Source organism: Periplaneta americana, chromosome 5 (genome assembly GCF_040183065.1).
Source record: "Periplaneta americana isolate PAMFEO1 chromosome 5, P.americana_PAMFEO1_priV1, whole genome shotgun sequence".
Taxonomy (NCBI): domain Eukaryota; kingdom Metazoa; phylum Arthropoda; class Insecta; order Blattodea; family Blattidae; genus Periplaneta; species Periplaneta americana.
In genome coordinates this window covers 5,366,309-5,430,936 of record NC_091121.1, presented here as the reverse complement: position 1 = coordinate 5,430,936, position 64,628 = coordinate 5,366,309, and the positions used below count along the sequence as shown (strand labels likewise).

Genomic DNA, 64,628 nt, shown 5'->3' with positions numbered 1-64,628 from the left:
GGGCACCCATAAACTTTTAACTAATGACCGATATCCCTTCAGGTTAGAAAAACTTCGGTAGTATTCGAACTGGCGGAAAGACTCAATTTGTAGTTATTGCAAAGCTGCAGAAACTCGAAGTGTATCAAGTGTCGGAAATTCCAGAACTAGAGCATCGCGCCTTTGAAGTCTGCACGAGAGAGGTCGTGAAACCAGGCCACTTCATTAAGCAAGGTCGATAATAAAACTTGAAGTGGCATTTCATTAGCTGCAAATTTATGTCACCTGTTGGCTCACAAAGCAGTGAAATTACCGGCGAAGTGCAAAACTTCTGATTGAAACTGAACAGGGATTCGAGAGTTGTAAAGTGAAGGGATTGTTGCAAACGATGATGCAAGTGGAAGCTTCTTCTGTGTTTTAGTTGTTTAATTAACATTTTAAAACGGGTGTCATTTATTGACATTACAATATATGCAAGAAAGAGCAGAATTTATTGCACAAAAGAATGAATAATTATAAAAAATGTCTGCATACTAGAAATGTTATTTATTTGAAAATATTTGATGCTAATGGATTGTTGTTTCTTAAAAATGACATTCGGTAAATGCCCTTTCTTTCGCTTCACGGTTCTGTAATCGACTCTGAAAGATACCCATCACACGTGTCAGAATGTCCCACGAAATGGTCACAATTTCAATATGTATCGCAGCCTCCAATTCTCCAATTGTTTTCCGGCGAGTAGAGAAGATCCTCTCTTTGAGGCAACTCCAAACGAAGAAATCTGAAGTTGATAGGTCGGGGGATCTGGAGGGCCACTGGACGTCGTCAAAGTGCGAAATGAGGCGGAGTAGAAATAGCTGACGTAATCTTCTCATGCTAATTCTGGCGATGTGGACGGTGGTTCTGCAGGGGAAGAATACACCATTGTTTTCATATAACCCCACAGAAAGAAATGTAATGGGGAGATGTTCGAGTATCCTGGAGGCCAATTTATAGGTCTTCCCCTACCGATCCACCGATTATGAACCATATGATATGGCCGGCGGTCGAGAACTAAAGACCTGTGTTTAATTCCGCGAATAGGAGTAAAACCGTAACTATCTTGTACACTAAGCGCTAGGATTCCGTAAGAGGAAGAATATTGTGATTTATTTTAAGATTTTCGCGCATATGTATTTCCTCCAGTATCCCGAGTAGTGAAAAAGTGCTTTGAGTATACTGTGTGTATGTCAGTGTGTGTGTGCGGCGATCTCTCCTGAATTATTGAAGTGATTTTGTTCATACTCAACATCTAATGGTGTCCCTCAAGGCTCAATACTGGGTCATTCTTTTTATTACTTTAACCCTCCTGCTACCAAGGTTTATTACAACTTACTATTACCAAGGTAGGTAATATATTTACCACCATCAAAATCAAATACCAATCTTTGTTAAGCATTTTGAATATTTAACAATTTCTGTATTATTAACTGTAGATCCTCAGAAATGTAAAAATGTAAAATAATCGTCCTATTTTTTTTAAATACTGGGTGTTTCAAAAGTTCCGTTTCATATTGCTGAAAATATACTCGTATGCACTGTAATGTGGGGCTATTTGACCACCGCGGGACTACTTGGACAAAACGTGGCATATTCAGACATTACATTTTAATATCAACATTTTCAGTTACTTTTTTATTGTATTTTATTTTCCATTGTTACAGGTAGTTAATGGTTAAAAATGGTGCGAACTTATGAAAAGACCCCAGGTTCGAAACCATACATCAATTACAAAAAAGAGGATATGGAAAAATAGATAGAGGCAGTTAGGGGAGGGATGTCGAAGAAGGGGACAGCAGAAAAATTTAAAGTATGAGCGACGTTAATAGAGAAGTTACTTGGAAAGAATGTGAAACCTGTTGGACATTCAACTGTTCTGAATAAGACTCAAGAGGAAGTTATTGCAGAAATCCTGGGAGTGATGGCTATTTTTATTTTTAGTTATTTGTACTTTCAATTAGATGATTGTTTAGGTCAGTTGTAAATTTTTTGAATAAAGAATTTGTGAGAATAAATAAAAGTTCAATAAATCTTTGTTTTCATTTAAAATATTATATTATAGCAATAGAAATAGAATGTTTTATTTTCTCTGGCAGAGTTAAGACTATAAGGCCTTCTCTTACACTCAACCCAGCCTTAATCAATACAATAGTGACATACTTATTATAAACACATATTGACAAAGATAATACACTAAGACTTCCGCCACATATTATGAGGTAACATGAGCACCTAATAAGCATACCAAACGTTTTATGCCTAAGACCAGTTTAGTGTCTAAGTAACCCCAAAACCGGGGCTCTTTGAACACCTAATATAAGTTTTTTTTTTTTTTTTTAAGTTTGTAAAAGATATTTTCCAATTTCTATGCCAGCTCTGTCATCTTGTAGGCCAAGTAGGTGCAGTGTATATTTTGCAACCGTTCTAATATAAAAGTCCCATCGAGAAATGTGCTAAATAGATATCCAAGTAGCCCCACTTTACGGTACATATCAGCCAGAACCTCGATCAAAGGTAAACTTATCCGTAAATCTGTTTCAAGTATATATTGCGGAGTTTATTTAAGTTTCACTCGCATTAGAGAAAGCAGAGATAGATACTACAGATTTCGATCTGCTGTCGGGTAAGACCCGTGAATATCACGGAAGCCATTATTTAGCTAACAGAACGCGCCTTCAGACCCAGGTCCAGCATACGTTGTCATTAGAAATCATTGGAGCTAGGCCGCTTAACTTTCTCTCTCGACAGACTTAATTAATGACGTAATTATATCCAACCTCATTATCGGAGTCTTCCTGCGTCGTCACTTGTCTTTTATAAAAAACGCCTCGCAGGAAAGTCAAATTGTCCTTTCTTTGTGTGAAACATCGTCCAAGATTTCTTCACGACAATGTTAAATGTTCTTTGCAATGTTTAAAATTACACTCGATTGACCTAGGAGAACCTGATTATACCGATAGCATATAGCATGATGCTTTAAAATTAATAACCGATTAATAAGGTTATAGGCCTAATAATTTTATTAACTCTTTTTCCACCAACTCTTATTTGTAAGTACAGGCTTACTTACTAAAAATTCAAATATCTTGGAGCAACAGTAACAAATATAAATGACACTCGGGAGGAAATTAAACGCAGAATAAATATGGGAAATGCGTGTTATTATTCGGTTAAGAAGCTTTTGTCATCCAGTCTGCTGTCAAAAAATCTGAAAGTTAGAATTTATAAAACAGTTATATTACCGGTTCTTCTGTATGGTTGTGAAACTTGGACTCTCACTCTGAGAGAGGAATATAGGTTAAGGGTGTTTGAGAATAAGGTGCTGAGGAAAATATTTTGGGGCTAAGCGGGATGAAGTTACAGGAGAATGGAGAAAGTTACACAACACAGAACTGCACGCATTGTATTCTTCACCTGACATAATTAGGAACATTAAATCCAGATGTTTGAGATGGGCAGGGCATGTAGCACGTATGGGCGAATCCAGAAATGCATATAGAGTGTTAGTTGCGAGACCGGAGGGAAAAAGACCTTTAGGGAGGCCGAGACGTAGATGGGAGGATAATATTAAAATGGATTTGAGGGAGGTGGGGTATGATGATAGTGACTGGATTAATCTTGCACGGGATAGGAACCGCTGGCGGGCTTATGTGAGGGCGGCAATGAACCTTCGGGTTTCTTAAAAGCCATTTGTAAGTAAGTAAGTAAGTAAGTAACAGGCTTACTTACTATCGAAGCAGAGATGATGGTAAAAAAATGAACGTAGTATAAACAAATGAACCTAAAAGAAAAAGAGGACTATAGTGTACAGAATTTTTTTTTATCAAAACTAGGTCTAATGGACTGAAACCCTTTCTACATTTATTGTTTGTATGTATCTGAAGTCTGATTAGTGTAATAAGTTATTAGTCAGAGATGTGTGCAATGGGGTTGAAAGGAACTGGCCACCCTACCCCATTATTATTATTATTATTATTATTATTATTATTATTATTATTATTGGCCACTGGCTGTTGTACAGCACATTAAATAAATAAATAATAATAATAATAATAATAATTATTATTATTATTATTATTAAGTGTTGTATTGCATGTTTCCTCGTATTGACTACATTCTCCTGTAACTTCATCCCTCTTACCCAAATATTTTCCTAAGCACCTTATTCTCGAACACCCTTAACCTCTGTTCCTCTCTCAAAGTGAGATTGCAAGTTTTTACAAACATACAGAACAACCGGCAATGTAACTGTTTTATAAGTTCGAACTTTAAGTTCTTTTGAAAGCTGATTATGTGACAAAAGGTTCTCAACCGAATAATAGCAGGCATTTTCCAAATTTATTCTGCAATTTAATTTCCTCTCGATTGTCATTTATATTTGTTACTGTCTGTCTGACATATTTGAATCTGTCCAGTTTTTCAAAGGCTAAATTTTCAATTTTTATAATTCCCCTTGTCTTGAGTGTACTTATACTACTACAATACTCACTGGCTTTTAAGGAACCCGGAGGTTCATTGCCGCCCTCACATAAGCCCGCCATTGGTCCCTATCCTGAGCAAGATTAATCCAGTCTCTATCATCATATCCCACCTTCCTCAAATCCATTTTAATATTATCTTCCCATCTACGTCTCGGCCTCCCTAAAGGTCTTTTTCCCTCCGGTCTCCCAACTAACACACTATATGCATTTCTGGATTCGCCCATACGTGCTACATGCCCTGCCCATCTCAAACGTCTGGATTTAATGTTCCTAATTATGTCAGGTGAAGAATACAATGCTTGCAGTGCTGTGTTGTGTAACTTTCTCCATTCTCCTGTAACTTCATCCCTCTTAGCCTCAAATATTTTCCTAAGCACCTTATTCTCAAACACCCTTAACCTATGTTCCTCTCTCAGAGTGAGAGTCCAAGTTTCACAACCATACAGAACAACCGGTAATATAACTGTTTTATAAATTCTAACTTTCAGATTTTTTGACAGCAGACTGGATGATAAAAGCTTCTCATCCGAATAATAACAGGCATTTCCCATATTTATTCTCTGTTTAATTTCCTCCCGATTATCATTTATATTTGTTACTGTTGCTCCAAGATATTTGAACTTCTCCACCTCTTCAAAAGATAAATTTCCAATGTTTATATGTCCATTTCGCACAATATTCTGGTCACGAGACATAATCATATACTTAGTCTTTTCGGGATTTACTTCCAAACCTATCTCTTTACTTGCTTCAAGTAAAATTCCCGTATTTTCCCTAATCGTTATGGATTTTCTCCTAACATATTCACGTCATCTGTATAGACAAGCAGCTGATGTAACCCGTTCAATTCCAAACCCTCTCTGTTATCCTGAAATTTCCTAATGGCATACTCTATAGCAAAGTTAAAAAGCTTGTCTTGAGTGTACAGGAATAAAATGGACAAAAAGGGCTATGTCAACGCCCCAGTTATTTTTTATACATCTGTTGTGATTACAATATTTGACGAGTAAGTTCATGGGGACTGAATAGTGAAGAAGGAGGGGGTAGTTCAACCCTGTAGAGTTCCCGTTTGTTCCTGACGTTAAATCAACGTGGGTGATGGTCTCTATTCAACGTACGTAATCTGTTTCAGTAGACAGGAACTGATGCAACAAGATACACCACTTGTCATGTTTGTTCTGGTTAGGAAATGTTCTATTTTAAGTCATCTGGCAACACAAACTTCAGAAAAAAAATTATCACTTGACTCGAGAGACGATTACCGTTTTAAACGAGTCCAACAGATGGAGTTGTCACAACAAATCATCCCAACGGAGCAGAGCCGTATCGGGTTGCCAGGCTGTGTCTTCAGAAAGGTAATAGGACCCTCACAAGTCCTCTGCCCGGGGAGAAGAGCGTTTATTTAAACACATCGGCCCATTAGGGAGGGCGCGGGGTTGCTGACAGTGATGTATCGTATTTACACGAAACTGTGGGGTATGGGGGGGGGCGACCTCTTATCGAAATTTCAACTCTGGCATCCAGTGACTTTTCTGCTTCCTAATCTGCCCCTCTCCCACACATCATTGCGCCCGTTTTGCCTTGCTTCAAAGCGTTTTAGCTTCTGATGTAGATCATCGCTAAGGAAACTTTAGTACGGCCATTCCGTGAGTGAAGACAGAAACCAGCTTTACGTTAAGAAGGGAGGGAAATTAATATTGTTTTACTTTTCCAGCAAACTTAGATATTTTGTTGTACTCGTGTCAGATATTCATTTGTTCACTATTGTTATGGCAATATTAGAACGAAAACAAAGAAGAGTCGAAATAGTCCCCGTTAAGGCCTATTCATAATCCGCCTCCTTTGGTTCTTCTGAATGAACGAGTTACTGGTGCTCTACTCAAGAAGCTGTAAAATATCTGGGAATATTATTAGATACCATAGAAGTGGGTAAAGTCAATCAGTGGGTGTAAAATCGATCATTTGCTATTTTTATTGAAAATTATATATTTTCTCAGTTACTTGTTAAAATTTTGTTATGCTGACTTCATTGCCTTACATTGCAAATGTAAGCGAGAGGGACAACAAAAAGCCTGCGAATGCCAACAATGGGAACACTGTGTAATTACTGTTGAAGTGAAAATTGTTATTTTCAACTTTTTCTCTTAAATGGAAACAAAGTCTTACAAACTCTAAATTATAGTCAGCAGTGAAAGGAGACAGGAAACTTGTACCTTTGTAGGGTTAAGTAGATCATGCCATTGACTACTCGAAACTGATAGGACCAGCAGGAAGAATAAATTGTTCACCGAAATACCTCCAACTAACACTTATAAACAGAAAAGTGTCATAGTATAGCTTATATTGATGGGATAGTGGGGAAAGAGGAAGACGAAATTATGGTGAATTTCTTGCGTAGGAGAAGCACTGCCAAAGGGACGTATTTTGTACACCCCTCTGTACCTGACTATGGGAACAACGTAGTTTCTAAAGTGACATGAGGAGGGGAAGATTTCAAATAACATCTCATATAAACCTAAGCAATGTTGCATTGCATTTTAGATTATAATTGAAGGGCGGTATTTCAATGTGAATTTTGAATTCTTAAATCTTTGTTTGTTGGTATGTGAAATATTAAAATGTGTTTTTATATTTTATAAGTTGGCAATCATAGTCACGATTGAACAGTGCAGACCTATAGGCCTAATTGTATCGAATAGTATGATTACAGTAACAAAATATACACTATATAATGCTATATGCATATATTGAAGATTATTATTGTTTTTACACCCCTTATAACAAATAAAATATATGTATTACATTTAATTTTTTTTTAAATCATAAACAGTGATGGACTTCGATCACAAGCCAAATAAAAAAAAACAGTTTTTTTATAGGTTGTAATTAAATTCTTGTAACGTGTCTTAATAAGTGAAGGATATGACGACAAAATGCTATTTTCTGAGGAACTTCGCTCCATTGCATAACCTCAATATCATAAAAAATTGCAAAATTTGGATCGACTTTAGCCTCTTCTACGGTAATGACAACCCTCACATTTTATATTTCCAATGATTTTGGTGCTACGTTCGCATGTTGGTATTTCAGGGAATGAGATCGCGGACTCCCTAGCAAAAAAGGGACTGAAATATTGTTACGGACGACCTCTCGACTTTCGTATCACAACTTGAAACGATTAGTTAACCGCTCATTTAAGAGTCGAGCTGTAAATAAAATAATATTTTGCCAAAAATCGTAACTTTATTAGTTATGGTTTTATTTAAAACAGACTTACAATGAATTACTAAAACATTAAATTTATTGTAAGACATACAATATATAATATCTACAGTAGTTTGAGATTATGAGTGAAGACAAAGATTTGAGATGCATCTGCCTACAAGATAGCGTCTTATAAGATACCTGAATGAAAAGAACTCAAAATTCACAGAATAGTTACAGAGTTTGAGAGATTTAAAGATAAGATTATTATAAATTATTTACCACTAAAATACTAATCTTCACAACACATAACATTTATTATGTAGATGTAAATTGTAAAATACTGCTAGAATTTATGAAAAATATCGGAACATGAAGTAACAGTGATGAACTTAGTGTAATTGGTAAGTGAAATATGTACACAAAACATGTATAATATTAATATGGGATATAATAACAACAAATTCAAGGTGTCTTCAAATATCAGACTGTATAGTTTGTAACAGTACGTGATTGGAATGTGAATGCTGTTTTTGTGACACAAAAAGGTAATCCTCCAGAAATGCTGCACTAAAGGAGACAGATTGTTCTTTGATTCACGGCTTTTGTGACAGGTATACAGAGTGATTCAAAACTCCAGCGACATAGACAATCTCTAGAACTATAACTAGCGGAATAGGCACTAATTTGGCAGCATTGATAGTGGGTAATGTCCACTATTATTAAATGTCCAGTATCAAAAATGTCCACAAATGGCCGTTATCTTAAATGTCCACTCTCATTAAATTACCATTATCTTAAATGTCCACAGTCATTAAATTACCGTTATCTTAAATGTCCACAGTCATTAAATTACCGTTATCTTAAATGTCCACTGTCATTAAATTACCGTTATCTTAAATGTCCACTGTCATTAAATTACCGTTATCTTAAATGTCCACTGTCATTAAATTACCATTATCTTAAATGTCCACTGTCATTAAATTACCGCTATCTTAAATGTCCACTGTCATTAAATTACCGTTGTCTTAAATGTCCACTGTCATTAAATTACCATTATCTTAAATGTCCACTGTCATTAAATGACCATTTTCTTAAATGTGCACTGTCATTAAATGACCATTATCTTAAATGTCCACTGTCATTAAATGACCATTATCTTAAATGTCCACTGTCATTAAATTACCATTTTCTTAAATGTCCACTGTCATTAAATTACCATTATCTTAAATGTCCACTGTCATTAAATTACCATTATCTTAAATGTCCGTTGTTATTAAATGACCATTATCTTAAATGTCCACTGTCATTAAATTACCATTATCTTAAATGTCCACTGTCATTAAATTACCGTTATCTTAAATGTCCACTGTCATTAAATTACCGTTATCTTAAATGTCCACTGTAATTAAATTACCGTTATCTTAAATGTCCACTGTCATTAAATGACCATTATCTTAAATGTCCACTGTCATTAAATGACCATTATCTTAAATGTCCACAGTCATTAAATTATCATTATCTTAAATGTCTACTGTTATTAAGTTACCATTATCTTAAATGTCCACTGTCATTAAATTACCATTTTCTTAAATGTCCAATGTCATTAAATGACAATTATCTTAAATGTCCACAGTCATTAAATTACCATTGTCTTAAATGTCCACTGTTATTAAGTTACCATTATCTTAAATGTCCACTGTCATTAAATTACCATTTTCTTAAATGTCCATTGTCATTAAATGACAATTATCTTAAATGTCCACAGTCATTAAATTACCATTATCTTAAATGTCTACTGTTATTAAGTTACCATTATCTTAAATGTCCACTGTCATTAAATTACCATTTTCTTAAATGTCCAATGTCATTAAATGACAATTATCTTAAATGTCCACAGTCATTAAATTACCATTATCTTAAATGTCCACTGTTATTAAGTTACCATTATCTTAAATGTCCACTGTTATTAAGTTACCATTATCTTAAATGTCCACTGTCATTAAATTACCATTTTCTTAAATGTCCAATGTCATTAAATGACAATTATCTTAAATGTCCACAGTCATTAAATTACCATTATCTTAAATGTCTACTGTATTAAGTTACCATTATCTTAAATGTCCAATGTCATTAAATGACAATTATCTTAAATGTCCACAGTCATTAAATTACCATTATCTTAAATGTCTACTGTTATTAAGTTACCATTATCTTAAATGTCCACAGTCATTAAATTACCATTATCTTAAATGTCTACTGTTATTAAGTTACCATTATCTTAAATGTCCAATGTCATTAAATGACAATTATCTTAAATGTCCACTGTCATTAAATGCCTAGTATCAAAAATGTCCACAATCATTAAATGGCTATTATAAAAATGCACGGAATTATTACGTAGCCTATAATATCGTATCATGAATATCCAGAACAATATTTATCAAAATGTGAATAAATCATTTAACAATGAAGTGTAAGTTTAATTTACAATACTGTATTCTGTACCGGTAATTAATTTTATTGTCTAAATTTCTACTGCACTGGGGTCAGCATGTAGCTTCGTATGATATGAAAGTGCCCGCAAATATTGTTTCACATTATTATTGTCTTCATATTGATTGTATCGGTATACAGTTCCTTCAATTCGCCGTTGATTTGTTTCTTGTTCGGTGGATGTCTTACGTTTATGTGACCGTATCCAATTTGGATTAAGTTAATGGACTCTGTCTAATTCTGTTATTGTATTATATTTTCTACATATATATATATATATATATATATATATATATATATATATATGTCCAAACAGGCCTATTGACATGATAAACCATTTTTTTTTAATTTAGAATGAAGACCTTCCATTACATTACTGGTTCTATGACTACCAGGGCCGCCGACAGAATTTATGGCCCCTATGCAATACTGTACTCGGACCCCCGTTCAAAAAAGTAACAATTACAAGTTACCAGTTATTCTAACCATAATAATTATTTGAAAAATAAATAAGAGATAACCCCATACACGGATACAAAGTTAAAGAAAAAATACACTTTTATTACATTGAAAACTTTTAGCTAAATTTCACATTAGCACAATATATTATATTCATAAACACCTGTAATTTCTAAATTGCAGTCCAATATCAACAAACAACTGTCCTTGACTTCACTGATGCAAAATCATCAATTATATCACCAAAATTTAAAGACCTAGCAAGATCGCTCTCCAGACTAAGGAGCCAAGGTTACTCAGTCGTTCTTGACACATTGTTAATCTGAATACATTTTTATTTCCTTCATTTTGCTGAAGGATCTTTCAGCATCAGCAACTGTCACAGGAATTGTATAGAATATTTTAATGGCTATACAAATATTTGGAAATAAAGTATCCAGTTTTAATTCCCTCAGACTATTTAGGAGATTCATAGGTTTCACTGGGGTTGGCCCTAAATTAGAGGCATGGATTGATTTTAAATATTTCGGCTCATCACTGATCTCTTTGTTAATATCTTCATAATACTTTTCACGCAGTCTAGCACCCGTATTAATGTCTTCCAATTTTTTCTGTCTCTCCTTGTGCTTCTCAGCTCCCGACTCATGCCTGTACTTGTCTGTTGTGCAGTTCAACTATAACCGGTAACACTAATGAACAGAATTTACTAGACAAACGACAACGAAAAAACGAAAGTTTCGACACGAAACGTACAATGTGGGTACTGAAAAGGAAACGTGATCCTTTGACTTCGGTTTGGGAGCGTCCATTAGCATATTGCGGTGGTAGTTAAAAAGCACAAGCCAATAAATAATTTAACATGTTCGGTACAAGTGACGGGAACATAGTTCAGGCAAATGCCGGGGCCCTCAAGTGTCGTGTCGGTGCAGGTTAATGCGGGAAACTGATATTCTATTATATAAAAGTAAAATATCTACATATAAAGTGGTAGTTTGCATTAATTCTACTATTGTTGAGTTAATATGTCAAATTTATGTAACAAATGTTCTTATAAAATTGTATAGTACCAGTATGTATCTACGAATAATTATTCATGATAATAAAAAGTAATCACACTCACTTAATCTGACGGGCCCTTATTGCTCACGGGCCCATATTCACTCGCCCTCTTTGTCCCCCTTCTCGGCGGCCCTGATGACTACCTTGTAACGTTTTATTGCTAGGTTATTTCAAGTACTGAGTTATTTAGCGTCGATGGAATTGTGATAGCGAGGTGATATTTGGCGAAATGAGGCTCTTTGAAAAATAATATTAAATAATGGTCACTGTGACCTACATAACATATATTCGATATTCTGATTTGTGAACATTTCTGCATATTGGGCATTTTGACTAGTGACCTTATTTTAGTGGACATCTTTGTAATGAACTTTCTGTATACGGGACTTTGTGCTGTGGACGAAATGACCTGGAATGCTAGCGTCTGAGTGAAATTAATGTGATAATACCAGCGAAATGATTCCAATGTCCAGCGCCGAAAGTTACCCAGCATTAGCTCCTAATTAAATGACATTATAATATTACACGAAAATAAGAGGTTGTTACTGAAAACTTACAGACTTAGCGACGATGTTGTAAAGCAATTTGATGAAATTTCGAATACAGGGAACGAAATGATGAAAAGCTGTGAACCAATTGGACACTGAATTCCTTATCGAAACAACTAAATAATCCCGAATCCGTGACGTATCACAACTTACAGTCACAGAAACTGAATTGCGTGTACTTACATTGAAGACTGAATGATCTGTACTTCGATTGTGGAAAGAGTTTCCAGCGCTTGTGTAGCTTAGTCTCTTCCTTGAAATATATCCTATTTTTAAGCATATTCACCGTCTGATTATAAGGTACACGTACCAAATAACGCCACCTTAACACTTCAGTCATTCTTGCTCTGGAAATAAGTTATGTACAAACACGAAAATTATGAAATAGAAACTGTAATATTATCTTTACAAAATAGCACAATGAAAATGGATATTTTATATACCGAACAAGAATTAGAACTCAAACAGGAAAACTTTCTAAACTGGCGTTATTAGGAGCAGGTTATCCAATTAACGCCACCTATTTTCTAGTAACCTATACACTTATAATTGTTAATAAATTATTTTTCCTATGCAACACAAATTGAACTAAGCGACTAAATTTGAGTTTTTGTTAATAAAAGATACAAAATCACTCAATACTAATGAAAGATTCTTGATCTGAAACTGAAACACCAGATGGATTAGGAAAATATGTTTTCTAGTGACTCCTTACTTTAAAAAGAAGAGCCAATGTGACACAGTAGAAAGTTATTAAACACAAAAGCATTTACCTTAGTTTAATATGAATGTTTTCCAATAAGTAAAACAAAAAAATTAAGTTACGTAAAATAAAAAAATTAAGAGTTCGATAAGCAATTGAACCAATATCATCACTGCACATTCTGAACATTTGTAAGTTGAAAGCTTAGTGATTTTCCTGGTGTTTTCACACTGATGCTGTACTGTCAGCCTTAGTACTAACATAACCTAAAATTTTGTCTCTAGACCTTTAAAGCCACATGGCGTTAAAGCGCTACTGAGTACCTGATAACATGACATGCCTGTTTCTCTAACATTTTCAAATTTTATAGATAGGAAATACTTTCTATACATAGAAGAATGATTAAGGATCACGAAAATATATAGGTTAATATAGTTATTATTTGCTCAACAGACAAAATAAAATATTGCCTCTTATCTTGATACAAGAACAGCCATACACTATCAACACACAACAGTAAATGATGGAATATGTCACTCGTAAATGTCAGCGGACAGCTAGTAACTCATTTCTTCACTAGATGGCAAGCGAATGCAGGCTACAGTAGTGCACTATCGAAAACTTGTGTCGTTAACAAATTTTAATAGGGTGGCGTTAAAGGTATACATGGCGCTATTTGGCTCAGGGACCTTATTAATTATCAGCGAGTTACTTCAGAAAGAAGTGAAAGATGTTCCATATCAAATCTCTAAGTAGCTTCAATACCGCATGTCCTGCATTATTAATAGATGAAATAAATTTATGAATAACTGCAACTACACTGAGTATGGGTGTCAAATACAAACGTGGAAGCGGCTTCTTTGCTGGACATTTTCTCGCTGCCACTGACAGATTATGTGGTGGAGGTATTGCAGATAGCATCGTTACAGGTCGCAAAGTACCTGCAGTAACTGGTCCTCCTTTTTGAGTGACTGGTATTGCAGGTTGCATAGTTTCAGGACGTAATGTGACTGCACTAACTGGTTCTTTTTTATTTTGCCCGAATAACCAGGAGAAACTGAAGAATGAAAATATTGCATCTTTTACGTTATTAAATATATTTGAAATGAACTTGAAGGGCCAAAGATAAAATGGTGTTTGTTGTTCTGTGATTCTTGGTCCTTCAGTTGTCGCATTGCTTAAAATGTAATCTTGATAGTGATCTTCATTGAGTAATTTCATGTTTTCCAATACATATTCATTGGGAATTCTGCGTGCAGCGTTGATGTTCTTCATTAGAATTGCCGACTGTTTAGGTGTGCGAGTTCTTACAGGGTTGTCGAAATCCACGTGGTATAAACCGTATTTCCTCCTGAAAATATCCATAATACATTAGAACACATGGTCTTTTGATAAAATTCAAGAAATCGCAAAGTGTAGTAAGCCATTAGGAAAGTCCAGGATAACAGAGAGGGTTTGGAATTGAACCGGTTACATCAGCTGCTTGTCTATGCGAATGATGTGAATATGTTAGGAGAAAATCCACAAACGATTAGGGAAAACACGGGAATTTTACTGGAAGCAAGTAAAGAGATACGTTTGGAAGTAAATCCCGAAAAGACAGAGTATATGATTTTATGTCTCGTGACCAGAATATTGTACGAAATGGAAATATAAACATTGGAAATTTATCTTTTGAAGAGGTGGAGAAGTTAAAATATCTTGGAGCAACAGTAACAAATATAAATGATACACGGGAGGAAATTTAACACAGAATAAATATGGGAAAAGCCTGTTATTATTCGGGTGAGAAGCTTTTATCATCCAGTCTGCTGTCAAAAAATCTGAAAGTTAGAATTTATAAAACAGTTATATTACCGGTTGTTCTTTATGGTTGTGAAACTTGGACTCTCACTTTGATTATTTATTTTATTTTATTAGGTTATTTTACGACGCTTTATCAACAGCTTTGGTTATTTAGCGTCTGAATGAGATGAAGGTGATAATGCCGGTGAAATGAGTCCGGGGTCCAACACCGTAAGTTACCCAGCATTTGCTCGTATTGGGTTGAGGGAAAACCCCGGAAAAAACCTCAACCAGGTAACTTGCCCCGACCGGGAATCGAACCCGGGCCACCTGGTTTCGCGGCTAGACGTGCTAACCGTTACTCCACAGGCGTGGACCTCTCACTTTGAGAGAGGAACATAAGTTAAGGGTGTTTGAGAATAAGGTGCGTAGGAAAATATATTGAGGCTAAGAGGGGTGAAGTTACAGGAGAATGGAGAAAGTTACACAACACAGAACTGCACGTATTGTATTTTTCACCTGACATAATTAGGAACATTAAATCTAGACGTTTGAGATGGGCAGGGCATGTAGCACGTATGGGCGAATCCGGAAATGCATATAGAGTGTTAGTTGGAAGGCCGGAGGGAAAAAGACCTTTAGGGAGGCCGAGACGTAGATGGGAAGATAATATTAAAATGGATTTGAGGTAGGTGGGATATGATGATAGAGACTGGATTAATCTTGTTCAGGATAGGGACCAATGGCGGGCTTATGGGAAGGCAGCAATGAACCTCCGGGTTCCTTAAAAGCCAGTAAGTAAGTAAGTAAGTAAGTGTTATTTATTCCTCCCTCTGTAAAAATATAACACAGTGGCATGTGAAAATATACAAGATTTTGAAATAGTATATTACGATACAAGGTTGGAAAGTGCTTTTTACAAAATTAAGGAAAAGTTTTAAAAACTCGTTTTGCTTGTTTTTCAATTTCCGAGATTTTTAATGCACTTCGCAAACATGTAATGTACAGTATTTTTTGCACGATAGCATATTTTGAAAATGATATTTTTACAACTTTTAATATACAGTACGTACATTACACTATGAACAGCTGACTGATTTAGGAGTCTGGCCAACGTACAAACTTCACCATCAACTTCAATATGAAGGGGTAAAACTGATTCAGGTACTTGTAATATTTCGTGTTGAATTGGAGTAATTTTTATTTATTTTCGTTAAGTGAAGTTTTGAATTGTTTAAATAAAGTTCAGTTTATTTCAAATGCAGAAATTTATTTCGTATATTAATTAACAATGCCTTTGGCGTATAAATTTTATATGCATTGTAGGATTGTAGCATATAGGTAGGTAGGTAGGTAGAACTTTATTGTCGGAGGCATAATATATGCATAGGCATGGTCAAATATATACAATTATAATTTAATTTAAAGTAAGTCAAATATAAAAAAAAAACTTTATTCATTTCGAGGGCCCATGTAGGAACACAATTTTGTTAATTTTGTTTGTATATAATTCCTAAATTTGAGAGAATTTGTTGTATATTTGATGTTATCAGGCAAACTGTTGTATATTTTGATACCAAAGACCATATAGGTTCTACTAGTGTTTGTAAGATGGTGTGCTGGAGTAGTTAAACTATTTTTGTTACGAGTATCTTAGGTATGGAATTCACAATTTTGGTGAAAATCGGACAGATTTTTATAAATTAGTAGCAAAACAATAAAAATATATAAACCATAAAGAGTTAGAATATTATATTGTAAAAAATGTTCCCTACAAGAGGTCCTACTGTCAACGCCCGCTATGCATCTGACAATACACTTTAGGCAATAAATACAGAGTGTTTAAAAAATACGGGGCATAATTTCAGGTATGTATTTCCCACATGTAGACAATCAAAATAGTTCATTACAACATGTGTCCGGAAATGCTTCATTTCCGAGTTATGGCCTTCACAACATTGAAATTCACCGGAACGTTTTTCTTTCCGCAGGTCGTTGTCATTACAGAAGATGTTCAAAATGTCCACCTCCTGCTTGAATACAGACCTCACGTTCCGGTGAATTTCAATGTTCTGAAGGCCATAACTCGGAAATGAAGCATTTCCGGACACATGTTGTAATGAACTATTTTGATTGTCTACATGTGGGAAATACATACCTGAAATTATGCCCCGTATTTTTGAAACACCCTGTATATCATTCAGCATGGTTCCAGATCCCCAAAAACAAATACCATATGAAGGCCTTGACTCGACGTGTGCGAAATAATAAGACATTAATACATCGTGATTTATTATCGTCCTCAAAATTCTGATTTGATAACAAATGCTATTGAGTTTAGAAATTAAACTTGTGCAATGGGGTCTCCAAGACAAACAATCATCAAATGTAACGCCCAAGAATTTAGTAGTTTCCCATTTACATAAGTATTGATCTTGAATAGAATAGAAGGCAGTGGTTTTCATTACAACTATAGAGCAGTTATTTGTAATATTTCAACATACTTGTCTAAATTGGCAATTCTGAATTCAGTAAAATCAACTTTCAATCGTGGCGGCCGTTTGCAGTGATGACGAAAAAACATTTTCACCCATGCCTGATCTAGACTACTCAACTGTCGCAGACAATTAGCATACGTATTAGAAGTTGCTTTGGAATTCTTTCATTCCATATTATAGACATGGAAATTAGCAATTTATTCAGAAATAATTTTTAGAATTCTATATTTGTTGCATTTCTTTTCTGGTATATATGAATTCCTGTTAATATATTTAATAATTTCTTTTAATTAGTCACTAAGATTGTTCCACAATCACACAAGTTGCTGTGTAGAGGTGTAGATTTGTACAGCTAAGTACCTAAAGCCAATGCCTGGATTTTTAATAAGTCTGGACTGTCTACATCTGAATGGGTAACCTGCCTCAAAATGAATGCCAATTTAGCAGCAGTTAGAGGAGTACCTGGTCGCTCTTTGGACGGATCCCGGTGCAGACATGGCTGCCCGGAGACTGAAACCCTTGCCCACGTCCAAGGTCAGTGTAGCAGAGGTTTACTCCTCCGAAATGCCAGACACCATCATGTTCGAGCCTTAATTGCAACTGCTTTAAGAAAAAAGTCTTGGACAGTAGAAGAGGAAGCTTTTTGCCTTGCTACTAATGGCTCCTCTAGACGTATTGACATCACAGCGTATTCCCAGACTACCAAGACAGGATATATGATTGATCCTACCATAAGGATTGAAACGGGGAGTAGCCAGCCGGAGGATGTCAATAAAGAAAAGATCAACATTTATCTGCCAACAGTTGATTACTTCAAAGCAAAATACCAGCTTGAAGACATTGAGGTGATTGGTCTTCTTATTGGAGCTCGTGGTGTGATTCCCAAGTTCTTTGAAAGCTTCAGGAAGACTTTTGAACTACCACAGACACTTACTGCTGACATCATAACTTCAGTTTTGAAACGCGCTTGCCAAATTCTGAGTCATCATATTCATTCTGTTTATTTTTTCTCTTTTCTTCACTTTACAATTTATATATGTTTATTTTAATTTTCTTTCTACAAAATTTATGTAAACAATCAATATTGTGAAATTCATGTAGAAGAGTATACTGAGTCTTTCTGGGCTACCTCCAATGGGAGGTAGTTATTATTATTATTATTATTATTATTATTATTATTAGACTATTATATTTTATATTATTGAATGTATTTAGAAGAAATGTGTGCTGAAACTTACGTGTACCCACTGGACCATTCCAGAACATCCACCAGACTCCAAACAATGTATCCCATGATATTGATGCGGTCCTCCTGAATTGCTTTCAAAATTTCAACGAGAAGGACCTGTTGAAAGCAACAGAAGTATTACAAGTTATTAAATACAGTATTTGACAGCATGTTTCGAATATACTTTCACAAAATTATTATCTACCGAGGTACAAAGCAATTGGAAAATCACGGATATAGTAAAAAAAAAAAAGAGGTTAAAATGTAGATATATTTCAGCACTACCACCCCCGTCATTTGTCACCGTTATCGTCAGCATCTTTGGTTGTTTCATACCAATACTCGACTTCCATTTCACGTATAGGACTATAGGTCCATTTCGTATTCAAATTATTTAGCGTTTTCAGAATCGTCGAATATCATATTCTCCGCAACATCTACAGTACAGTTACTTCTGTCCGTAGTAATTTGCTAAGATCCATTATTTATTCCATTCATATTCATATTTCAGAATTAACATTCTGAAGGATTTTATACACACTTATTAGTTAAGTCCCCATATTGTACAGGGTGCGCAAAAAGTCCTGTTACCCCTATAAATGCCTCGAATATACACAGTAGTTATGTAATTACAGTCAAAATGCAGACATACATCCCCTTTACACTAAATGTGTATGCTAAATGTTCAAAGAGTCAGCCCACTTTCGGTTGTCTCACGCTTTTCCAATTAACTGTAGGCTAAAGGAAGGAGATCCCCTATCACCTTTACTTTTTAACTTCGCTCTAAACTATGCCATTAGGAAAGTCCAGGATAACAGAGAGGGTTTGGAATTGAACGGGTTACATCAGCTGCTTGTCTACGCGGATGACGTGAATATGTTAGGAGAAAATCCACAAACGATTAGGGAAAACATGGAAATTGTACTGGAAGCAAGTAAAGAGATAGGTTTGGAAGTAAATCCCGAAAGGACAAAGTATATGATTATGTCTCGTGGCCAGAACATAGTACGAAATGGAAATATAAAAATCGGAAATTTATCGTTTAAAAAGGGGAAAGATTGAGCAAGAGTAACAGACATAAATGACACTCGAGAGGAAATTAATATGGAAAATGCCTATTATTATTCGGTTGAGAAGCTTTTGTCATCCAGTCTGCTATGTATAAACCAGAAAGTTAGACTTTGTAAAACAGTTATATTACCGGTTGTTCTGTATGGTTGTGAAAGTTGGACTAACACTTTGAGAGAGGAACATAGGTTAAGGATGTTCGAGAATAAGGTACTTCGGAAAATATTTGGGGCTAAGAGGGATGAAGTTACAGTAGAATATAGAACGTTACACTACGTAGAACTGCACGCATTGTATTCATCACCAAATATAATTAGAAATATTAAATACTGACGTTTGAGATGGTCAGGGGATATAGCACGTATGGGCGAATCCAGAAATCCTTATAGAGTGTTAGTTAAAAGTTCTTGAGGGAAAAAAGACCTTTGGGAAGGCCAAGAAGTAGATGGGAGGGTAATATTAAAATGTATTTGAGGGAGGTGGGATATGATGGTAGAGACTGGATTAATCTTGCACAGGATAGGGACCAATGGCGGGCTTATGTGAGGGCGGCAATGAACCTCCGGATTCCTTAAAAGGCATAAGTAAGTAAATAATGCATAACATAAAGAAATATTATCAGACTTGTCCTGAGTTAATTTTCTGCATTTACGTCTAATTCTGTAAATGTCCTTCCTTCAGCATTTCTGACGACGGAATAATTTTCTGAACTGACCACTGTCCGCCGTATACGAGTTGTGTGTAGGCCTACAGTTTGCACAATGACGCCACATTACCTCGTTACCGATGAGGTTGGGAATGTAGACCTTAAAATTAATTAATGTACCTACAAATAAGAATAATAATGTTTATATATCTACGCGAATTCTGAATATGAAAGTCGTACGTCTTTTATTTCCTTCGTTGCGCGGATTTCTTATTAACACAGCCTTCCAATTCTCAGTAAACAAGAGCACATCCCTTACCTTCGAAGCATAGCCTACAGACAACGACCAATAGGAGCACAGCAAACGTTTTCAGTGTGCTAACGCGATCTTCAGCTGGTAGGCAAATTGGACTGAAGTTACTGGTCAGTGGTGCTCTCTCATTTCCAGGTTTCTACAATGTTGTTCGCAATTGAAGTTGAGATATTTATGGATTTTGTAAGTACAGGAGCTTATAATGTATTTTTCTTCCTTCGAAACAGCCCATAGTAGACTGTAGTAGTGGTAATAGTACTAGTAAAAGTAAATATTAATATCATCGTTTGCTCAGAGTTTTTTGACTAGCGATAATTTGCTCTAATTTCCCGGTAGCAAGTCTCACAACGGGTGTAGTGAACTACTGTAGATATAGTTAATGAATTATTATTATTGTTATTATTACTAGTATTAGTTTTATATATGCACTACATGAATACATCTTGATTTCCAAAATTAAATTATTTCATTAACCGTATTAAATCATACTGATTTAAACTATCACTGACTACATTGTTACTTTTTCCTTTAGACATCATCCTGATTGTGCTGTATTTTAATTGTCTCGTAATAATCTCTTTCTATTATCTAATATTATTTGAAATATATTAACATTCTATGTATTTTAGTTTAATTCTGCTACACAGTTTATTTCAGTGTTTAATTAATAGTTCATAGTATTTTGTTGTTTAATTTGTAAATAACTTTTGTATACATGTAACTCTCATCTAAATCGAATTGTTGAATTCTTTGTAAGTTCATGCATATGTATATACACTTTTTGCTGGTTGAGTGGAAGAGAAGGCCTTACGGCCCTAACTCTGCCAGCTAAAATAAATCATTATTATTATTATTATTATTAAAATTAAAGAAATTCGCGAAATAATAGAATCTGAATCCGAACTTTAATTTATATGAATACATTATTTTTAAAGTAGAAAGGTAGTTTTTATGTTTTTATGACACAAGACGAAATATTAATTCAACATTAGTAGAACCTAAATGTCTCACATCTGGTCTAAAGCATAGCATTAATTTTGGCCCTCGGTTGTACAATGCTTTAACTAAATTACACCCAGAACTTCTAATATGTAACCCACTAACATATAACAAGAAAATTAGAAACGTGTTAATATCTTCAATTTGATTAAATAAATTTATAGCCTATGTGTACGAATTAATCAACCTATATTATATTTGTATTTACTTTTCACGTGCGATATTATTCTTCTCTAGTATTAATGTTATATTATATAATTCCATTGCCGCTGTAATTATATTTTAGTTCCTATTTTATTTTACTTATTTATTTTTATTATTATTTTTTTATTTTCTATATTTCTCTTATATTAATATTGTAATATATAATTTCTGTAACTGTTAATTTTAATTCTATTTCCTATTTTATTTTATTTTGTTTATATTCTCTTATAGGCCTATTAATATTATATCTGAACTACAACCGAACACGAGCGCTGCTCATTCGGTCTCAAATTTTGTTAATACTACTGTATCTCCTGTTTTATATTGTTTGTATTATTTTATTTCTATTTCTCTTGTTTGTTTGTAATTATATTATTTATTCTGTATTCTTTATGCTGTAAGGAGCTAATCTTTGTTCGGTGACAGCAAGATATTTCTTAACTTTCAATTGGGAATTTGAAATTAAACCTGTTATACATACAGAACAGTCATGGAGGGAGAGTTGGCAATTGCCCCCCCCTCGAGTTTAAGATTAAAATAAATGAATAATTGAGGAGTACTACTGATGAAAAAATGTGAGAAATGTACTTTTGATATTTAAATATTCCAATTTCATAAACGCTTAAGATACCTTACATAGTATTCCGCGGCGAACATTAGCACGTTTTTGTCAATGCATCAGAAAAACAAAAGGCGAGCTAGTTAATAACTTTGCTAAAATCAAAGCAAGGTGTTAACTCTACGCTACATAGTGGTTGTTACCTATTGTAAATTAATGTTGCTTTTTATGTTCAATTATTTAATAGCGTGTGCATGTGTAAACATGATAAGAAGTTAAAACTAGGCTGCATGTGGAAACTGGAAATGTGTTAAGTGGGATAAACTTGATTACTAAACAAAACAATTAAATGGTAATGACAGTTCCATTTGTGAGATAAAATATAAAGGATTTCTGAGGAAATTGAGAAAAATAAAGGAACTTTGAAAATATGTTCAGTACATCTGATATGGCGGTATAATTGATTTATTTCTTTCATTTGTTTTTTTTTTATTTCTTCCTTTATTTTTTATTTATTTATTTGTTATTTTGTTTATTTGTTTCCTTGTTATTTTATTCGATTCTTTGATTATTTTTTCGTTTCCTTGTCTGTTTGTTTCTTTGTTTCTTTGTTCGTTTATTTATTCGTTTCCTTGTTTTTTATTCGTTTCTGTGTTTATTTCTTTGTTTCTTTGTTTATTTATTCGTTTCTTTGTTTAGTTATTCGTTTCTATGTTTATTTATTTGTTTCATTGTTTTTATTCGTTTCTATGTTTATTTATTTGTTTCTTTGTTTTTATTCGTTTCTATGTTTATTTATTTGTTTCTTTGTTTTTATTAGTTTCTATGTTTATTTATTTGTTTCTTTGTTTTAATTCGTTTCTGTGTTTATTTATTTGTTTCATTCTTTTTGTATTTTTTTCTTTGTTTGTTTTTTTGTTTATTTATTCGTGTCTTTATTTGTTTCTTTGTATATTTAATTGTTTTTTCATTTATTTCTTGCTTTCTTTATTTGTTTCTTTACTAGTTTCTTTATTTCTGTATTTACTTCTTTGTACCTTTCTTTATTTCTTTGTTTATATCTTTGGTTATTTATTTCTGGGTCTACTTATTTATTTATTTATTTATTTATTTATTTATAGTTGGTTATTTAACGACGCTGTATCAACTATTCGTTATTTAGCTTCGATGGAACTGGTGATAGCGAGATAGTATTTGATCAGATGAGGCCGAAAATTCGCCATAGATTACCTGACATTCGCTTTACGATTAGATAAAACCTCGGAAAAATCTAACCACGTAATCAGTCTAAGCGGGAATCGAACTCACGCTCCAGCACAACCCCAGATAAGCAGGGAAACACACCTATCGCCTGAGCTACACCGGTGGATTTTTATTTATTTGTTATTTATTTATTAAATTATATAGTTACTTATTTATCCGTTTTTTTATTTATTTGTTTCTATGTTTTTGTGTTTCTTTGTTTATTTACTTATTTGTGCCAATTTGTTTTGTTCGTTTATTTGTTTCTCTATTCCTTTTTAGTTTATTTATTTATTTGTTTGCTTATCTGTTTATTGCTTATTTCTGTATTTATTTATTACTTTATTTATTCGTGTGTTCATTTGTTTATAAATAGTTTATTTCAGAGGAAGTAGGGAGGAAGTACGCAGTGCGATATAACTTATAAGATGTTCCATAAAATATCTTGCCACATCCCACAAGGAACAACAGAAATGTGGCTCCTGAATAGCTTAGAAACTCCTGAAATGCAGGGAGGGGTCTTTAATTCCCGAACCATTTTCTGAAATCATCACTACATTTTAGATTGTGATATTTTATTCTGGCAGCCATCATCACTGGTAATTTGTTGTACAGTCCAGCGTGTGGTCCAGCAATAAAGTGACAACTCAAGTTGTCAGTCCAGTAATTATCGTAGGGCCTTGTCGGTACATTCTATTAGGCTTCGGAAACTCAGACAAGAAACTGAACTTACCCCGAGATATTTCACTCTTATTTTATCATCTACTCCTCCACTATCAGCAAAGCCACTCTCTGTAATGAAAATACTCCAGTCTCCATATTTCTGCTTGAACATGTTCATTGCATTTCGTATTCCTCTGGGCGATAACTGAAAAATAAACAGATGTATTCGTATGTAGAAAAAACTGGATATATACTCTTTTAAATTATTTGTTTACTTATTAATTTGTTTTATTTCATTTTATTTATTTAATCATCTATTCATGCATTCACATATTCATTAACTCATTCATTTGTCCAATCGTCCATCCCATCATTCATCTATCAAATCATTCATTCATTTATTAATTAATGCATTCTTTCATTTATCCATCTACCCATTCATTCACTCACTCACTCATTCATTCATTCATTCATTCATTCATTCATTCATTCATTCATTCATTCATCCATTCATCCATTCATTCATTCATTCATTCATTCATTCATTCATTCATTCATTCATTCATTCACACTATTTCTTTGAAATTAATACTACGCATAATTCTTGTTATTAGTATTGATATACCAAAAATCAATTTTTTTTTGTACAAAACGGAAATATAAACATTGCAAATTTATCGTTTCAAAAGGTATAAAAACCCAATATCTTGGAGCAACGGTAATAAAATAAATATAAACGACACTGGAGAGGAAATTAAACGCAGAATAAATATGGGAAATGCGTGTTATTATTCGGTTGAGAAGCTTTTGTCATTTTGTTTTTTTATTTTTTCAAAACAGTCGTGAGTTAGATTTTATAAAACAGTTATATTATCGGTTGTTCTGTATGGTTGTGAAACTTGACTTTCACTTTGAGAGAGGAACAGAGGTTAAGGGTGGTTGAGAATATGGTGCTGAGGAAAATATTTGGGGCTAGGAGGGATGAAGTTACAGGAGAATGGAGAAAGTTACACAACACAGAACTGCACGCATTGTATTCTTCACCTGACATAATTAGGAACATTAAATCCAGACGTTTGAGATGGGCAGGGCATGTAGCATGTATGGACGAATCCAGAAATGCATATAGAATGTTAGTTGGGAGACCGGAGGGAAAAAGACCTATAGGGAGGCCGAGACGTAGATGGGAAGATAATATTAAAATGGATTTGAAGGAGGTGGGATATGATGGTAGAGAATGGATTAATCTTGCTCAGGATAGGGATCAATGGCGGGCTTATGTGAGGGCGGCAATGAACCTCCGGGTTGTAATAAAAAATAAAATAATAATAATAATAATAGTAATAATAATAATAATAATAATAAAAGTAATAATAATAACTGCAAAGATAAAACATTATTACAAGATACTAGCCTAAAGGACATTAAAGACTTTATAACATTTTTTAGACGTCATTTGTATTATGGTATTTATTTTATTCATTTTCCTTTTTACACCTTTTGTTCATTATTCTTTGTCATATGGCAACTTTTCCTGGTAAACGAATGAAATAAATTGCTTTATTTTTATTTATTATTTATTAATTTAATGCAGAGGTAATTGACAAATGACATTATTGCTATATTATTATTATTATTATTATTATTATTATTATTATTATTATTATTATTATTTATTATTATTATTATTATTATTATTATTATTATTATTATTATTATTGTTTCTTCTTTAGACGACATTTGGCTGTTCGTAAAATCTTGAGCTGGAAATCAAAAAATAATTGAAAAACATTTAACTTGGTTACCGTTTCGAAGCTCTCTTGTGGAATGCCCCGTAATTTCGTTGCAATTGAAGCTCTGACGTCGTGACTGGTGGACGGAACTTCTCCATCCTCTTTGTCATTTACAAGCAGAGTGGAATGTAAGTTGAGTGCAGCAAAATCTGCAGTGCCTGGAGGTAACAAAACACAAACATGAGTGCAAACATACTGCCAATATTCTGACTCAAGTTAATATTTCTTAAGTGAAGTCTACAATCTAAATAAATAAATAAATAAATAAATAAATAAATGATGAAATAAATAAATATATGAAGAAATAAATAAATAAATACAACTTAATATCTCGTTCAGCGAAAGATGCTCTTTTTTCTATTAAAAGCTTTCTTTGCATAGGTATCCTCCTTTTGAATTCTTGGCAGCAGCTCATGTTACTGCTTATAGTACACCTCAAGTATTTGAAGCTGTTCACTTGTCTTACTCTGCGATTTAGAATTCTCACGTTTACCTTCTTAATTTTTCTCCGGCGATCGTCTTCGTCTTGTTTGAAATCATTATTAAAATACTCTTAAACTGCAAAGTAGCACGTGTGGTCGAATCCAGAAAAGCATATAGACTGTTAGTTGGTAGGCCAAAGGGGAAAAAACCTTTGGGAAGGCCGAGACGTTGATGGGAGGATAATATAAAAATGGATTTGAGGGAGGTGGGATATGATTGTAGAGAATAGATTAATTTTTCTCAGGGTAGGGACCAATGGCGGGCTTATGTGAGGGCGGCAATGAACCTCCGGTTTCCTTAAAAGTCAGTAAGTAAGTATTATTTGGAGTAGGCATAGGATTGTAGCACAGCAGAGGAAGGACAATATGAAAGTAATTAGTACACTATTTGAAAATTGAGGATTAATTTTAAACCTCATAAACTAAGCAACTCTTGTGAAATTTGAATTGCATATTACTAGACAGTGGGTGTGGGATGACTTATCGTTGAATGTAAGTGCACATTTACTATATGTTACATTTTTTTTTCATTCAGGCCATTGGCTGAACAGGTTTTAAACGTAAACAGACGACGTCAATTGCTACTGTATCTCCGTATAGTCAGAAGGAAAAGAAAAATAACGTACTGTAGTACATACCTTGCAAGGTTCGGTCCTCGTCATCATTGATGCAATTACCAGCGTTGCAGTAAACGACGATATATTCTCGCAAGTTGTCGAAGCTGAATCGTCTTCGCCTATCGCTTAAACAGTTTTTGTATCGATAGAATTTCTGAAGAAAACCTCTAAAATGGGGATCACTCAATTTCTTTAGAGGAATATTTGTACTGAGCATCATGTTGCACGTGTCGTTAGACCCGCACAACTAAATGATGATGATGATGATGATGATGATGATGATGATGATGATGATGATGATGTAGATGGTTCCTCAGATTTCATTTCAACGCATTTCCTGTGCGATGTACTGTTGCAATGTTTCTCTATAGCCTGAGTTGTTCTGGTTTTTATTTCAATGTTACATAAATTACACACGATATTGTCTTCGTTAATACATAAAATGTCACTCTCATACTTCTTAATTGCATTTCGTATCTCTGAGCGAATTTAACGTTTTGCCATTATGAATGGATCAGCACAACATATTCAACGCGTACTAAATACTTGAGCAGGATAACACAACTGCACACATTGCGTTGCAATGTCACTATGAACACATCGGGGTTCCTTCCTTTTGTACGCTGCTGTACTCGCCAGGTACACAAAAGACGGACGGCGCGGCACGTGCCATATACTCCGATACGAAACAACCTCACTTTTCCTTAAGTCATCCCGCATCCACTGTCTACATATCACCATTTATTTTTCATTTATTTTTTGCTGTAAGTAGTATAGGGTGAAATCGTTAAATAGACACCTGTAGCCTGCGTGTATAATTATTAAAAACTGTAGAAGCTAAGCCTCGGATCGACTCGAAATGAAATGTCACGTTAAATTCGTCTTACCTTTGATGTAGTTTATTTCCTCAGTCTTGAAAGCAGGCAGCCTGGACTTGGCCAGTCCATACGCTCTGCTCAGGTTGCCAATCCTGTCTTTCATGATCGCAGGATAATCACCTTCTTTGCTGTAGATTGGATGCAGGAACCAGTTGTTCTGCAAGTCACAAACTTTAGAAACAGTAACGATAGTAATAACGTTTGTAGTCATCAATTTACTTGTTTACGAAAACTATAATCCTAGTTACTCAGCGGGATCTCTTTTATGACTGATGAAAATTTTGTCCATTTGCTATAGTTGTAGAGAAAATTCTTTTTCTTTTTTTTTTTTTTTAGGTAAGGCAAAGCATCTTTTATCATCCAGTCTGCTGTCAAAAAATCTGAAAGTTAGAATTTATAAAACAGTTATATTACCGGTTGTTCTTTACGGTTGTGAAACTTAGACTCTTACTTTGAGAGAGGAACATAGGTTATGGGTGTTTGAGAATAAGGTGCTAAGGAAAATATTTGGGGCTAAGCGGGATGAAGTTACAGGAGAATGGAGAAAGTTACACAACACAGAACTGCACGCATTGTATTCTTCACCTGACATAATTAGGAACATTAAATCCAGACGTTTGAGATGGGCAGGGCATGTAGCACGTATGGGCGAATCCAGAAATGCATATAGAGTGTTATTTGGGAGGCCGGAGAGAAAAAGATCTTTAGCGAGGCGGAGACGTAGATGGGAAGATAATATTAAAATGGATTTGAGGGAAGTGGGATATGATGATAGAGACTGGATTAATCTTGCTCAGGATAGGGACCGATGGCGGGCTTATGTGAGGGCGGCAATGAACCTCCGTGTTCTTTAAAAGCCAGTAGTAAGTAAGTAAGTAAAGCAAAGCATACGGAAGATCTGGCAATCTCTACGAAGTGTCCTAAAAGTCGAATTATTATTATCATCATTTGCTGCTTATAAGTGGGCGTCAGACTTTAGAAGTCGGCTGGTAGACCTTGACTCTTAAAGCTGTTGTACCACAAATTATTATATTTTGTAATTATTTTCAAAATTGAGGCGCTTGGTGCAATGACAAACCCATGTTTTGAGAAAAACAATATCAAAGTTTTACAACAATATAGAAATTTTAATAGTACATATACTCGCGTCATTTGTTTTGTATGATATTTTAGACTATATAAATTATCCAAATGCAATATCAATTATAATTTAAACACAACCAATTTTAAAATATTAGTAAACTAGCCGTACCCGTGCGCTCCGCTGCACCAGTTAGAAATAAATATAAAGTAATTAAATAAATAAAATAGGACATTTGATCCAGGGAACATTCGTGCTTGATATAAGGATAAATCGTTTAATATGTTACTTAATTTAAATTGTATTTAAATAATTAAAATGCGATCATTTTGGTCCAGAGACCACTCATTTGGTGCAATGACAATTCCTTTAACATGTTTCTTAATTTTTATTACATGCAACCATAGTTTAATGAACATTGACATCATTTGGATTTAATGTGTACATAAACATTATTTTAAGAAATGCAGGAAACGAATATTCAGAAAAGCCTATCAAGTTTTCTGTGCATAATAAGCTATTTTAATCTTACCTGTCCTCAATTCACTCAGAAGTTTCTGTAATAACATTATAGCATTATGTCCATCTAGAGAAACTACACTTTCCAGTGGTGAAATAATAATTAATTATACAAATCGGTTAATTTAGCTTCCGATATTACTTCATACAAACACAGAAACATTATCTGTAGGCTATCTTTCATAGCTTTCGATTGTTGCTGTCCAAGGCCCCTTATAGACGAAGTCATTTTTTTTTATTTCATTACGCCGCCTTAGATGGCTGTTATTTTAATTTTAAAACTCATTTATCTCATTAAATATCAGTCCTATTAAACTTTTGCAAAGAATAACTCTTATCCGAAATCAGTTTTAAAGAAACTTTTGTTATGTAATATTTTTCACAGAAGTCAATAATAAGCGAGATATTTCGATTTATTTAATTGAGGCCCCCTTATAACTCCTCTTTTAAATAACGTATTTTGAATGCCATATAGCCTGAACTCTCAGTTAGAACGAACTTAATTTATATTCCAATTTTCATCGAAATCCGTTCAGCCATTATCGCGTGAAAAGGTAACAAACATCCGGACAGACAGACAGACATACAGTACATACAAACAAAAATAAAAAAAAATCGATTTTCGGTTTCAGGATGGTTAATTATACATGTTAACGTCAATTATTTTTTGGAAAATCGAAAATTACCAGAAAAATATTGACTACAGATTTATTATTAGTATAAAGTATGGAAAACTGAAGTCGTTATTGCATAAAAAGTCTGATACTTCTTAGATTAGAGTACATAGGCATTGAAACCAGTAGAAAAGTATTATTTCACTAACATACACGAACTTTGTTGAATGAGTAATAAGAAATAAATAGTACATTAAAGCAACCGATGTAGCTCAGTCGGTTAAGGCGCTTGCCTGCTGGTATGAAGTTGCGCTCGGGCGCGTGTTCGATCCCGGCTTGGGCTGATTACCTGGTTGGGTTTTTTCTCAGGTTTTCCCCAACCGTAAGGTGAATGTCAGGTAATGTATGGCGAATCCTAGGGCAAAGTCTATCTCGTTATCACCTATCTCATCGACGCTAAATAACCTCGTAGTTGATACAGCGTCATTAAATAACAAACTTAAAAAAACAGTACATTAATTATGGCTTCAGCTTATCAAAATAAGAATTTTTAGGCGATACGCCCTTACATTTTTATAGAAATATGCTGCAAAAACGAAATAGCGTTTGTTATAAATTTATAATAAGAAAAACGAAGATGTATTAAGGAAATCAATTCTGAAAATATGCTGCGGATGAAAACTCCTCTGCTATAGTGTCACACATTCTTAGTAATGATCACTAATTTCACTTTCAGGATGATTTTCATCCAAGACGGGTTCCGAATCCAAAATATTTTGAAGAGAACACACATTTCTGGTTTCAAGAATTCCAATAATGAAATATCATTTTTCTCTGATAATTTTAAGCCAAGAGGAGGAGGAATTTTACACTTTTTTCCTTTGGTGTATATATTTTTAAGTAGGTTATTTTACGACGCTTTATCAACATCTTATGTTATTTAGCGTCTGAATGAGATGAAGGTGATAATGCCGGTGAAATGAGTCCGGGGTCCAGCATCGAAAGTTACCCAGCATCTGCTCATATTGGGTTGAGGGAAATCCCCGGAAAAAATCTCAACCAGGTAACTTGCCCCGACGGGGAATCGAAATTGGGCTACCTGGTTTCGCGGCCAGACGCGCTAACCGTTACTCCACAGGTGTGGACTTGGTGTGTTATGTCCTACTGAAAAACTGAATAGCTGTAAAACGGTATTGTTAGTATATGATACTACCAAAACTCCTGATGTATAAAACATGAGTGTAACCATATTTTTGTATTGCGAATTTTTAACCTTTCGACTTAGCACAGCACTTCACATGATGAACTCTCTTGCCATTTGGAGTCAACGAAATGAAATGCAAGTTTTACAATCGCTAGAGAAGACGTGGAAGATTATGATAATACCATAGCTCGGCGCCTCAATTATTTAATTGTGATCAATAGACTTCGTTGAATTGCCACACGCAGCATGCAATCAGGTTGCCGATGTACGGTATTATAGAGGAGGTGAGCGACCGCCCGGTCTCATAGTATAAGCAGTTCATGTTAAGAGATGTGACCGGTCCAAATAGATAGATCAGCTACAGATAATGTATACCTATGTAAGCACTTGTTTTTGCATTACTGTGGTTGGAATAGTCAAAGCTTAACATTTGTTCAGTGCAGACAAGAATTCAATCAAACATGCTACAATAAGAGTGTCGCTGTTCCAAACAATTGCCCCTGGAATACCATTACCCCCACAGCCAGTCTCGACCCGTTGGGGAACGTGGTTGGATGCTGTTAATTATTATGCAGAATATTACGGCAAAATAATGGAGGTAACTGATGCATTGGATAGCACAGACAGTTCCGCTGTTGCAGCTGTAAAATCATTGCCTTCTGAACAGCTATTGGAAGATATTCTGTTCATTAATTCTGATTTTAAAATCGTGTCCAAAAGCATCATCCTATTAGAATCGTCTAAACTGCAACTCTCAGAAGCCGTTAATATAATGGATAAAGTATCACAAAACGTTATCCAAAATAAAAGTTCACTAATTTCAGAAAATGTGAAATGTAAGTTGAGAAACATTATTGCTAAAAATTCTGCCTATTCACAACTTCGTATTATAAATGATGTACTATCAGTTCACGACAAGACATCTGAAGTTGGTGTACTAAAAAGTAGTGACTTTCCGTTCTTCAAATATGCACCTATTACATCGTGTGATGTTGAACGTACATTTTCCCAATACAAAAACTGTTTAAGTGACCATCGGAGGAGGTTACTTTGCAGTCGCTCAAAATGTACGTAACTCTTCACTGCAATGCACATATTCAAGGATGATGTGAGTATCTTACATTAAATTTTAAGAGTTAATATATCTCACTATGAAATAATTGTGTATTTACATATTTAGACGTTTGCTACTGTCGACCTGGTTGGCGAGTTGTTATAGCGCTGGCCTTCTATGCCCAAGGTTGCGGGTTCGATCCCGGGCCAGGTCGATGGCATTTAAGTGTGCGTAAATGCGACAGGCTCATGTCAATAGATTTACTGGCATGTAAAAGAACTCCTGCGGGACAAAATTCCGGCACATCCGGCGACGCTGATATAACCTCTGCAGTTGCGAGCGTCGTTAAATAAAACATAACATAACATTTGCTACTTCAATGGTCATTCATTATATTTCTTGAATGCAGGATACAGGTTTTATTGTAACCGCAGTATACTGCTCAGTGTTTACATCAGAGGCATACTCCATCCGTTGCACGCCCCCTTCTCATACAGTCTATACCGCGTGCGTAGTAAACCTTACGATTCTCGTGGCAATTCCACGAAGTCTAGTGATCAATGTTTTGCATTAGAGACGCATTATTTGCGTTTCTTACAGCAGGTATCCTGTCATTCTTGGTAATAGTAAAAAATTAAAATTTCCCATCATATTCATGTGTGTGTTTTTGTAAATTTTCTTGTTTTTTTAGAAAAGACGAACATGCACAAAAAGTAACTTACAATACTGCTTCATATGTCTAATTATAGATAATGAAATAGTCAACGTTCTGAACCGAATAAGCACGATACTAACAGACCAATTAATGACGTTCTACAAGAAATTTGCAATACTTTCAGGACTGATGGGGTATTAGTTTAGTTTTATAAAATAAATTGCGTGTCATTTATTTTTCTACGTTTTCAATACTCTCGACGCAACTAAAAACATCATAGAGAAAAGAAAATCGACGTAGTACATTAATTAACTGAAAGCTAGAATTTTTAGAGGTTAAATTTTTATTAAATAATTGCTATGTATTAATTACGTTGGTTTAATTTTTTCCTCTTTAAGCTTCCAGTATCCACCCGCAGGCTCCTCTGTAAAATGTTACAAAAAATATCCTACAAGTGTAAGTTATCATATTAGGGACTAATGAACATTCACATTACCTGAAAGTCAAAAATCGAATCCCGTCAAAGACACTGTTTGTTATAGTTGATGTTCAAGAAGTGACAAAGATTAATATTAAAAATCTATAAGTTATGTATAATTTGAACTGGTAATGGAAATTACGGGAAAACGGTTGAACGGATTTTAACAAATGACCCCTCATTTTGAAGCTTGGAACCCAAATTTTTTCAGAAAAATAGTAGTTTTCAGTGAAATATCAATTTTCCTACATTATTTTTCTATTTTCCAAAATCCATCTTCCTTCAGTTTTGAGAACTAATACGCATTTCAGCACGGCCGTGATTTCAGAATAAAACAAAACACACACTACAATAAACAACAGCTATTACACGAAGGCCATGACCTGCAGGATTGCTGACATATTTAGAGTTAAAATTCAATTGGTTATTAAAAACGTAAAGACTTAGGCCTACTAAAAATAATTTACAGGCCTGGTTCTGCGGTGTGTAATTTTCTGGGTACAGCTGTGTATTGGATATTAAAATCTAGAAACCTTTAACTGCTTTGATGACATTATTACCATTAGAAATGAAATTTCATTACACTTAATACCATGATGTGACTATTTTTCATTAATTATACATACATACATACATAGAATATGCCATTAGGAAAGTTCAGGATAACAGGCAGGGTTTGGAATTGAACGGGTTACATCAGCTTCTTGTCTATGCGGATGACGTGAATATGTTAGGAGAAAATACACAAACGATTAGGGAAAACACGGAAATTTTACTTGAAGCAAGTAGAGCGATCGGTTTGGAAGTAAATCCCGAAAAGGCAAAGTATATGATTATGTCTCGTGACCAGAATATTGTACGAAATGGAAATATAAAAATTGGAGATTTATCCTTCGAAGAGGTGGAAAAATTCAAATATCTTGGAGCAACAGTAACAAATATAAATGACACTCGGGAGGAAATGGAACGCAGAATAAATATGGGAAATGCGTGTTATTATTCGGTTGAGAAGCTCTTATCATCCAGTCTGCTGTCCAAAAATCTGAAAGTTAGAATTTATAAAACAGTTATATTACCGGTTGTTCTGTATGGTTGTGAAACTTGGACTCTCACTTTGAGAGAGGAACATAGGTTCAGGGTGTTTGAGAATAAGGTGCTAAGGAAAATATTTGGGGCTAAGCGGGATGAAGTTACAGGAGAATGGAGAAAGTTAAACAACACAGAACTGCACGCATTGTATTCTTCACCTGACATAATTAGGAACATTAAATCCAGACGTTTGAGATGGGCATGGCATGTAGCACGTATGGGCGAATCCAGAAATGCATATAGAGTGTTAGTTGGGAGACCGAAGGGAAAAAGACCTTTAGGGAGGCCGAGACGTAGATGGGAGGATAATATTAAAATGGATTTGAGGGAGGTGGGATATGATGATAGAGACTGGATTAATCTTGCACAGGATAGGGACCGCTGGCGGGCTTATGTGAGGGCGGCAATGAACCTTCGGGTTCCTTAAAAGCCATTTGTAAGTAAGTAAGTAAGTAAATTAATGCTATACTGATGATATGAAAGTGAAACGTTTTGGGGTTATATAAGTAGATATAGAGAATGTGTTAAATTAGATCTTCATTTCTATAATTTACTGAATGGCGGCTATTATATATATAAAACTACCAATCTTAGGTAAGATAATAATATCGTTATTAAAAATCAAATATTTTTATAATTATTAATCAAATGGGGTTGGGTCTTTTTTCACGTACTTAATGGCGGTGTGGTGTAGAACTTATATGCGTCATTCTCTTCAGTATTGGCTCGAGAGGGCGCGAAACTTACAGTTCCTAAGGAAAGACGGTATTACTTACTGATAAAATAAGAGGCTTACAAAATTGTGTAGTCTCTCGATCATTTCAGCAGGATAAAATGATTTTACCCTCTACATTTCAAGCTCTATATGCAGTAGCTATACCAAAATGCTATGTCTATTGTTCGAAAGCATAGCAAACCTGACTTTTACAATCCACAATGACCTGAAATAGCTATTGCTTCACTCCCACATGAAAAACCCACTGATCGCCCTGACATTGTTACTTGCGTTTTCGCGTTCAATCTCAAGATACATAGGATACATAGGTTCAAGAAAAAGTATTTGGCCTAAAAACCATTCAGAGGGAGTATGTTTCATTATTATGGAAGCAAATAACTTACAAAATGTCTGGTATTTTTCATTGAAAATAAATCTGAAAAATTTTTATTTAAACGTCTAATGAACTTAGTTTGGAGCATTGTCTGCACAAGCCACTAGAATATTTTAAAAATGAATTTACATAACAGAAGGAAAAATATTAAAGTAATTGATACAAATATCTGCTAAATCAGGATGAGGAAACATTAGAAATGAAGTATTCCAGTACAAAACGGGTACGATTTGTGACGACGCCATAAAAGACGAATTCTACTTACGATTTCGTCGGAACAGACTTAATTATTGCCTAATTAATGTTTTTAGACAACAATAATGAATGTGATATTGGAAACCTTGGTCTCACAAGTACGGTATGCGCCAAAACAAACAGTACTGAAATTGTCACTCATCTGCTATCCACGTTACTCTAGCAACGAAGTATTTATTTATTGTATAACATAAAAGTTTGGCTGCGAATTCAGTGTTGTGTTGATTTCTGCATTAAATTGTGGTTCTCACAACAGAGGAGAAGGTGTTTATTGTGGAGCATTATTTCCGGTCATACGGAGTACCGAAATTACAAACATACCGTAAAATGGAGTGAATAGAAACAGTGGGGTGAATAGAAACAAAAACCGGGAAAGTTTATTAATTTGTTATAAATAATTTTCCATGATTAACATTACATGTTTTTTAGGTATATTTGATGGATAACATATATTGAAGAGAAATTAATCTTCGAAATATTCTCCATCGTCTTAAATCTGTTAAATTGTGACTGAGAAAGAAATGCCGATTATTTTGAAGAAAATCTTGGTGTAAAAACTTTATTAAAAAAACAGGTAAGCTCAATGTATGGATTAATGTTTCTTCGGAAAAAATGTACTTAAATATGTCACAAATACCACTAAAAATATGTCATTTCAGTATTTTTGTGTGTGTTGGAAAACTTAAGCTTACTTTTTATTTCAGCATTATTGATTAATTTGTGGGGTGAATAGAAACAACCTCTGCAACATGCCTCGTAATTATAAACCATACCCCAGAGAAGATTCCTTCTCAACATTCTGCTTTATCTGTTGAATCACAGGAAGAAAAAGAAGAAGACATTGAAAATTCTACGAATATGACAGTTACTGATATTGCTGAAAATGAACACCCCTTTTCAAAAAATGATGTAGAGAAAGGAGACTGGGTGCTAGTTTCCTTCTCATATCATTCATCGAAAGCAGCATCAAGTAAGGAAAGGGATCGTTCATTTATTGGTGAAGTCCTTAAAAAAACAACAACCGAATTCACTGGAAGACTTCTTCGGCGCAAGCCGACCAAAAATTTCAACGGATATATATACCGTTATCCAGATGCCCCAAATGAGTGTGACTGCAAATATAGTCAAGTGAAAGAAAAACTGGTGAACCCAGAACAGTATGGCAGAGGTCTCCTAAAATTCAAACTGAACTGGCATAATTTATGATTAATCATGTGTGTATTTAAAGTTATTGTTAACAATAATTGTGTACTTCAAAACTTGAAACTATAATTATTTGTATTTTTCTTCATTTGTAGTGTTAACATAAAAAGTAGAATGGTTCTATCCACCTCAAGTCATGTAGAATAGAAACAAAAGAGTATTATATATACGTGTTTCTATTCACCCCACTTGAGGGTAAAAAGAAACAGAGGTATATTTTTGTTTTAATTTCCAGATGTCAAATATTTAGAACATGAATTTTTTACCAAATAAATACTAGGTTCTTACCTATAAATTGCTGCAAAAAGAATTGATTTATCATTTGTTTTACACTACCCATGATACTTTAAAGTTAAAAAGTGTTTCTATTCACCCCATTCTACGGTACTCTGAAAATCCAGATAAGTAATTATAACATGCAGGGCGACATAAGACTGATCCCGTACGACAGCTAACATTGTTGTGTTATTTGGTGCCGCATTGTTAAATCGCTCCCGGTGTTGTCGGACCATCGGATCTGTGCCCCTTCAGCGCTGTCGTCGTTCTTGGAAAAGTTAACGCCTGTACTCACTCCATTCCACCCGCTTTCCTCCCATCACGTCAAACAGCAGGCCACGGACCTTGCCGAATAGGGATGTTGCCAAACTTCAGTCAAGCAGTGTCATGTCTCTTGAATATTGCTTATTAATAATGTGAGGTTAATTATTACTTATTCATTATTTAATTTAAGTAGGTCTAATGTCGCTGATTGACTTCTACGATTATTTGGAGATAATTATATGATTACAGTGGCTATTTGTTGGTTAAATTAAAGTTACGTGAAGGGAATCTATTTCGTTTTGAAGAGAAATGTTTTCGTCATAAATACTTCTCCTTCACCTCTTTATTTTAATTTCTTAGGTTTGTAAGGTGATATTGAGTCCTAATAAAATCATAAAATTGAAGGAATCAATGAACACCTAGTCACGTACCCTGTTTCTTTCTCATCCCGGCTAGGGATCGGCTATGGCGAAGCTACTACATGCTGCGATCTTATTTACATACTATAACTTATAACATAACATATTGATAATGTGCAGGAGTTATAATTTATGCTTATGAAAATAATTTACATATTTACAAAAGACCAAGACTTGTATTATGCATGAAATTACAGAGGGAATATCCCGGACATATGTGCATCTGAATCACTATTATTGCTGTTGCTGCTGCTACTGTCTTCACCCAAATTGATAAATCTAGCTATTTCCTCTTCTATTAATCCGTAACGTTTCACTCCCACCTTAGAAATTGATTGCTTCTCTCGCAACCTTCAATAATGTCTTCAATATCGGAACTTCATTCTACACGGTATAAAATTCTTGTATCTTTCTTCTTAAAATACATCGGTTCATATCATCTACAAGAATTAAAGGTTTCCTTGGTCTGTTCTTCCCTGGTGATTCTAACTTTTCATGTCCTGCACAGACTCCCTCTCTCCTGACTCTTTATTAGGAGCTCGACCTGCCTATATAAATTACAGAAAAATGTACAGGGACATCATTTTATTTTTACTTCAATTTTTTTGTACCTGAGTTTTTGAATGCACTTCACTCCCACCCCTTCTACTAGTAAACTTCCAACCGTTTACGACACAGAACCGAGGGCGCGTAAGCAGTACTGAGTTAGTGAGTATAGTATGTTCCAGAAATATGTTCGCGTTTTCCAGTGACGAAAGAGCTTTCAATATTGGATCATATTTTCGTACAGGTACTGTCGTCCGTTTGCCTACGTCGCATCCCGGTTTCCCCACCTGCTTCTGTTCGCCCCTCTGTTAAGTCTAGTAGCTGGGCTGTCTTAGCTCTCTTCTGAAAACATTAATTTCTGTTAGGAATTGGACGTCTACGTAATATTATTCAAGTGTTTAAAATAACTTAAATAAAAGGCCCTCGTTAAGTAATTAACTGTCACGTGATCCCCACCTTTCTACGACCCTGCGACAAAACCACTTGAACGGACAGTAGATAGTATGTCTGAGTAATTTTATCTTTTCGGATCGGGCAGAAGTGAAGATTGAATTTACAGTACGTAAGGTACTCTTTTATAGAGTAGGTACAGAATTATTTCAATATGAGTTACTCGTACGAAGGACGAAACTGGTAATTGGAATTAGGTACAGTAGTCTATAGTGCGATAATATGCACATTAGAACTGAAGCCTGTATCGAAATGAACGGTCACCATTTTAAAAAATGTGTTTCAATATCCATATTATGATCATGTTTCAATTTAACTTCATTCTCTATATTGTACGCTAATGTGCTGTAGACAGTATAATATACACTGCATAATGAATACGTCCGAATGGATAGCTCAATTCGTGAGTAAAAACATTAAGTGTTAATACTGTACTGTATTTTGATTAAACAAAAACCTAATGAAAATTATCAAACTCAAAATTGCGATATTTCCTAGTTTACATAAATGGATGAACTACTTTTCTTCCCTCCTTTACCTAGTAAAGTGATTTGTTTGTATATTACGCCAGTAATCATCGAACTCCAGTCGTGGAAGGGGGTAGCAAACGGTGTTTCAGGTTCTTAATCGTTTATCCAAAGGTATAGCCAGGTTAATATTAAAAATGTTAGTAAAAATAAAATGATGTCCCTGTATTATATCAGTATTAGTTAAGTAATAATTTTAATACGTAATCGTTGAAATAAAATAAACCTCACCTGTGCTCGCAGCTGTTCTTTTCGTTGTCTGATATATAGGAAACAGATCATTGTTTCTTTTCATCGCAAAATGGTGTTACTTGCTTAAAATTTTTTTCACCACTCCGTACTACAGTATTGATATTGAGTTGACAACACTGGACTGCAAGTGCAAATAAACTGTCCCAAGAAGACTCAAAATTGTAAATAGTGGGAGAGAGAAAGGGAGAGAGACAGAAAAGAGAGAGATGGGAATGCAGGGAGAGAAATGAATTACCGAGGCTGAGAAGGAATTAAGGTTAGGTTCGCATATCTTACGGGGGCACAGATCCGATGGTCCGACAATATTGCTCTTTAATGTGGCGCTAGCTCGGCCCATTCTGACACCCCACTCCGTATGAGAGGAAATAATGCTCGACGTTAAACACCTTCTCCTCTGTCGTGAGGACCATTTTAGCAAATCTTCACTATATACTCGTATGTATCAACAATACAACAATGAGTTCAGATAAACAAACTTCACCATGGATACGATACGTACATGCGCAGTATCATTGAGAGAATGTTCGTACTGTTTGTTTTGGCGTATACCGAATATTACAAATTGATATTCGCTTCCGCTGGTCACGGAATGGCAACACCGTAATTCTGTTTGAAACGTAGAGAAGACTTACACAGAAGTCGAACATTCGCTCTGCCGCCGCTATGTGTGCCGAGGAATTCACATTTTCAGGGTCGAACCAAGTCAGACTCGCACTGATGGATATTTTACCTGGAACATTATTTTCACTACTTTACACTACTGTCGCGTAGTCACAAATATTATTCAATGAATCGGTTATTGTTGAAAGGAACCAAGTCCACTTTTTAAAGTTTTGAGATAATCGAAAAAAAACTGTTTTTTGAGTAATCTATGGAAGATTAAACCAAAATATATTGTGCACATAAAATATAGGCACACAGAATTTGTTTTGACTCATAAAAATGTTCGCACAGTCATTGGAATCTTTCTAATCTACAAAACACGTAATTGGACTTAGTTCCTTTCAACATGGAAATGCTCTGTATATGAAAATGTAAACATATTTTGGCCTATAAGAATAAATTGGGAATTTATTAAATCACCTGAAATGCATGTCTTAAGAAAAAATTAACTGTGAAACATGTTACTTGCATGGTGCAGTATAACATACATTATTTTCACAAAATACATAGAATGTTTACAGTAGTCATACACCTTTGTAATGAGAATAACTCAGAAAACAACACAAAGATTTTAAAATACCCATACTATTTGATTGAATTAACCAACATATCATTATTCCTGTGTAAATACAGAACAACAATACAAATAATTACTGTTTTCAATAAAGTGGGTTGTCTTTTTATTCCGTTGGCCACTGCAATATTTCATCTCCTGATGTAGTAACATTGGAACTCGTCCTTCAGGATATGCTTTCTGTAATTGGCTAATAAGATTACAATTTCTTGTGCCAGGGTTTGATAGGTGGAAAGAGTGACTGACTGGACTCTCAATAAAAGGATGAGTTACAACCGTACCAGGGTGATCAGCAGAATATACAAACTCTGAGAATGATGCAGGAGCAAATATTGTCATCTTCATATTCCGAGGGATATTCCGCCCAGCTGATTCATCACTGAGCGTGGTCTTTTTATAAAATTTGAGCCACCATTTATTTACATCATAAATATCATTACCTGTTACCATTTTTACAGTAACATTGCATTTTGCATTAGCAATGGTGTTACAGTATTCTTTAGATTATAGACTCTATTACATTTCTGAATTTCTTTCTTGAACACTCCGAAATCCCTATCACTGGGCAAAAAGGAATGCCCTTGCAACTGAAACAAGAATCAAAAGATTGTTAAAATATATGAAAATTGTCTGTACGTATTTATATCGACTTCAAAACTAATAATCATAACACAGAAATAAGAACAAAAATAACTACCAACAAAAAATATAATTTTTCTTACCTACAAGGAGGCCCAATAGTTTCTTGGGGATTGCTTTACCTCCGTAGTTTGTATATGCTACCCTTTTCACCCTTGATATTTTAACATTATGCCTAAGGTATATTTCGTCGTGACGTTGACGCTCTTTACTTTTTACGTCCTTGTGTATTCCGTCTGCCATTATCTGGTACGTTTATCAAGTACAGAATAATCAAATCTTAACACTTAATACGACAAACAACTAATAATCAACAATCAGTCTCTGCAGACTCATAAAACCCGTGAAATATTGGAGGCAGAATGTACTGTTAGCACAGGGCCGCCAACCTGGAATCTTCGTCGTTCCGTGTTGAAAAGCACTATCTACAGAAGTTAGTTCCTTTCAACACCGAATGACAAGATCGACCACCTCAAATAAAGCACAAGGAATATGAGTGATAAGTTCCTTCCAACACCAACAGATGCAGCTTGCTTTCTACATTACAAATCGATAAAAATATGAAATTGACAAAAATGTGGACTTAGTTCCTTTCATCAACGAACGATTTTAGTCTCTAATAAACACACGACTAAAAAACTGCAGTTCGCACTTGCCTTGCTGTGTCTTCTGGAATTCGTTCTTGTACAGGTGGTAAACCTTGGCGTGAGCCTTGAGCATGGTATGGCCTTCGAGATAAGGAGCGATTCCTGTGCCATTGACATACGGGGCGAAGGGCAGGATCGCAGAAGACCCTTCGTACCCGTCCCAGAAGAGTCTGGGTCCATTCATCGTTATCCACCACTTCACCTAAAATGAAGACCGCATTTACAATTTTATCATTTCACCTATCACAAAATAAATACTGCAAATTAATATGCAGGCTGGAAGTCGTATAACTGTGGAGACTGAAAAGGATCAATAGAGTACACTAAAATAAATAAAAAAAACTATTTTGTGTTTTGTAATCAAGTGCAAATGGATCAACTATTGACCAGATATATTGTATTCGACAAATAATGGAGAAAAAATGGGAGTATAAGGGTACAGTGCATCAGTTATTCATAGATTTCAAAAAGGCATATGACTCGGTTAAGAGAGGTTTTATATGATATTCTTATTGACTTTGCTATTCCCAAGAAATTAGTTCGATTAATTAAAATGTGTCTCAGTGAAACGTACAGCAGGTCAGTTACTGTCAGATGCGTTTCCAATTCAATGTGGGCTAAATCAAGGAGATGCAGTATTATCTTTACTTTTTGACTTTACTCTAGAATATGCCATTAGGAAAGTCCAGGATAACAGAGAGGGTTTGGAATTGAACCGGTTACATCAGCTGCTTGTCTATGCGAATGATGTGAAAATGTTAGTAGGAAATCCACAAACGATTAGGGAAAACACGGGAATTTTACTGGAAGCAAGTAAAGAGATAGGTTTGGAAGTAAATCCCGAAAAGACAAAGTATATGTTTAGGCCTATGTCTCGTGACCAGAATATTGTACGAAATGGAAATATAAAAATTGGAAATTTATCTTTTGAAGAGGTGGAGAAGTTCAAATATCTGGGAACAACAGTAAGAAATATAAATGATACTCGGGAGAAAATTAAACACACAATAAATATGGGAAATGCCTGTTATTATTTGGTTGAGAAACTTTTATCATCCAGTCTGCTGTCAAAAAATCTGAAAGTTAGAATTTATAAAACAGTTATATTACCGGTTGTTCTTTATGGTTGTGAAACTTGGACTCTCACTCTGAAAGAGGAACATAGGTTAAGGATGTTTGAGAATAAGGTGCTTAGGAAAATATTTGGGGCTAGGAGGGATGAAGTTACATGAGAATGGAGAAAGTTACACAACACAGAACTGGAGGGAAAAAGACCTTTAGGGAGGCCGAGACGTAGATGGGAAGATAATATTAAAATGGATTTGAGGGAGGTGGGATATTATGGTAGAGACTGGATTAATCTTGCTCAGGATAGGGACCAATGGCGGGCTTATGTGAGAGCGGCAATGAACCTCCGGGTTCCTTAAAAGCCAGTAAGTAAGTTAGTTAGTTAGTTAATCAAGTGCATGGTTAATTTAAAAATTAGATTAGATCATCTTTCAAGAAACTAACCTACAACATTGCATACAGAACACACAACACTCTGAAACATCTCAGCTCGCAGACAAGAGGAGTACACAAACTATCATGCAATAGTTGTAATGATTTCTAAATTGGACAGACTGGAAGGTCTTTTCAAACACGTTACAAGGAACATATCACAGCCATAACCAAACTGCACAACAATTGAACCTTACGCAGAACACATCACAGACTCCAACCACAATTACAGCAACATAGACACTGACATGGAAATACTACACATTCAAGTAGAAATTCGAATTTCTAGAACAATACGAAATTAGAGACACACAAAAATACACTCACAGCACATTCTCAACATTTAGTTGAATTTCAGAACAGATACCTTTTTCGATGTCATGAACACACTCCACCACAATAAGAAAACAAAATAGCGCTGGAACTCAGTGGGATTCAGAGGATAGTGCAAACAACATCGAAACTAGTCAATCGAGTAAAATAATACCATAATTCATAATGTTAACACAGTGAAATCATTTATTTATTTATTTGTTTGTTTGTTTATTTATTTATGTATTTATTTACTTGTTTATGTATTTATTTACTTATTTATTTACTTATTTACTTATGTATTTATTTAATTATTTATTTGTTTACTTACTTATTCACTTATTTACTTATTTATTTACTTGTTTATTTATTTATTTAATTAGTTACTTATTTACTTATTTAATTACTTACTTCTTTATTTATTTACTTATTTATTTATTCACTTATTTATTTACTTATTTACTTATTTACCTACTTATTTATTTACTTGTTTTATTAATTAATTATTTATTTATTTACTAATTTACTTATTTATTTATTTACTTATTTATTTTCTTGTTTAATTAATTATTTATTTACTTAATTATTTAATTATTTCATTATTTCATTATTTATTTACTTCTTTACTGTTTATTTATTTACTTATTTATTTGTTTATTTATTTATTTACTTATTTATTTATTTGTTTATTTACTTATTTAGTTACGTGTTTACTTATTTAATTATTTATTTATTTATTTAGTTAATTATGTAATTATTTATGTATTTATTTACTTATTTATTTAATGAATGACTTATTTATTTATTTGTTTATTTATTTAAATAACATAACAGTTTATCAATGATTATGTAAGTCTTAAAAGACTGTATTCAAAAACGAAGAATGTAGAAAATTAGGCTGAATGTCCGTGTAGTTTGGCAACAGCATATCGTCGGCTCACGTACGAATACACACTCGGTTTGAATAGCAGCATTCCGTCTCTTAGTCACTGCACCCAGTAGAGATACAGTTTTTAGGAATATACTTAACTATCCTCAAGACAGCCTAGTTCCATTCGTAGTCACTCGTTTATTCAAATAAAAAATAATAACGCTGAGGTTAGATGTTAAAAACAGTCTGACACCTTTCGTAGTTAGCCTATTACTTCACTTTCTTGCCAAGAGAAGTGAAATATATAACGGGAAATATTACTGATCAGGCAAAGAATCAAGAAGTACTCGTAATAACAGTGACTGAATTCAGTGGTTTTGTAATTTAAGCTTGATATTGTCTGAATATCAATACAATAAGATTTTAGAAAAGAGTTGCAAGTCAGGAAGGTGGACTAATTATTCAGAGTTCACTGTTATCTATGCTTCAGAACCTATGGCTAATGACGTAGCTTCATTATCGCTGGTACCTTGTTTGTGGCCATGACAACTTACTGCAGGCTGTTCCTAGCCTTTATCTAGCACTTCTAACCGTTAGCGTGCTTCGTAATATGATGCTCGTTAGCTTTGACTTTGGAAGTGTGCCGTCCTAGAAGTGTCTCTGATTAGTAAATATGGCATTTGAAGGAAAAATGAAATCTCTTTACATGATTTAGTAGAAAAAAAATATTTTATTTCAACTCGATCGTACAGAAAAATATTAATTGCATGAACTGCAGAGCTGGTCTGGCACTAATTCTGTATAATTATGTAGAAGTATTTGTCGTCCTAGGAATGGCAGGGTTTATGGACGACGATTATTTTGTTGAAGGGCTGGAGTCGGGTCTTTAAAGCCTTGAATTTGATGTCGAGTGTCTGGATTACACTGGAGGTTAAAATGCTTATCGCAGACAAATGTGAAGGCACGAGATAAATACTGTATGATTGAATATACAGGATGTAAGGTGTTCAATGAGAGTTCTTGTAAGAGCTGAACCCTTAGCATTGTAAGAATGGGAACGTCCACTACCATTTTGCCCTTTTGCTCTTAGTTTTCGTAGGCATTTAATATATTAAGAAATTCTTTTTTTTTTTTATTTGTACGTTGTGATTCTATGACTGTAATTGTATTTTTTTTCCTCTCCCCCTTTTGCATTTGAATTCCTCTTGTATTTGTATTGTTTGTACTTTTATTCCTTTTTGTTATGTACTCTTTCTGTTTCCTTATTTTGTATCTCTATTTCTGGTGGTGTGGTAGAGATGACCTTATGGACTTAACTCTGCCATATTAAATATATAAATAAATAAATACATAAATAAATAAATACATGAATAAATAAATAGAAGATATATAAATAAATAACTAAAATAGGTAGATGGATATATAAATAAATAAATAAATAAATAAATAAATAAATAAATAAATAAATAAATAAATAAATAAGTGGATGGATAAATGAATGAGTGAATAAGTAAATAAATATATACATACAAAGTGAGTAAATAAATAAATAAATAAATAAATAAATAAATAAATGGAAAACTGAATAAATGAATGGAAGTATAAATATCTAAATACTGTATATAAAGAAATAAATATACAAGTAAATTAATAAATACATAAATAAATAACAGAATAAATGAGTGAATAATTAAATGAATGAACAAATTAATAAGTAAATAAATGAATAAATACATAAAGAAATAAATATACAAGTAATTAAATAAATAACAGAATAAATGAGTGAGTTAATAAGTGAATAAATAAATATTTAAATACATGAAGAAATTAATATACGAATAAATAAATAACAGAATAAATGAGTGAGTAAATAATTAAATGAATGAATAAAATAGTATATAAATACATAAGGTTATAAGGAAATAAATATAAAATACATGAATAAATAAGTATTATATAAGTAAATAAATAAATAATAAGTAAATGATACAGAAGTAAATACATAAAAAATAAATATTAAACAAATTTATAAATACAGAGTTTCTAAATATCTGTTTTTATTACAGTTATGGTTTAGGAACATTTTAATACCTCAATTAATAATAAATCACTTTAAGTGATGGATATCTGACAACGCTGTTAACGAAAGATCCACAGGACGTAGGTCGTAGGTTTTGCCGAACGGAGCGTGCAGCACACAATGTATGTTTGCATCTCTTGCGTTTCATTGCTACGGAGGAAGTGTGCAAGTGTTACTGAATATACTGCGATGTTGCAATTTTTTCTACAAAGTCTATTTTCCACTAAATAAAAAGAAATAACGCAAAATGGCAAAGGAAAATTTTCTTCTTTCTGTCTCAAATATTAATTCTTTGACAGTACACCTTCCACTCTGTATTGACTACTGGCTTTAATGACCTAAGAGTTTCCATTTATCTTCTTCTTATTTTTATTTCCTTAACATCCATAATAGTATTAGTGGTCCCAAAGTAACGGATCTTCAAAGGTAAAAACTTTGAGTGTTTGAAACACTTTGAAATATTCTTATCTCATGATTTCTTAATTTTTTTATCCAGTGTATTTCTCACTGTTATGTTTAGGTGATATTGACTACTGCCATAATACTAGGCCTATATGTGACATTACATTATTATTAATATTTTCTATATTTTGATTTTTCTTTCTGTGACAAGCTTAAATTTGAAATACCATCTAGCAAAACCCTTCGCAGCCTATTTAATAAGGTATAAAACTAAATGATCTCTGTTTTAATAAATTCGGTACTGTGTTATTTGAATACTTAGATTAAAAATCATATTTTTCTTTATAAGGGATGTAGGGAAGATATAAAAATCCTGTACAAGAAATCACTCAGATATGTGTGCAATGACTTACTCTGTCACCATAATTTGAGAACAGAACACGGGCGTAGTCTTCGAAGTATTCAGCAATGACTTCATTCGTCCATCCTCCCAGATCTTGCAGACTTTGAGGCAGGTCCCAGTGATGCATGGTAACCTGTGAACAGGCGCAACTGATAAGCTTGCAGTACGGTACTCGATATCAGATCTATTAAAGAACTGGGTCACGTTTTTCATAGTCTATGTCCCTGATATCACTATCGTAACAGCTTTTAATCCACGTCCTTGTGCATTTAAATTTTCCTGCATAGTCTAAAAATAGTGACAATTCAATGTTTTTTGTTTTCTGAATCAGTTTTGTGGTCCACACCTGTGGAGTAACGGTTAGCGCGTCTGGCCGCGAAACCTGGTGGCCCGGGTTCGATTCTCGGTCGGGGCAAGTTACCTGGTTGAGATTTTTTCCGGGGTTTCCCTCAACCCAACATGAGCAAATGCTGGGTAAATATCGGTACTGGACCCCGGACTCATTTCACCGGCATTATCACCTTCACCTTCACCTCATTCAGACGCTAAATAACCTAAGATGTTGATAAAGCGTCTTAAAATAACCTATTAAAACAAAAAAACAAATCAGTTTTGTGTGTTACTGATGTTATAAAGCTGATAGAGTTGTCTGAATTATTTTCTCATCAGATAGTATGTCGACTGGAAGTGTAATATTTATGAAGTATGAATTTATGAGAAGTAAATCGACAATTTCCTGTCGAGATTCGAACCGGGTCTATCAAATTTTTAGGTAGAATGAACACTACTTGAGCAGATAATCAGGACTTCATATTTTCACATCAGAAACCAGGACTTTCATTGTTAACAAAGTAAGTTAAACGTTTTTAAAATAACGTTAATAAGAAGAGTATGTCAATTCTTACATCAATAATATAGAGTTGTACAAATCTGTTATTTTGTATTGTATTTTATTTTATTGTATTGTTTTGTATCCCGTTTATTTACATTCATTTGACAAAACAACAAGTGATATCGTAGCAGGTTTGCTTCCCCTTTTCATTCCGCTATCACTGATAAGTTGCCGCACCATGTCAGTACCTGTACAAATTAAAAAGCCAGAGTATATGAATAACTTTAATTACCATTGGTGTTATGCCGTTCTTAATGACCTCGTCGATGAGCTCACTGTAGAAACGGATGCCTTTCTGGTTTATTACGTTACTTAGGCCTGTGGGCATGATGCGAGGCCAAGAAATCGAGAATCGATAGAACTGCATCTAAAATAGAGAATAGAAAGCATAATAATGATACTGATAATAATAATAATAATAATAATAATAATAATAATAATACCTTAGATAGAGAAATAAAAATATGTTTGGAATAATCTAAGAATATAAATTATTGTCCTACTGATATCCTGACGTAGTTCAGAATTAAGTTACGGGAGATTCTTCCAGTATAATATGTGCAATGAGTTTAAAAGAAATTTGAAAGTGATAGACAAAATTCAGACAAAGGTAAAAGGTTTTAATGAATAACAAAGACATTTAAAGAACGAAATAAAATAAAATTAGCATAAAAACTCAGTTTACTTACTTACGGCTTTAAGAGAACCCGGAGGTTCATTGCCGCCCTCATATTAGCCCTTCATCGGTCCCTATCATGTGCAAGATTAATCCAGTCTCTATCATCATATCCCACCTCCCTCAAATACATTTTAATATTATCTTCCCATCTACATCTCGGCCTCCCCAAAGGTCTTTTTACCTCCGGCCTCCCAACTAACACTCTATATGTATTTCTGGATTCGCCCATACGTGCTACATGCCCTGCCCACCTCAAACGTCTGGATTTAATGTTCCTAATTATGTCAGGTGAAGAATACAATGCGTGCAGTTCTGTGTTGTGTAACTTTCTCCATTCTCCTGTAACTTCATCCCCCTTAGCCCCAAGTATTTTCCTAAGCACCTTATTCTCAAACACCCTTAATCTCTGTTCCTCTCTCGAAGTGAGAGTCCAAGTTTCACAACCATACAGAACAACTGGTAATAAAACTATTTTATAAATTCTAACTTTCAGCTTTTTTGAGAGGAGACTGTATGATAAAAGCTTGTCAACTGAATAATAACAGGCATTTCCCATATTTATTCTCCGTTTAATTTCCTCCCGAGTGTCATATTTGTTACTGTTACTCCAAGAAATTTGAATTTTTTCACCTTTTCAAAGGATAAATTTCAAATTTTTATTTTTCCATTTCATACTATGTTCTGGTCACGAGACATAATCATATACTTTGTATTTTCGGGATTTACTTCCAAACCTATCTCTTTACTTGCTTCAAGTAAAATTACCGTGTTTTCCCTAATTGTTTGTGAATTTTCTCCTAACATATTCACGTCATCCGGATAGACAAGCAGCTGATGTAACCCGTTCAATTCCAAACCCTCTCTATTATCCTGAACTCTCCTAATGGCATATTCTAGAGCGAAGTTAAAGTCCACACCTGTGTAGTAACGGTGAGCGCGTCTGGCCGCGAAACCAGGTGGCCCGGGTTTGAATCCTGGTCGGGGCAAGTTACCTGGTTGAGGTTTTTTCCGGGGTTTTCCCTTAACCCAACACGAGCAAATGTTGCGTAACTTTCGGTGCTGGACCCCGGACTCATTTCACCGGTATTATCAAATTCATATCATTCAGACAGAGTAGTAAAATAACCCAATACTGAGCAAAGTTAAAAATAAAGGTGATAGTACATCTCCTTGCTTTAGCCCACAGTGAATTGAAAAAGCATCAGATAGAAGCTGACCTGTACGTTTCACTGAGACACATTTTATTTAACCGAATTATTTTCTTGGGGATACCAAAAAAACTCTTTTATTATAATAAAAGTCTGTAATTATTATTGAAACATTGCTTTAAACGCAATTACATGCTAAAAGCTCTGTTTATATGTATAGAATTTTATGATTGTAGGATTGCCAAAAAGAGAATATCCCAGTTAATTTTTTTTTATTTGCAGTAAGAATAATCTAACAATTTGTCCTAATTAAGCTCTATTCACATTTCAACACTTGTGTTGAAAAGGTCCCTCGCTATATGTAATGTTTAAGAAGACAAAGACCTGGCAAATGTAGGCCATTATAAACCTGTCTACATTATTATGATTTGACATATTCCTTGCATTCTTCTCCCAATATCCATTACATTAAAAAAATGTTTCATGCATGTAATTTCGAATTCCAGGAATGAGATGCAGCACCATCCTTTGGCGAAAAAGGAAAGCTGATACTCAAGGGTGTTTGACGTTCGAATGCAACAACTTCCAGGAGGATGTCAAGGTAAGACTCTACAGTAACATTTAAGTCTAAAACTAATATCCTAGAATTCCATACGCAGAATTCTCTCCCTAGACGTGAATTGTAGGTACTTTATGATGTCTATCCATTACGTCGTGAGATTTTTCTTGAGAGTAATTTTAAAGATTTTCTCAGTGCGAATTGAAAGAACCCTACGTTAATATCGCATGTCGAGTACATATTACCATACTGTTATCTAAGTAAAATTGTTTTATGGGTCACTCAACGTACAAAAAATTCCTCCATGAAATCTAATTTGAGTTCCTTATATCCTAAAAGCTCAGAATTTATAAAACAGTTATATTACCGGTGATTCTTTATGGTTGTGAAACTTGGACGCTCAATTTAAGAGAGGAATATGGGTTAAGGGTGTTTGAGAATAAGGTGCTTAGGAAAATATTTGGGGCTAGGAGGGATGAAGTTACAGGAGAATGCAGAAAGTTACACAACACAGAACTGCACGCATTGTATTCTTCACCTGACATAATTAGGAACATTAAATCTAGACGTTTGAGGTGGGCAGGGCATACTGTATAGCACGTATGGGCGAATCCAGAAATACATATAGAGTGTTAGTTGGGAGGCCGGAGGGAAAAAGACCTTTAGGAAGGCCGAGACGCAGATGGGATGATAATATTAAAATGGATTTGAGGAAGGTGGGATATGATGATAGAGAATGGATTAAACTTGCTCAGGATAGGGACCAATGGCGGGCTTATGTGAGGGCGGCAATGAACCTCCGGGTTCCTTAAAAGCCAGTAAGTAAGTAAGTATATCCTAAAACTATAGGGCTTAGACCTACTTAATATTAAGAGTGTCCTAAGAGAAACGTATTTTAATCGTTGAAAAATGTTCCATAACTCTTTACATGTGTTCCCTTTTGCATACTTTACCCCAAGTTATGAGGTGTACCTCTTACCCCCATGTCCTTCAAGGCCTGGATATCCTCCTTGTACTTGCAGTAGGATTCGGCAGAGTCGTCTCCATTGGAGTTGTTCGGTATCAGATATGAGTACTCGTGCATGAACGTATCCCACACGCTTGGGCCTTTCCCTGATAAAACATCAAAATAAAATACTCTTTCAAAGAGCTTACAGCAATTCAACAACCTTGGCTTGATTCCATACCTGTATCATTTTTCGTTATCTGACATTAAAAGTCTAAAACCAAGACAGTTGTCTTTCAGTGAACCCTAGAGATAAAAATTACAGAAAGTAAAGTCGGGGGATCGTGAGGGCCATATATTAACACTAAAAGACCTGCTTTGGAACATTTGATTATGTTCTTCCAGGAAAATGTTCGTTCTACGAGTGGTGGCGGGATTTGTTGAAACATATGTCTTCATAAACCTATTGATTTTCCATTTCAAAATTTGTTTTTAGACCTTAATGTACTTAAGGTAAGACAAATTTATTATATTGTATTGTCCACACCTGTGGAGTAACGGTCAGCACGTCTGGTCGCTAAACCAGGTGGCCCGGGTTCGAATCTCGGTCGGGGCAAGTTACCTGGTTGAGGTTTTTCCGGGGTTTTCACTCAACCCAATACGGGCAAATGCTGGGTAACTTTCGGTGCTGGACCCCGGACTCATTTCACCGGCATTATCACCTTCATTTCATTCAGACGCTAAATAACCTAGATGTTGATACAACGTCGTAAGATCGCCTAATAAAAAATTATATTGTATTGATAAAATTCATACAAAAAATCGAAATAATTTTGAATTGTATTCTCATAGTTATGAAACAAAAGGTATGGATTCTTTAAGATTGTTTGAACCAAAATGCAACTCTGTTACAATATTTAATCATAGTAGTAATTTAGGCCCAAAAATATATAACAAATTTATATTTAAATATCCTAATCTTGTCAATTCTAATAGTTCTAGTATTAAATTAAAAAAGTTAGGGGAGAGTCGGGTAGTATCGGACATCGGGTAATATCGGACAGTGCGTTTCTTTCATCTACCACACGCTGATAGTACCTGATTGACATGGTTACGTTTCTGTGATGTCGCATAGAGAAACATAACCATGCCATTCAGGTACTACCATATGGTGGTAGATGAAAGAAACGCACTGTCCGATACTACCCGACTCTCCCTATGTATGGATTTTATAAAAATTGAACAATTGTAAATTTAAATTTATATACTATAATTGCATAGTAGACATAAGACAAATTGTATTGTATACTTCTTAATTTCAATTCAGGAATCCGCCCCTGAGCACGAGTTCTACTCTTTCAGGGGCGAGCTAAAGTTTTTCTGTATATATTATATTTTATGTTACAATTATTAGCAAAATAATAAATAAATGAATTATTCCTTCTCGGTCAACTCTGGAAAATGGACATTAATTGTTTCTTGATAAAATGTTCAGACAACTCATTTCTCGCTCATGGCACATCATACACCAATTTTCTCCTCGTGTAGGCGAGTGCCGTTAATAATGTTTGGTTTTATTTGGATCAGAAGCGTAATGTTATGAATTTAGATAGGCGTGGGTATCGAAGGAAATTTCACTAGATAAAAGAATGAGTCATGGGTATATTTCTCCATCATGGATGTTATTCGCAATTCATTCACAAAATGTACGCCTTTTTCTAAGGCCGCCCAATTGCAGTTAATGCTTTCATGGCACATACTAATTTTGTATTGTTCGATTTTCAACAATTTTGTAGCTGTATGCGCTGAACAACATGGAATTCCCGTTGTTGGGCAAGCCGCTTTGTGGATTTTTAGGGGAATTTTTATAGCGATAGCTAATGCCATCCAACATTTCTTCCGTAACAACGTTTTTATTTTTTCTGCTCTTATTGTCCGCAGTATTTATCGTGTCTTGTAATTCACATACAGATTTCTACATATTGTGTCAGGAGCTGGTCTCTTCAAACCGGAAAATCTTACTGCAACAGCCTTCAGCCTTGACGAGTGGACTCTGCAGTGCGAATTATACAGAGTGTTTCCGGGATGACGTTACAAACTTTCAGGGATGATGGGGAAGGGCACATGTATCAATTTGAGATAAGGAACCCTGGTCCGGAAATTACAGAGTCGAAAGTTATAAGCAAAAATAGTTGTGTGGAAATGGAATTGTAATTTGGCACCACGTCCTTTCCTGCCCTCATCCTTTGGATCAGTCGTGGAAAGATGGTATGGGCCGGATGTCTCCTACGTGGGTCTTGTCAAAAAATATTAATCACGGATGAACTATTGGAAGAAATTCACGAGAAAAGATTATTTCGGGGTTTAAAATGAACTTATATGCTGTCCACATTAAGATGTAGATTTTCAGTAATAGAATAGTATTAGAGTATACATATTACATGCTAATTTATGGAAATGATATAATTATATTTACTTAAAACTTTAAATGTATAAATTAAGTCAATTATTGTTCTGGTTATAATCCAAAAAAGGAAAGGTTCATCTCATTTTAGTCCATATTAAATTTTTGTAATTAACTTATAACTGTTTTAAGTAGGAAATAGCTCATAATAATATATTTATCTTGTGGCTTTTAAAGGGACACTTCTTTGAGATAATGTAAATTCAGTTACAGGTTGAAAAACTTTTATCCAAAAGATTGCATTTTTTTAATTTAACTACATAGAGATCAGACAAAAATAAATACATGTAAAGAATATTAATGCTCCATTTACATGGAGTGTTTTTAGTAACCAGCCGTTAAAATTCTAATCAAATTTATTTATTTTATTTCATCAATCTTTGTTCACGTCATGGCAGATTAGATGTGTTCCAGTTCTTAATCTGCCATCACTCTCTGTACAAACATTACAAGAACTACTACATGTTGGACCTATAAGTATCCTCTGTGCACCATAATAATAATAATTTATTTATTTATTTATTTAGAATATTAATGTGCGAAACAACAGCACAAAGCCAATTACAGTTTAGCACAGGTACAAAACGAAACAAAACAACAAATGATGATGAGAATGAATGATAGAAAATGGCAATGAGATGAAAATACATCAATATAATAGTATACATTACTCAATTGACCAAAATGCAACAAAATAAATAACACAAATAATATTATTAAAATTAGTTCAGTGAGATAATTAAAATGATGGCAATTAAATAAAATGTATTATAAATGAATTAATGAAACCATATAAATGAAGACAGGAATCATATAATTACAGACGTGGACAAATTATTAGCAAAATTTAAGATTTTTATTACATATTTTTACAAAATATGATTCTTCAATTTAGACTACAGTTGACATTTTTGCGTATTCCAAATTATTAGCAAAATTGAAGATTTGTATTGTATATTTTTATAAAATTTAACTCTTCAATTTGGACTACATTGGATATTTTTGCATATTTACAAATTATTAGCAAAACTGAAGGTTTTTATTAGGCCTATATATTTTTACAAAATTCGATTCTTCAATTTGGAATACAGTTGACATTTGGGATATTTCCAAATTATTAGCAAAACTGAAGATTTTTATTTTATAGTTTTACAAAATTTGGCTCTTCAATTTAGACTGTAGTTGAAATTTTTGCTAATTTACAAATTATTAACAAAATTGAAGATTTTTATTATATATTTTTACAAAATTTAACTCTTCAATTTAAACTACAGTTGACATTTTTGCATATTTCTGTCTATTTTAATGATAGAAATATACAAAATTGTCAACTGTAGTCTAAATTGAAATATCAAATTTTGTAAACAGAATTATCATAAAAATCGTCAATTTTGTTAATAATTTGTCCACGTCTGTAATATTGTAAGTTATGCAAATGACGAGAATAGTATGATACATATCTAACAATGGCATAAATAATAAAACTGACATAAAACTCGAAAAGTATTACTACACATTAAATGGATCCAAGTTCAATCCATGCAAATTAGCATATTTAATACATCTGCAGACCGGAGACAGAGATTTAGAATTCCTATTATAAAACAATTTATAAAATCTTAAACCCTTAGCAGGAATACGAAGACTGATATTGCTTATGAAAGATTCACAATCAATATCACCCTTAATGACTTTACAAAAAAATAAATAATGAAGATCCTGACGTCTGGTGAACAAACTACCGCAATTGAAATATTCGCAATTAGTCTCATAGTTATAATCGAAATTTGGTAAAAATCTATAAGAACACAGGGAAATAAATTTTCTTTGAATATTCTCCAATTTAGCCGAGTCAGTGGAAGTAATGGAGTTCCATACAACAGATGCATATTCAAGCTTGGATCTAACCAATGTATAGTATAAAATTAATAAACACATAGGAGTAGAAAAAGAATAAGTTATAGACCTAATTAGACCAAGCATTCTTAATGAATGGGTATAAGTATATTGCACATGATCATGGAAATATAATTTTGAATCAAGTAGAACACCAAGATCTCTAATACAATCTCTCTTACTAATTACGACATTACTAAGAGAATAATTAAATTTTTGGGAAATAGTTTTCCGAAATAATAATAATAATAATAATAATAATAATAATAATAATACTAATAAACTAATAATAAGTATAGCTCTTTTATTTAAAACCCTTATTTTAGCTTTTTCACTTCTATACTCAATCTCTTAAAAATTATTCTGTTAACTTCATTGACTACTCTTCGTAGTTTACTATCGTGTCCGACTACTCAACATTTATAATTCCATATCCGTTAGAGCTTTGACTTTCTCTTCCCATCTACATAATTTTAACTCTAAACAGAAATTTTCCTAATTTATGCAGATTGCTTGCGTTTAGAGGTGACCATTCATTTTTATAAGCTACTATAGCGTTTATTTGTAGAAATTTTTTATCCTCCCACCCGTTTCTCAAATCATTCGTTGCTTGACACTTTAACGCAATATGCATTGCGTCTTCAGCTAGTCCACACAAAGGACATTTATCCTTCTCTACGTTCCCTCTCTTATTCTTGAGCCTCCAGATACCTAATCTCCACCATGCCATTCCCGTTCTCTCTTCCCTTGAATTTAGTCTAACATATTCTTCCTGTTCCCAAAACTGCTTAACCTCCCTATAGTATTTTAGTGATCTTAGATCTTTAATATTACTAAAAAATCTTGTCTCGAAATTTCGTTTGCCCTCGCTTTTACTATTCTTCCAATAGTTTTCGTGTTTATAGACCCTAGTTCTCTCCATAGCCAATTTAGACCTAATATGTTTACCTATGTCTCTAATCAAATTAGGACTAATAATTAAATATATTATTGATACATATTCTGTGTTTTAGTTTGGTAATCTTTTATAGTTACCAATCAGTATAAAAAAAACAAATAATCACCCCATTTGGAAGCAATAAACAAGATGATTAATGTGATCAGAATGAAATAAGAACTAAAGCGATGTCAATTTTAACAAGTAAGAATCACATACATTTGGTACACATGAATATGTTTCAGCGTAAATGGTAACTGAAATTAAAACCATATTACTGATGGCTTCTTGGAAATGTGCCTCATAATAATTATCACTGTTGAGGACTGCAGTTCTTCGGCCTAATATTTTCAGATGAATATCTACCATACTTTTTCTGTATCTTAATAAAGGTAAAAGAGAAGATGGAAACGATACGATAAAAGAACTTAAATGGAAAACTTTGGAAAACAGACGTAGGAAAACTAGAATAACATCATTGTATAGAGCACATCTAGGTCAGAAAGCATGGGTAGACATAACGGCTCGGTTAGAAAAGACAACGTACTATGGTAGGAACGATCATGATTTTAAAATCAAATGTAGGAAACAGAAAACGGATGTAAGTAAATTCTCATTTTTAAATAGAACTATAAATGATTGGAATGACCTACCTGCAGCGGTCTTTGAGGGCTGTCCTTCCTTAAGGAGATTCAAGAATAACTAAAAAAAGTTGTGTATAAAGTGCAAATTAAAATTAAGGTGATATGTATTTATTTAGCCTGACGAGTTACTCCCTTGGTTTGAATTGTAAATTATTTAGAAATAGCGTGTAAGAGGGTCATAGACTAGAAATGTTTAGCTTAAATGTATTATTTGTCTTATTTGAACTGTTGTATCAGTGAAGCGAGGTGAGTCAGTGAAGTTATGGTTTTACAGTGCAGTGAACAGTTCCGATCAGTGATAATTTATAGCGTCAATGAAATGTGTTCTATAGTGTCAGTGAAATGTGTGCTAAAGTGTCAGTGAAATGCGTCATAGTGCCACTACAGGGAATGAGATGAGAGTAAAGTGAAAGACTATTGAAACTTATGTAGGGCCTTAACTTACTATTATGACAAGTGTTGTATTGCATGTTTCCACGTATTCACATTTCTTTTTATGTTCTAGTGATATTTAACTTATTTTATATTTTTGTTTTCATATTTTCCGATAATGGTATATCTCTAATGTGATAAGTTGAGCTATATATAATCATAATTTTCCTTGCTGTGTGTACTTCAAAATATTGTATTCATTGTATGCTTTGTACTTCACTATTTTGTTATTACTATTATTATTATTATTATTATTATTATTATTATTATTATTATTATTATCATTATTATTACTACTATTCTTATTATTATTATTATTATTATTATTATTATTATTATTATTATTATTATTAATTGTCTTATTTTTTATACTTTATACTTTGTATGTCTCATTTATTTTGACCTGCTGTTAACATTTTATTATGCTTTTTCCTTTCTTTCTGTAAGTTATATATTATGTCTGATTTCTACTTACTTGTTGTTTACATTTTATTATTATTATCTTATTCAGTTTGGTGTGTAAAATTGTAGTGTACTTTGTAACGCAGTTTTACTCCTGGTTGAGTGTTAGAGAAGGCCGTATGGCCTTAACTCTGCCAGGTTAAATAAATCATTATTATTATTATTATTATTATTATTATTATTATTATTATTATTATTATTATTATTATTATTATACATATGTAGTTTCTATTGTAAAATTAGGTTATTTTATGTTTTTTTGTTAATTGTAATTATTGTGTTAAATTGTATTGTGCATTCTTATTGTATTGTGTATGTAATTGTATTGTGTATTGTAATTTTAATGTGTAATGTTTATATTGTGTATACCACTGCCACCGGTTACTTACCCACTTGCAGTGTAAATAAATACATACATTTAATTTTATTAATTAATTTGCACTTTAGAAATGTTAAAAATTGTAAGTTATGATTCTTCGATGCTTTGTAAATATAAATCTCAAGTTGAATTGCATAGATATTAGATATAGGTAGAATGAAATATTTGTGAAAGATTCAAGCAGCAGAGTCCCCTCGAAAGTTGATTTTGATTTGAATGATTGTTTCTCAATCTTACCGTCTCTGTCCCAGAATCCTTCGGCTTGGTAGGCCGATGTCGCCGCCCCAAACATGAAGCCATCGGGAAACCTGACGTCTAGAGCTGCATTCTGTGCCACAGAATTCGCTAATAAAAGAAGTGTTGCCACTAACATTTCTGTTAGAGTATTGCCTCGTTGTCACTGTCCGTTAGTGATTCCCAACTTCGTCACGGTCACAAAATCTTATCTCTCTTTCCCCACAAAAGCATTGGCAGCCTTCATGGTCACACATTGTGTCACCCTTGCATAGCAATCCACATTACTGAAGACTTCCAAGCTTGATCAGGCCAGTTTAAAATGTAAAATTCACAAACTGTATTTGCTTGTAAGGCCGATACATTTTCACAGTTTATTCTTAGACTTCTTAGGTTAGTCTAGCATAAAAAGGATAGTTTCGCATGGTTACATTATCAAATATATTTATTTTTTATTCACTTATGATTTTCTATTTATTTATTTATTATTTTGCTAATAATTGTAACATAAAATATATACAGAAAAGCTTTAGCTCGCCCCTGAAAGAGTAGAACTCGTGCTCAGGGGCGGATTCCTGAATTGAAATTAATAATTATACAATACAATTTGTCTTATGTCTACTATGCAATTATAGTACATAAATTTAAATTTGCAATTTTTCAATTTTTATAAAATCCAAACATAACTTTTTTAATTTAATACTAGAACTATTAGAATTGACAAGATTAGGATATTTAAATATAAATTTGTTATATATTCTTGGGCCTAAATTATTACTATGATTAAATACTGTAACAGTGTTTCATTTTGGTTCAAACAATCTTAAAGAATTCATACCTTTTGTTTCATAACTATGAGAATACAATTCAAAATTATTTCGATTTATATGTATGAATTTTATTAATACAATATAATAAATTTGTCTTACGTTAAGTAAATTAAAGTCTAAAAACAAATTTTGAGATGGAAAATCAATAGGTTTATGAAGACATATTTTAATTATTTTCTCCTGTAATAAATAAAGTGGATTAAAATTGGATTTAAATGAGCTACCCCATCCTATAATTCCATACATAATTACCGATTGATATAAAGTTAAATATATTGTACGTAATAAACTTATTGGCAAGTAATTCCTCAATAAAACAAAATAATATACTATTTTACGTAATTTATTACAAAGATAATTAATGTGTTGATTCCATTTTAAATGATTATCGAAAATTATTTAAATTGGAAATTTTAATTTGAATTTCTTTAAATTCCAAATTAGATCTAAAACTTAAAAATATAGAGTTTGCACCCAAAACAGCAAATATTTGCACTTCGAGCAGTTTCAGATACATAATAATATCTAGACGTTAAGTGATATAATTTAAATTTTAAATGTTGAAAGAAAGAAAAACACTACTGTAAAGAAAATAAGTTTTAAAAGTATGTATACAAAATAAGTTAAATAATGGACAGTTTCAGTTTCAAGAACCGTAATATTTAATAAAAAAAAATATTATTAAAGTTTCTTAATTCTGGATTTATTTTATAAACTGATGGTATTATCTTGGTTCATAGTATGAAGAATGAACTATCCCAGATGTTATATCGTACTTTGGTTCAAGTAAAAGAGACATATTTCGCCTAAAATTATGAAATATTTCTATGTCATCTTCATAATTGAATTATTTTTACGAAAATATTCAGTAAAGTTGAATTTTAAGTTTTTGCAGTATCGTAAACGCCAAATTCTGTAAAAATCAAATTCGTTGCTAATCAGCAGCCATTTGTAAACACATTTTAATTATTGTTCTCTTTGAAGAAAAACAAGCAGAATGATGTGTGATTCAGCTCTTTAACCCAAACCAGTTACACCATATCTATCTAGGGGCTAGACTCAAATATTGCGAAATAATATTAATATGGATGGGTAAATAATTTCGGCAAATGAATTTATAAATACTTTTACGTAGCCTGCTACATAAGTACGCTATATCTTTATAGATACATATATTTACCGATGATAATACTTGATTTACTGCGTGCTAAAGCAAGGAGATGCACTATCACCCTTACTTTTTAACTTCGCTCTAGCATATGTCATTAGGAAAGTTCAGGATAACAGACAGGGTTTGGAATTGAACGGGTTACACCAGCTGCTTGTCTATGCGGATGACGTGAATATGTCAGGAGAAAATCCACAAACGATTAGGGAAAACGCGGAAATTTTACTTTAAGCAAGTAAAGCGATAGGTTTAGAAGTAAATCCCGAAAAGACAAAGTATATGATTATGTCTCGTGACCAGAATATTGTACGAAATGGAAATATAAAAATTGGAGATTTATCCTTCGAAAAGGTTGAAAAATTCGAATATCTTGGAGCAACAGTAACAAATATAAATGACACTCGGGAGGAAATTAAACACAGAATAAATATGGGAAATGCCTGTTATTATTCGGTTGAGACGCTTTTGTCATCTAGTCTGCTGTAAAAAAATCTGAACGTTAGAATTTATAAAACAGTTATAATACCGGTTGTTCTGTATGGTTGTGAAACTTGGACTCTCACTTTGAGAGAGGAACAGAGATTAAGGGTCTTTGATAATAAGGTGCTTAGGAAAATATTTGGGACTAAGAGGGACGAAGTTACAGGAGAATGGAGAAAGTTACACAACATAGAACTTCACGCATTGTATTCTTCACCTGACATAATTAGGAACATTAAATCCAGACGTTTGAGATGGGCAGGGCATGTAGCACGTATGGGCGAATCCAGAAATGCATATAGAGTGTTAGTTGGGAGGCCGGAGGGAAAAAGACCTTTGGGGAGACCGAGACGTAGATGGGAGGATAATATTAAAATGGAATTGAGGGAGATGGGCTATGATGATAGAGAGTGGATTAATCTTGCTCAGGATAGGGACCGATGGCGGGCTTATGTGAGAGCGGCAATGAACCTTCGGTTTCCTTAAAAGCCTTTTGTAAGTAAGTAATACTTGAATATTTAAGATGTGAAGTTTATTCCAGGCATGGACAATAATTACAGTTTGTAGGACACGAACAGTAACAATGTATTAGTAGTTATTCCTCGAAATTCGAACTTGTTTCAACGGAAAGCCAAATCTGCAACCCAGCCCAGCTGGATTTTTCGATGTTTTCCACAACGAGGAACAGGTATAGCGGCATGTTTGAGGGTCACGGTAAAGTGGGGTTTATACTTTAGATTGCTAAACTAGTCTGTAGAGGCACAGCTCCAAGGCTGTAGTTTAGTTTGCATATTATTTGTTAATGCAGGCGACTATTTTATCAGTAACGATGGAAAACCTATATCCACTACATTAGCAGTTCTTAAACAGTAGGCTGTCTTACGGGGATGAAAGTCACAATTTTGTGTTCACATGCTCTCTGCTTTGATCACAATTTATTCTTGGATTACTTAAAATAAGATACAGTAATAATAATAATAACAATAATAATAATAATAATAATAATAATAATAATAATAATAATAATAATAACGATAATAATAATATGACGTGAATATGTTAGGAGAAAATCCACAAACAATTAGGGAAAACACAGGAATTTTACTTGAAGCAAATAAGAGATAGGTTTGGAAGTAAATCCCGAAAAGACAAAGTATATGATTATGTTTCGTGACGAGAATATTGTACGAAGTGTAAATATAAAAATTGGAAATTTATCCTTTGAAGAGCTGGAAAAATTCAAATACCTGGGAGCAACATCAACAAATATAAATGACACCCGGGAAGAAATTAAACACAGAATAAATATGGGAAATGCCTGTTATTATTCGGTTGAGAAGCTTTTATCATCCAGTCTGTGTCAAAAAATCTGAAAGTTAAAATTTATAAAAAAGTTATATTACCGGTTGTTGTTTATGGTTGTGAAACTTGGACTCTCACTTTGAGAGAGGAACAGATATTAAGGGTGTTAGAGGATAAGGTTCTTAGGAAAATATTGAGGCTAGGCGGGAGAAAGTTACACAATGTAGAACTGGACGCATTGTATTCTTATTGATGTGATTAGGAACATTACATCCAGATGTTCGAGATGGGCAGGGCATGTAGCACGTATGGGTGAAACAGAAAAGCACGTGGAGTGTTAGTTTGGAGACCTGAAGGAAAAAGACCTTTGGATTGCCGAAACGTAGATGGGAGGATACTATTAAAATTTATTTGAGGGGAGTGGGATATGATGGTAGAGAATGGATTATATTGCTCAGGATAAGGACCAATGGCATGCTTATGCAATGAACCTCAGAGTTCCTTAAAAAACCACTAAAAGTAAGTTATAATATTTTTATAATATTAATATCACTGAACTGTACTCGATGACGTGTACTGCTATATAAAAGTGGTTTCGTTTCTTATTTTGACTTTCTTTTTCCTGTGTCATTATTTTAAAAGTATTTTATGCGAGATCGTGCGTATTTGCTTGGTTTCCGCACAAAACCAATCCGCGGAAAGTCTAAAATTCCACATTCAGTATTCCCAACCTAACACACATAACAATTTCCCTCTTCTTACCGCTTAATTGACATATTGATTTTACTGCTTTAGGCTTTTAAATATTATTTTTAGAGACGTTCAATATAGTAATAATTATAAATTGGAAACTTGCCACTGGAATTTCATCTAAATTGCACTGTTAATTATTGTTTTTAAATATTTGCAAAAATTAAGTAAACTCTACAACTCCACTAAAGTTACTGCATTCGTAATGCAAGTAACATTAAGGAAGCCGTGAAAAAATCAACAAGATTCCAGACTCATCATAGACTGGGGAAAAAAAAGACAGACGTATATCACGGCCTGCTGGAGTATAGTAAACACAGAAAACATTTTAAAGCAACAATGTTGAAGATAGATATTTTTGTTTTGCAAATTTGCCGTCATTGAACAGAAACCAAGA

General features: G+C 33.7%; 1 protein-coding gene across 2 annotated transcripts; it reads right to left on the bottom strand.

Annotated features, from left to right (window-relative positions):
- Positions 1–10,468: 10,468 nt before the first annotated feature.
- Positions 10,469–59,885, bottom strand: LOC138699432 (myrosinase 1-like). 2 transcript variants are annotated; one of them, XM_069825293.1, is made up of 11 exons: positions 59,705–59,884; positions 52,287–52,420; positions 49,154–49,288; positions 48,040–48,162; positions 42,471–42,663; positions 40,571–40,668; positions 27,953–28,100; positions 25,979–26,124; positions 24,244–24,378; positions 18,490–18,596; positions 10,469–14,319 (listed from the first exon to the last, which is right to left on the bottom strand). In XM_069825293.1, exons 1-11 carry the CDS (start codon positions 59,838–59,840, stop codon positions 13,677–13,679), a joined length of 1,998 nt encoding a protein of 665 aa, XP_069681394.1. In that variant the 5' UTR covers positions 59,841–59,884; the 3' UTR covers positions 10,469–13,676. The 2 variants fall into 2 exon arrangements, with proteins under 2 accessions (XP_069681394.1, XP_069681395.1); XM_069825294.1 differs by lacking the exon at positions 18,490–18,596 and having other exon boundaries at positions 14,125–14,319; positions 59,705–59,885.
- Positions 59,886–64,628: the final 4,743 nt, after the last annotated feature.

What these genes read in the sequence shown, in the direction of transcription:
- LOC138699432 (XM_069825293.1), bottom strand. Translation starts at nt 59,840, where the DNA reads ATGTTAGTGGCAACACTTCTTTTATTAGCGAATTCTGTGGCACAGAAT. An exon ending in AGGCCTTGAAGGACATGGGG is followed by an intron (nt 49,289 to 52,286) that starts GTAAGAGGTACA and finishes TCTCTATTTTAG; the next exon opens with ATGCAGTTCTATCGATTCTC. An exon ending in TAAGAGTGAAATATCTCGGG is followed by an intron (nt 18,597 to 24,243) that starts GTAAGTTCAGTT and finishes TGCTTTCAACAG; the next exon opens with GTCCTTCTCGTTGAAATTTT.